The following is a 71,437-nucleotide window of genomic DNA, read 5'->3' on the forward strand; positions in this document are numbered from 1 at the left end:
GACGTGTTTTTATCCTTTTTAACTCTTTCAAAAACAATCTGAATATAAATAGTACTGCTAATTTCGTACTAATTAAGTCAACTTGATTAATTTATTTTGGCAAATTAGGTATTGACTAACAATGGAGCATTCTTCTAGAAAACGACTTTGCTTGCATTTGTAACTAGTGCTTCTCAACTTTGCCTCTTCCTAGTCCACTTCTTTAATTTGTTTTTTAAGTTTCAACTTTCTAGAAGGACCAATTGATGTTTTTCTAACCTGATGACACTATGCCACTTGGCAAACTATTAATTTTTTTAACTTCTTTTTTTGTGGATTGCTTATGACGAAAAGGACAACACGATGCATTAAAACTCCCGCTATGCACAGGGTCCGGGAAAAGGCCCAACCATAAGAGCCTATTATACACAATCTTACCTTACTTTTCTGCTAGAGACTGTTTTCAAGGCTTGATGGCAAAATTTTTATACTATCGAAGAACTTTAAATAGTTATAGTAGGTTATTATTATTATTATTATTATTATTATTATATATTTCGAAGTTATTAACTTGAACATGTCTTAAGTAGTTACTTTTCTCGTATGTTAAATTGTTAGTGTACAGAAATTAAACTCAAACATTATATGGGATAATAGATGAAAGGGAATGAAAAAAAGATACTAGTAGTAATGAATAAAACCACAAATAGGTGGTATCTCAACATATATGATGTATACAAGAATATATATCAATCTGCAAAGATCAAAAAGAAGAAAAAAAACAAAATCTGACCAAACAACAAAACACATATAAACATACAAAAATGTTCAAAGTGACATTAAAGTTAACTTATGCCTGATGAGTCCCATTTCCACAAGGATTAACAGTACCATTTGCTCGTTGGCAATCAGGTATTGACTAATAATGGAGCATTCTTCTAGAGAACGACTTTGCTTGCATTTGCAATTAGTTCTTCTCAACTTTGCCTCTTCCTATTCCACTTCTTTACTCCCCGATTTCATATTAATTGAATTGTTGAGATATTTTTTTATTTTTTAAATTAACTTAATTATTCAATCTTCAAAACTATTATTAGAATGTTCTTTCAATTTTACCCTTCATTAGTTAGTATTAGAATTAGTTATTAATTAATGTTTAGTTATTTATATCACAAATTTGACAATAATTGATAGGGTAAAAATGGAAAGTTATGCCTAATTTATGTCTTAATCTTCTTTTCTTAAAGGGTGTGAAACACCTCAACAATTCAATTAATTTGAAATAGAGGGAGTAATTTATTTTTTAAGTCTCAACTTCTAGAAGGCCCAATTCATGTTTTTCTAAGGGGAAATTGTATATAATAACAAACTATTAATTCAAATTAAATGTTATAACCATAGTTTGATTTAATTGTACCCCATAGCAAACTATTGCTATTTCGCCTCTCTCCCTGGTGAATCTCGCTCGCCACTCTCATTCACGCTGGGCAGTCTCCCTCGTCTCTCTCGCTTTTATACAAACACAAATGTATAAAATGCGTTTGTGTTTGTATAAAACAAGAGAAAATTGTATGCATGTATATATATTCGTTACCCTCTCTCCCCTCTCCCAGATCTTGCTCGCCACTCTCACCGCCTCTCTCACTTTATACAAACACAAATGTATACATTGAGTTTGTGTTTGTATAAAGCGAGAGAAAATTGTACATACAAATACAAATGCATATATTTTCGTACTATACACTTATGATTATACAAATACGATCTTCCCCTTCTCAGTTTTCTTTTGTCTTTCTCTCTTTCTCGCTTTATACAAACACAAATTATACAATTGATTCTTTTGTTTCTTTTGTGTATATATATACTGAAACAAATTATACAATTGCTTCTTTTGTATATGTATAGCGAAATACATATTAATAGTCATAGCAAATGGAGCGCAATTATGCAAACTATAGCTATAACATATAAATATGATTTTTATATTTGTTATATGTGAAAGTTGCTCTTTTTTCTAGCCTGATGACAATATGCCCACTTGGCAAACAATTAATTCTTTTAACTTTTTTTTTTGGATTGCTTATGACGAAAAGGCAGCCCGATGCATTAAAACTCCCGCTATACACATGGTCTGGGAAAGGGCCCAACCATAAGAACCTATTGTATGCAGTCTTACCTTACTTTTCTGCTAGAGGTTGTTTTCAGGATTCGGTGACAAAAAAATTATACTATCGAAGAACTTTAAATAGTTATAGTAGGTTATTATTATTATTATTATTATTATTATTATTATTATTATTATTATTAGTATTATTATTATATATTTCGAAGTTATTAACTTGAACATGTCTTAAGTAGTTACTCTTCTCGCAGGTTATATTGCTAGTGTACAGAAATTAAATTCAAACATTGAAAGTGAATGAAAAAAGGATACTAGTAGTAATAAATAAAACCACAAATAGGTGGTCTCTCAACATATATGATGTATACAAGAATATATATCAATCTGCAAAGATCAAAAAGAAGAAAAAAAAAAACCAAAATCTGACCAAACAACAAAAAACATATAAACATACAAAAATGTTCAAAGTGACATTATTTAAGTTAACTTATGCCTGTTGATGAGTCCCATTTCCATAAGGATTAACAGTACCATTTGTTCCATTTTGTGTGTGCTTGTTAGAGTCTGTTTTTTTCCTTTTGATGACAATGAACCAAGTAAAGGCTTCTAATAAAACAGCAATGGCACCTATGGCTATGATCAAACCAGTGTAAGCCCTCTTCCAATTCTTCTGTCCATTCAATGCATCAAATCCTTCAAAAACATTGGCGATGGCCAGACTTATTACTGCGTATCCAACAGCATGGTGGTAGATGTTCCAGTATAATCTGTACTTGTGGTCTGGCTTTGGCCTCAGAAGCAAAGCAAATACCTACAAAGTTTGTAATCATACAAATTAGTAACAATGAAGGTCGAGTATAATCCTTAGTTCAGGTGTCTAACTGAAAAAAAATGGGGCAAGTTTGAGGGGCCGTCTATGTATTAAGCCAAAAAAAGGGAAATTTTGTTGCTCTTTATTTAAGGGTCCGGCCTTTTATGTGTTGACAAGTGTATACAAAGTGAATTCAAGATTTATAGTTAATGCGGTCAAATAAGTAAAAACAGTTAATTCAGTTGAACCTGTCGCACTTACTATATCAAATGTGTATAACCCTTAGTTCATGTGTCTAAATGAAAAAAGAGGACAAGTTTGAGGGGTCGGCTATGTACTAAATCCCCCAAAAGGGATTTTTACAGACGTACACCAAAATTATAGCCGGCAAATGTATATTTGTGAGATATTAATGTATTAGTGAATTCAAGATTTAGAGTTAATGTGTTTAGATGGTTACCTGAAGAGTTCCGAGGCAAAAGAGAGTGATGCCAATGTTCCTGTGAGTAGTGAATTCGATACCCGTAGAATCACTGCCAAGTTTGAGACCAGTTCCCCATCCAGCAACACCAACAATATAGGCAGAAGTTTGACAAGCAACATGTATATAAAACCAAGCTGGATTTGCTGCTTTGAAAACCTTCAAGTACCTTGCAAATACTGCACCCATTGGCATTAACACTCCCCAACTCACTGCATTCAGTACTCCATGAACCTGCCAAATTTTCAAGATATCAAACATGTCAAATTCTTTGTTTCTTCTAATTATTTTGTTGAGGGTAGTGGATACAAAAAATGAGTAATATGGTCAGCGAGAATTTATATAGTCAACCCCAATTTGTTTGGGACAGATATGTAGCTTTCGCGCTATTTATATCACGTTACCTAAAACTAGAACGCAATTCCATAATTTAAACTTGATGAGTTCAACTTACGGTTGAATCAATTGGACTTTCGAGATATAGGTTATGTATTGAAAATATTGAGTTCAATTGAGTTTAAACTAGGTTACGCATCCACCTTTACCTAAAAGATAACTATAGGACACCGTCCATATAACAAGTGAGACTAGTAAGATGAAAAATAAAACAATTTATGTCCATATTATAAGGGCTCGTTTGGTTGGGAATCAAAACAAGTTATCCCACGATTTTATCTCAACCAAACATGAGATAAACCCATCCTAATCCCTCGTACCAAACAAACTCTAATAGATTAAAAAGTAGTGATAATCTAAAAATCAATACTCCCATTTCCTATAACTATGGCAATAAGAGTGTCCGAGAAGAGAGAAAAGTCAGGATGACAAGCGCTCCACCTGCCAAGAAGGCAGCCGGAGCAGCGAGCAAGTGCTTCATGCCTTTTATCCAAACCAACTCTAATCAATACCTACTGTCAGTGTCTACAAGTTAAATTCCAACGAAATAAAGAAAGGGTATGCGAAAACTCACATTTCTTCTGCGTTGTCTAGAAGTAACTGAGCTACCACCACCACCTAACTCTCCATTAGCAAAATCAACACTTCCAAAAGACCTCATATTATCACCAGACTGAGCATGAGCAGTCAAAGCCTGACCAGAAACAGCACCATTTTGCCAAGCTTGATTAAAACTAGTTCTTCCAGCAGGAAGTTCCAAAGTTGCAAAAATAATAAACTCATTATTCGAATACTCAGCTCCAATTCTCGGAACATTGAAACTCAAAGCCCCCTCTGCTAACTGAGTACTATAACTAGAAACAGGGGAAGTGTAAGCATGAATTTCTCCACTAGAATTTCTAAATGCAACTAAACATTGTGAACCAACCATCCTTGTTCCATCAATATTTAAACCCCAAGCTACCCAATCTGTATTTGGTACACCTCCATGTCTGTAAGCAAGATCAACTGTATGGTTATCTGGATGGTAACTCCAATGAAGAACAGAGTTTAGTAGAGGCAGAGCATTACAAGTTGCAAATATTTGGTTATTTCTGAATGCAAAAGCAGAGCAATTTTGATTCTGACCATAACTAGTAGAAAATAGAGTTGAAATCAAGATTGATGAAAATAATAAAGTTGTTAAAAGTTTATTCATATTTGTGCTCTGTTTTTTTTGTCCTGTAAAAACTCAAATTCAAGAACTTGGGTAAGTCCCAAAATATTGCAAGAAATTGGTTTTCTTGGGATTTGTGACGATTGAATCAAGAAAATTGAAATATTTGTTGAAAATTTGGGGTGAAGTAGCTAAGATTATATAGATTTTTGAAAGAGAAAAGGGAAAAGGAAGGTGAAGTAGGTGATGACAAATTCGAAGGAGTTAGTTGACCGCTTCCTTTACGTGGAATTTTAGGCATATAACCGCTTTAAAAAAAATGGTGCGGGTTGTAAGTACTCCTTACAAACAATTATGAGTTCGAGCCTTAAGTATGAAATCGCTACTTTTGAGTTCGAATTTTGAGTATACAGTCACGACTCTTTCAGAAAAAAAGATTTTGAGTTCGAGTTTTGAGTATGAAATTACTAACTCCTTCAAATAAAGTGTTTGAATTTGAATCCTGTGTGTGAAATGTTTTTGTTAACGAGGTTTTTACACATTATGGTTGAATTTTCCGACATGAATTAAAATTTAATCATTTAATATGGTATCAAAAATGGGATGAAAAGGTAAAAAAGAATCTTAGGCGTATATGTGGAAACCAAAGTATACATTATTAGAAACACAAATGAAGAGTTCTAATGGAAGTAACTAGGAAGGTGTTTGATTTTTATTTTTTTTACTATTTTTCTAGTTTTATATTGAATTAGAGATTGGATACTTCTCTATAAAAATTACTAGACTTGGTGCTCAAAACAAATCTTTGCTTTCAAACTTGGAAAAGTCTTGAATTTACTAATTTAATATTTTGCTATTAATGAGCGTAATTTGGATACTTTGGTCATATAGGAAGTGCTATATTTTTTAATTATTATATTTAAGAAATTAGTAATAGAACAAGAGAATAATTCAATTTAGCTGAGGAGAGTAGTTGAACAATAAATATGTAAAGTGAAAACGGATGATATAATAATGTAATATTCTGACCTATTTTTTCAAATGAAAATTATTTTAATTTACATGTCTTTTACTATTTAATTAATTTTTTTTAAGAAGGGCTAAATTTTAAGAAATAATAATTTATGTTTAGAACAAGGTCGATATAGAATGACATTTTAATTATGGTTTAGAATATCATCGTCTTAATTGTCCTATGTTGCAACTAGAGCCAAGTTGGTGGCAAAATTTTAAAAAATCCCAAGTTTTCGAACATATCTTCTTGTCTATTTGACTCTATTTTTTTTAAAAAAAATAATAAGCAAATTAAATATTTTTTGACTTAAGAAACTGCAAAAGGTTTTGGGAATATCACAAAGTTGGCAAAAAGAAAAAGAAGAGGAGGAAAATGATTATCTAATTATGGTTTTATTTTTATTAGAGAACTTCTCTAAATAATATTTTCAAAAAAGACTGTTCAAACACCCTAAAATCATGACCTCAAGAAATATAATGTTGACTTCTTTTTTATCCTATATAATACTCCTTTGATTTCAATTTATGTGGTATTTTGCGTATTCTTACAATCAATTTCATTCCGACCATGAATTCGAATATAAAACTAAAATATATTTATAATAAAATTTACATATTTAAAAACTATATAACAAGTAATATAAATTACGATACTTGTCAATTCAAAATTTATCAATAATGAAGATTGTGATTAAAAAAATTTCGTTTAACTCTCAAAATTCAAAAAATATTGTATATATAAATTGAAATAGATGGAATAAAACAAAAGGTTTTACGATGAATAAGTTCGGCGATCGGCAATATTAATAAAATCATGTTCGGCAAACGGCAATATAAAGTTAAGTATCTATTATTATATGAATTTGAGGGGATTATCATTTACCCACTTTTTATAATTAAAAATAAATTTCAATCTTTTTATAATTAAAAATAATTTAATTTTAAAATTATCTTTTACATTTAATAAAATAATTTATAATTATATAAATATCTAAAATACGTTATTTTAATTTTTTTTATTCTTTTTAAATTTTATGTGAAGGCAAAATGTTGTCACGTAAAGTAGACGGAGTGAGTAATATTCTTGCCCTCTAGAATAGTAGAATATGGTTTACCATGATAAGTTGATCGTTATTTTGTCCACTTTCATTAAAAATTGCCACCACCATGTGGACAAATCTTAGTAAAGAAAATATACTTATAAAAATATGGGATATGGTACAAGTATCCCCTTAGACTATGATCGAAATTTCAGCGACACACATTAACTAAACAAAGTTCCTATTACCCTCTCGAACCCAATTTTTTTGTAATTTTTTACACCTTTTTGGCTTACGTGGCATCCAAACATCTTTTACGTACCTCAACTGCGCAGAGTCACGGAGTGTGTCACGTAAGTCAAAAGGTGTACAAAATTATTTTTAAAAAAATGAGTCTGAGGGGGTAATAACTAATAGAACCTTAGTTTAGTTAAAGTTTGTCTTTTGGGATTTCGGTCATAGCAATCTATGGGGGACGGGTAATTGTGCCTTATCCCTAAAAATAATGTTCTTTTGAGAGAATACTCTATTTCAAAAAGAATGACATGTTTTTTTTTCTTAGGTTTGTTTTCTAAAATATTGATTTTTTTTATAACATTTTAATTTCAATTTTTCACGTGACATGCTTAAGTCCACACATAAGATTAAAGGGTCTTATCAAATATTGACATAACTTTAATTTAGGACCATAAAATTAAAAAAATCATTTTTATTTCTTCATACCAAGTCAAATTAGGCCATTCATTTTTAAATAGAAAAGTAATGATATCCATGTTTTACTCTTGCAACAACGAAGCTTTTTTTTCCCCCACCGTCTTTCTAGTATTGATGGATCCCAATTAACGTGGAACATAATGAAAGTAAAAAAGACAAAAGGGAAAGAGAAGACCTTTTGTTCATGTTTTTAGAACATTTGGCTGTTATTTATTTATTAAATTAATGACTTGGAATAATTTATTGTCTTAGTGATGTATGGGTGATGTCAATATGGGTTGTAGTGCAGTAATTATAAGGCTGCTTCATTCTTAATTAGAAGTTTTGTATTCGAGTCTGTGTATGGAAATTTTTTTGTTAGGAGCGTCACCTTAAGTAGGCCCTGCAATGCATGATTCAAATTTAATTGAAGTTCTAATGCGAGTTGAAGTGGATGAATTGAATCCAACTACATTTAATCATATGTCATGGCTTTGAGTTATGATAATAGACTACGGAGAGAAAATTCATTGTAGAAAGTGATTTGGGATTTTTTTTAATGGGCCCTTCAACACAATTTAAATTTTATTGTTTTAGGTCATAAAACCAAATTTGTTAAATGTTGTGCGATTTATTTTTATCACGTCTCAAGCTCTATAAGAATTTTCGTTATTTCTAATAATTTCCCAACATACACTTCATCTTATATGAAATGACAACCTTGTACATCAGTTGGCTTATTTTTTTTTTTAACCGTGGTTTTCGGGTGTCGCTTTGCGAACCCGACTAGCTATACCCATCGGGTCCCACTGTTTCAAGGCGGATGCACCACAATCAGTTTCACGGGGCCCTGGAGACGCGGCCGGTTTGTAATGCCTCCAGTGGCCCTGCTGGGGCTCGAACTGGCGACCTGAAGGACTTTGTCCTCAGGCCTTTACCAGCTGAGCTACCCCTCAGGGTTAGTTAGCTTATAAAGAAAGTAAAGTAAACAATAAAATAGAAGTCATCAAACGGAAGTCCAATAATTGTTTAAGAATTACGGATTGAATAACTATTAACGTAAGAAATACGTCCAAAATGATGGATGATTTGAATATTGATATCTCCTAATTTTTTTACTCAAAAAAATTCCAGAAAAAATACAATTAAAAGGTAAAATTAAATATTTCATTCGTTTCGAATTTCGATATACATGCACATAACTTCTTAAGAAAAAGAACCAAACAAACAGAAATCTAAACGTGCTCTTTAATTTGAAATTATTTTATAAACAATTATACTTGAATCTAATTAGTTCTATATTATTTTTTTTTTAAAAAAAAAAAGTAAAGGTGAATAATATTTTTATTATTCTTAGGAATTTTTCTTTTAGTTTCCCACCCAGATTTTCACGCCGCGTAGGGTCTCATTCGGGAGAAGCGCTCCCTATCAAAAACTTTTCCTTACATAACTCGAGACCTCTTGTTAAAGAAATAGTCTCATTCACTGCACCACATCCGATGTGCTATAATGAATTGGTGATATTATATTTTTACCAATTAAATATAAAAGAGAAGTAAAAGAAAGGATTAACAATGAGAAACTTATAAACAAACATAAGGAAGTTAATTATATTAGGACATGGAGATGGCGTGTTGACCCAGAGTTAGTTGACTAAGCATTGTATTATAACAAGTCATGACTTACATATATTAAAAGAAAGTTTCATAAAATTAAATATTAGAATTTAAGATATACTAATAAGTACATACATTGCATGCAAATGCAATAATGCGTGTGCATGGGCCTTTTTTCGTAGGTTCATGCAATTAATTGGAGATAATTAATTCAACACCCAAACTTGACCTAACCCTACTTATCATTTTCATACAACTCATCAATTTATTATAAACCCATTCCTCATTAATCATCCATCTTATTCTCTCGTTTCATTTTATGTTACACCGTTTAAAATATGGAGTTACTCAGGAGCGGAGCTGCATTAGATTTTCAAACCTCCTTCAACGAAAGTGAATAATTTTTATGTTAATTTGAACATAATTTTTTTTTTTAAAAAAAATTAAAATTATATCTTTAAAAATATATTATAAATGATATTAATTAACGATTCAAAATATTAAAGAGGCAGCTAAAAATATAAATGAAAGAAAAAGCTATTTGACGTTCCAAACATAAATAGTTGCACAAAGTGGAACCGAAAGAGTAATAATTAAATTCCTTCATCTTTTTTTTTTCCTTTTTGCTATTGTAGAGTAGTGGATGCACTACAATAAATAAAGAATTTTATGAAAATAATATAATTATCGCTATATTATATTTAACAACAATTACAACTATAAAAATTTATAATCAACATTATATTCTATATAAATATCATTAAAGATTTTAGCTATTCTGGACCCAATGATTTAACTCAATTAGCCCTAAAATATTTTTACAACAATAACCAATACGGCTAAAAAGAAAATTTATCGCCATAATTTTTGTTATAATGAAATGATATAAATTTGCGCATATATTCTGCTAATAGTTCATGTTACAAATATTTTTTTTGGCCGTCATCATAATTAATTACTACTATTATCTTTTAAAGATTCATGCAACGTGGTCAATGAATTTATTAGGTTAATGACGTATATTTTGAAAGACCAAATCAATAATGTTAATCTAATTATATATGTATCTGCTTATACGAAATTTCCTCTTACCATTAACAATTAATTTTTCTTATTAAGGGTAATCTCAAGTGAAGTGTCGTAAGCGTTTCTTTAATTATGGGAGATTAATAAGTGATAAACATGTCTGCTTAGAAAAAGTAAACTATATCATTAAAATAAAAAAATTGCAACCGTTCATGATGTGATTTCTTGCTCGAAAACTCATCCGAATTTATTGAGTGCCACCTTGAAACATATCGATAAGTTCCAAAACACTGGATTGATCTACAAAAAGTCTTAAATCAAGATATTTTGATTTAATTTAAGTACTCATAATTAAGAATCGAGATGTGGATTTAGAATTGTACATGAAGTATCAAACATTTGGAGATATCTACTTCACATGTTCGACTTGATCTTCCAAGTAACTTATCAATAGGATGATGCTTCCAAGATGCACCATTGAGAAAAGAAAGAAAATGTATTAAGTGAGAATTGATTCCGATCCTCTAGATAAATAACATAGCATTCAATCAAGTACATCATTAAAAAATATATACATACACTTTAAAAATATATATCATAAGTACATATATATACACTACCTAGTTTTTTAGAAAGATCACGGATTTGCGTACTATAATTTTGGGTTATAAATTCACCCTTGCATAGCATATAATACATAAATTATATTAGTAATTTGTATATCCAGTAATTAGTAAATATAATCGGCTTTCCTAACAAAATAGCAGCGAGGATTGGCTTCAAAATAATTACTTAGACAACCCGTATATGTAATATCTAAATAGCTAAATAAAAAAAAATAAAAATTAATATATTAAAATACATAAATAAAAGTAAAAAAATAATAATATATTTTTAATATAATAAATAAGTAAAACTCAACTGAGAAAGTATATGTATCCCATGTCCGATAAAAATAATTAAACTTGCATACAGCCAGGAGCGGATCCACTTTATACCAAGGGGTGTCACCCGACGACACTGATTTCTCAAATTTTTTTTATATTTATATGTATAAAAAAACTTTAAAAAGAAAAACATAATATAACTACTATTAAAAGAAATCGTAGTTGATGATGGACAAATAAGCGATTTTCGCCTGTTGTTGGGCGCATGACTTGTGAACGGGAGGTCTTGAGTTTGATCCTCAACAAGCATGTTTTTATGTTTGATTTTTTCATTTTAGTTGAATTTTATTCATTATTTTCTTTTTATGAAATTAATTTCATAAAAACTTATCGTTAAGAGTTGCAGTACTTTATATGTTTTATTAGTACGTTTTAAATAATTTTTATTAATATAGTGTTGTTATATTTTTTTAAATAACGACACCGCATTAAAAAAAATATCGTGCGTACACAACAAACAAACTCGAATGATATAACTATCAAAAATTAAAATAAGAATAATATAGATGGTAAATTACATTCTGTAGCAAGCTTGTTTTTACTTTTTACCAACCCACTTTTGTCTTCTGTAAATTGATGTGGTGAGTCGTTAAACTATATTAATTAAAAAAAATTAAGAAATTGTTTGGTATGCAAGATAAGATGGATTAATTCAAAGTAAATTTGAGATAAAAATTTGTTCTGTATTTGATGGACATAATATAAATATTATTTCAAATTTAATTATCAAATATTTCGTCTTATCTCATTTAATTTGAGATTATTTAATCACATTTCCCTAATAAAACAAATTAGTCCAAATTACAATTTCAAATTCAATAATTTAGTTGTTTACCAAACAACCTCAAAAATATTTTAAATCACACACTTCAAAATCCTCACCTAATTCCTCTTTTATTGGACATGCTACAAAGTCTTTTTCTTTGTTAGGTTCCCAATTTTTTACACTTCAATGACTAGGTCATCTAGGTTATTCTAGAAATATGGAACACCTAGACTAGAATTTTGTTTGTTTTGCAAGAAATTTTAAATTTATAATAAGAAGAAATCAAAACAAAATGGTCCAAACATTAGAAAATTGATTTGACTACCTAATGGTCAAACTCTCCATCTTTCTTTGATGGAGTGGAATATACTTGAGGGCGGGAATCATGAAATTAGAATTAGATTATGAAAATTTTGATTTTTTAAATTTGAAAAATTATTATCCAAATTTAAATCAAATATATTATATATTTATATACTAAGTTTATGATAATACTTTTGGGTTTAACTTTTATTCATCGAAGATATATGCTCGATATTTTATCCGAAATAGCAAGTATTTTAAAAAAATATAATACATAGTGAAAATTTAAATTTTATATGTTTCCCTTTGTATCTTTTCACTTGGAGTTGTATTTATTCACTTTATATCAATGTATTTATTCACTCTGATACAAAGTGAACCAATACTGAATAAACATATATAGAACAAATTGATACACTGAATTATTTTTTACCTTTATAATTAATAAAATTATTATTATGATTTCATAATTAAAACTCAAAGCTAAGTATCATTGTTTTTGAAATTTCCTCCGATATAAAAGGAAGTTCGTTAATCGTACACCAGTCAAAATAACTAACGTGTGGATACCTTCGTACACTTTCAAGTCATATACTAAATCCTAATATTATAAAATAAATTTAAAAAATACTCTTTCCGTTCATTTTCACTTGTCACTAGTTGACACACCTATTAAGAAAATAATTATTGATATAAGTATTTTACCAAACTATATCTATTAAATGATGTTTAGTATTAGGTCTTGGAAAACGATTCAGAAAAATAAGTATTTAATGTTGAGGTAAAACATGAAAAAATATAAATCTAATTTTTTGATATGTCGAAAGTGACAAATAAAAATAAAAATTTATTTTAGAAATAATTAACAAGTAAAAGTGAACGAAGGAAGTATATTATATGGCCTAATATATTACAAGCACTTGGAACCAAATTTCAAGATATATTAGTTTAATTTATCAAGGAAAATTAAAGAGACAATTACATTACATCAAACAAGATTAATTTCAAATTAGCACCAAAAAGGAAAAATAAATCTACAAAGTGAAGAAGACCCATTGTTTACGTGATGTTTAACTCATCAAAGAGAAAGATACTACATTTATGATTGATTTCCCGGTAAAAACTTAATTGCATTAGTATTTTTGATTTGAAACATAAAATTCACTAAAATTACAATAAATAATATATCTGAACTTATAACTTTAAAAATATAACGAGTTCAATGCTAAAAATTTTATAGATTGAACACATAAAATTTAAATCTTGAATCCGTCTCTGTCACCGATAGAAGACATTTGTATTTCATACCCACACTATAGTTAAGTCGTATTCTTTCTTAATATGAACTCATATATTTGGAATGGATGACATATATAAAGGAAGGATTCTCTAAGATATATGAGTATAATATTTAATTTTAAAGTGAGAGATGCATATCTCGAATGAAATTGTTACTTTCAAAAAATTTAATTAAAGCAAAGGTCTAATTTTTCACATAATTTGTTGATCAAATTAACGATTCTATCATGAAGTAACACTACTTTATAAATAAAGTTGGTAAAACATGCAATTTTCACCTCATTGGAATTGACAGTATCGAAAAGGTCATGTCTAAGTAGAACATTTCCCACATCAAAACATGAGAATTATAAGCTATTTGAAGAAGTCCAAAAAAGAAACATAAACTGAACTACTAACAACTCACCGGGGGCGGCGTCACAACGTAGGAAGCAGGTTCGACATAATTCAATACATAATTTTATTTGGTTCAAATTGAACCTAATATTTATCTTAAGAACACATTGAATGTGTACAGATTAATTATTAATTTAGTATATAATAACTTAAGAAAACTAAAATTTTGAATTCATGAACTTTAAATCTTGATTCAGTTACTTCGCTCTAACAAACTCAGTGCTTCATTCCTTATATATTGATTAGAGTTGAATGTTACGATTAGCTCAACTACGTCCACTTTATGGCCATAGCCTTTGCTCACAACTCTTCATATTACACTTTTCTCAACCAATGAAAGTTACAACCTTCACCCCTTGCATATAGATTATAGAATCCATCATTTACACACGGATGGCTCAATTAGGCTTGGGACTAAAGTCAAATTTTACAAAAAGGTTTTAATTGATATATATATATATATATGTTTTACTCGAAAAATATAAATAAAGAAAAATGACTAAATTTTCAAAAAATCGATTAAACTTATGATTTAAGAGAAATCGAATTTCCAAAAAAAAAGCAGAATCGCCACTTAATTTTTTTAGTAAAAATCAAGAAAAAACTTAAGGTTTTCAAAAGATTCAAATAGATAAAATTGATTGAAAATAAAGGGTTAGAAGTTCAATGTACATTCTGAGAAGATGTTAGGCCCTCGAAATGTCCGCTAACTTGCAGTTGACTGGCGATTTGATTAAAAATGACTTTGACTAATTTTTAAAATTTTAACAAAGTAAAAGAATTCATTTTTATTTACTTATTTATTACTATTATTTTTTAATTAATTATTTTTTAAAGGGAAATAAACTAAAGGGGATCATTCTAAAGGGAAGTGATTTAAGTGTTGATAATACCAAAATTGAAATGGAAGTTAGGTAACAAAAAATATGTATAAAATAAATGTTTATATTTTTGAATACAAAAGCGAAATGGCTATCTATGGAAATTTAATTAGATCACACCATAAAATAAAGGGAAAAGGGTATGATATACCTCTCAACTTTGCTATTTGAAGTTGTTATGCCCCTCGTTATGAAAGTGGCTCATATATACCCTTATCGTTATACAAACGACTCACATATACCCCTATCATTACAAAATGAGCTCACATATACCCTTCATTTAACGGAAGTGAAAAAATTAATTTTAAACTTATATTTTTGACTTATATTTTTTTAAAAATCATTTAGAGGTATATAGGATTCTTCTAGCAAAGTTCAAGGTATATTTCAATATTTTTCATACATAAATTATTTTTTGATTTCTTTGATTTTCATTATTTTAGTTTCTTATTCTTATTTTATTTTTTTCGTTCATTCCTTAGTGTAAAGAAAAAAAATTAAAACTATTTTTTTGTGGCTATATTATACTTTAAAACAATTTTTTTTGTCTATATTGTAATTTAATTTTTGTATTTGAAGAAAAAAAATTGGTCATCTATAATAAGTTTTACAAGAATATTAGTGAAACATAAATAAATTTGACCATCAAAATAATAAATCTAAATTAGTCATTGAAACAAAAAAAAAGTCAAAAAAATATGTTTGAGGAAGATTAAATATACCCATATGGGATTATAGTTTTTTTTTTTAAAAATAAAATAAAAAATGAAACTAAAATTATTATTTTTTCATTTCCGTTAGAGGGAAAGGGTATATGTGAGTCATTTATATATAAGTAGGGGTATATATGAGCCACTTTCACAACGAGGGGTATATCAGCTCTAAATGACAAAGTTGAGGGGTATATCAGAACCTTTTCCCTAAAATAAAAAAAGTTAGTCAAATAATACAATAGGTAAAGAGCAAGGGAAAGAAATATCAATTGGGCCCATGGCCCAAATTCTTGAACCTGTCCTAATATTAAAATGACCCAAAACATGAATTTGGGCCTATTTAATTAAAATTTTGCTGCTGGACCATTCTTTTGGACTTTTTAGGCCCATTTTCGCTGCCCCTGGACCTGCTAGCAATGGGTCAAGGCCTTTGGGCCTTTTTGCCTTCAGAAAATCTATGTATATTCTTTACGTATATCACTGTATACGGGCCATATTTAGGCTCGTTTTCATGTATATGGGGCCGTATTCCAAATGTATACACTCCTTTTCAACCCCTGCAACCTGTATTTCTGGTTTTTAAAATTTTAGATCTGTATACCAGTATATACATTGTGTATACAACTCGTTTTCTGGACTTTTGGGACTTATATTTCCCATTCCACCTGCATTTTGCCTCCAAGGACCTGTTCACCAGCTTCTCTATGATCCAAATGAAAGAGAGGTTGACTCGATGAGGAAGACTTGAGCCTATGGCTCAATTTTAAAATGCAAAAGAGAGGAGAAAGAGTCCACCATGAACTCAAAGGAGTTTCCACATGCAAACGAAGCAAAGGAAAAAAATTACTCCATATATAAACCAACTTGAGATAAAAATAGAGAGAGTAACACGATTTATTTAAGAATTGTGAACGAGCTCAAGAGAGTATAAATCGACATACAATCCTACTAAAGTATATTACACAGAGACACATTGAAAGCTAACGAACTTTAAAAGAGAAACTAAGAGACCATGTTGATCATTCCAAGTCGAATGAGTCAATACAGTAGCTAGCAACACATGCATATGAACAACAACCATATAAAAAAAAAGAGTAAGGTTGATCTTTACCACACATTACAACATGTACACAGTCATGTGAACATTGAGCCTATATCTTGAAATATTATGCCCAAAGAAAATCATTTTTAAGAAAAAGACATATATTCTGGGAAATGAACCGGACTACTATTTAAGACTAATGTAGAAAATAAAATAAAATCAGCTAATAATTAAAGCCGCACTAAAGAAGAGGTTTAACAACAAAAACAAGGGGCAAAATCTCCGAAATGAATATAATTCAAACATATAGATGCTTGCTAACCTATAGTCGGTCAGAACTACTCAGACTATGATATATCATTTTTAACCGAATTAACTCTTCTAGAGAAGTATCACCAGCAGGCAAACTAACCATGAAATTGGCGTCAAACACAGCATGTAAGAAGATCAAACTAATTAAAGAAACTTATCACCACGATTGCCACATATCTTCTTTAATCCGGTGAACGATATAAAGCAACCAGAGACAGTGAATACTCCTTGACCAGATTTCAACATATGGGGATTAAAATAAAACTCACACATAAACATAATACACACAAAACGAAGAGCAGATCATTAACAAACACAGGGAAGGACTGAAAATCAAACAAAGCCAAGGAAGACATTACCTCTTTTTGGGCAGCGAACAAAAACGAGATGAGCAGAGGAGCGGCAGCTTCTTCCACGCGGGTTCCGATTCGAGCAATGAACCAAGAAATCCAAATGGAAACTAGACGAAGAAACCTCCAGAAGTGTAGAACTAGAGAATCTTTCTAAGGATTTTTCAACCGTAGAAATCAATTCCTAAGACCTTTTGTAAGCTATGTGATAAGCAACTGTGATTTACTTCTTATACCTTTTCTCGATTTTCTTCCTCACTTTTTCCCAATTTTCTCCAAATTTTCTTCTACTCACACAATGAATAAGAAGGGGAATTTATAGGCGAAATCTAGGGTTTCGGAATGGGGGGGAAAACTTCGGAGAAACGGATAAGAACAAGGGCACAAACGAAATTCCCCTTCAAATTCAAAGTTCAAAATCTTTCACCATTTAAGGGAGACACCCTTTCCTCTGAGATTTCACCCTATTCCGTAAGAGGAAAGGGGAGAAACGCGTGCTCGTACGACTGTTATTGCGACATTAATGGATAGGGACGTTTGGAAAAAGACGAGAGACGCATGTACTGATTCACGCATTGGAGAAGATGGGGCGCGTACAGGGCCGATTTGGAGTCGTTGTCGTTTTCTTCCGTGAACTCACGCTATGTGAATTGTTGTTGTTTGAGATCTTCTGGGTTTTCTATTGTGAATAAGGGAATTGGGCCGGGTTAAGTGAAAAACAAGTGGGCTACTGGAGGAATTATTGTTGTTGGAGATAATTGGGGGTGGGCTGGGAATTAGAGAAAAATAGAATGGGGGGAGTTGGGCTGTTGGGTCTTTGGTATTGAGGTTTTGGGCTGCTGAAAAATAAAAAAGGCCCAAATTTGGTCCTTTAGGATTTCAAGGTAAGGATAAATAAGATGATAGATTTGGAATTAAGACTTGGCCAAATGAATTACAAAATTAGCCAACTTATTAACCAAATTAAGCTTAACTTGTCAAGTCGGCTAAAATTTAAATGAGATGAATTTAAACAAGATTAATTACAAGCTTCTTAAATTTAACAAAATAAAATAATTAACTTAATCAAACTAATTAATTCAAAAACATACCTATAATTCAGACTAAATTAAATTAGTAAAGTGTTTAACGTTAAAAATAAATGAAATATTTTCAAGATAGTTTTCAAGTATTTGTAAAATATATCAGTTACACACGTAACAATATAAACAGATTTATCATTTGAGATATTCAAAATATTATAAAAGTGAATAAAATTCTTAAAACTCTCTTGAACATATTTTGAATTTTTATAAAATCAATTATTTCAAATCGTTTGAAATTAAAGAAACTCGAAAATTAATTCTTGTCGGGGAGGGTCAAAATCGGGTGTCAACAATAGATATATATGAAAGAAATAGGTTACGACAATTCTATCAAATCGAATCTGACTGGGATAAGGAAAAGATCAACTACGCGAAGCAAAAGTATTAAGACAGTGGATGGAGCGCGTTTACAACAAGAGTCCAATTGTAGAAAAGTTTCCTTTCTTAAAGGATTTCTTAGAATGGAGAACATTTCTTTAAAGAAGGAGAAGTCCCACATCTATAAATACGGTAAGATGTTCACAAGGAATCTTATGCACTTACACAGAGAGTTACAAGCAGAATACAATTAAATAGAGGGAGTTCATATTTGAGAGAGTTCTGACGGAAGATCCAAGCGCAACCAATGCAAGAAAACAAAATTGAAGAACCTGATCCATATGCTTATGCTTTATAGTTCTTAAGTCAAATTTGCTTGTATTGAATTTTATCGAGTTATATATTTAATGCTTTCTAGACCTGGTGAGGTATAAACTGAAGTAGGAATATAGTCTTCAAGTTGGGAAGACTTGAAAACTTGGAAACATAAATCTTGGGAGGTTTGTGTTGATGTTCAGGAATAAGAGTTAGTTGTTAAGATTGTAAGAGTTGTAATCTGAATTCATAGCTTGAAGTAGGTTCGACGATCTTGTTAATTGTTGACATTTAGGAATTAGAGTTTATAATTCATTAGGTTACATAAGTTTGTAATCTTTTGTTGAGGTTCAGAGTTTAGTGAAGTTGAGTTAAATCCTATAGAGGTTTAGGTCATAATTTTTTACCCATTATGAGTTGAGATTTTCCACGATAAAGCATTGAGTTTTTCTTTACGTGTTTTACCTAACGCAATGTTAGTACTCGTCAAAGGAACATATAGAGAACATGTTCCTTAGGCAAATTAAGGGGTCAGAATTCTAACACATATTATAAATTGGGTCTACAAAAGGTAAAATGTACCTAGACATTATGAAGTGAGAATGTAAACAATACAATTTTTCAATGAAAATATAATATAAAGTTAAAATAATAAAACATAATTTAAGAAGTTGAGAATACTATCGAAATAGTTTTATTTATGAATAATATATTTATCACACACTTTAATACGCTTATAATACATTGTGTCAATTTCTTACCAAACAAACATAATGTATTTTAAAAACACTTATAATACATTTATAATTTTATATTGCATGCATAATGCACTTTTAATACATGGTAGATAATAGATTCATCATATCATTGTTATATATTGCTATAAATGATAATAAATAAATAAAATATCGCTAAAATCAATAAATATTTATTAAAAATACTCATCCAAATAATATTTTCATACTCCCTCCATTTCAAAATAATTGAATTGTTGATACATTTTTCATATTTCAAATTAACTTAATTGTTCATTCTTCAAGACTACTTTTAGAATATTCTTTTATTTTTACCCTTCATTTGGATTTTCTATGTGATGAGTTCAAGAAACTTTAATTTCTTTGAATTATTCTCTATGTTATGAGTTCAAGACATTTTGAATTATTTAATTTTGGAATTAATTATTATGATTAATGTTTAATTATTCTAAAAATTAATTTGACAATAATTAAGAAGGGTAAAAATGAAAAGTGTTGTCTAATTTATTTCCTAATCTTCTTTTTTAAAGAGTAAATTTTAGGAATAGCAAACAAAATAAACATATTAATGCTCTATAGTTATAGTTTTGATAATTGCGTTTCATGGCTATAATTTGGTTTGCTATGGAGGATCTGATTTGTATAATTAACGAATTAAATTGTATAGTTTTTCGTATCAATCTGTATATACGAACAAACAAGTTTATATAATTCAATTTGTTGGAAGATCGAACAACAAAATTGTATTATGTTTGTTAAATCGTTTATACGTTCAGGTGTAATGATATGAATTTATCAGTTCTGTATAGATTCATTTTTATTATAAATAATTGGATGATTCATATATGGAATGTTTTAGTTTTTTTCTAGATTTGTATATGTATACATTACAGGTTCATTTGTATCTCTGAAAAATGATTTGTATATTTACGTGAATTTGCATATGTATATGTATATGTTCTATGTTTTATACTTTGTCATTTTTATTATGAACAATTGGATGATTCGTGAATGAAACATTCTAGTTTTTTCTAGATTGTATACATATACATTACAAATTCTTTGTATCTCTGAAAATTGCGTTTGTATATTTACATGAATTTGTATATGTATATAATCTCTGTGTTCTCCGTGGCTCCCAATCAGATTGCAAGATCGGCGAAACAGTAGCTATGAAATCGAAATAATCTAAACAATAGCTATGACATTTAATTTGATTTAAATGTTTATTATTCCGTACAATTTTTCCTTTTTAAGAGGGTGTTGAACACTCGAACAATTCAATTATTTTGAAATAGAAAAAATATATATTTAAATAAAGAATTGGAATCCCAAGTTATTACTTTAATGGCCTTATAGTCCCTAGGCCCTTATTGTGGGTGAACATAAATAGAAAATTATTTGATAAAGCAAACATTATGCATTTATTCGAAAAATTATAAACCATTTGCAAAATCAACACTTCCAATAGACCTCAGATTATCACCAGACATAGCATGAGCTGTTAAAACCTGGCCAGAAACTCCACCATTTTGCCAAGCTTGACTAAAACTAGTCCTTCCAGCAGGAAGTTCCAAAGTTGCAAAAATTATATACTCATTATTCGAATACTCAGCTCCAATTCTCGGAACATTGAAACTCAAAGCCCCCTCTGCTAACTGAGTACTATAACTAGAAACAGGGGAAGTGTAAGCATGAATTTCTCCACTAGAATTTCTAAATGCAACTAAACATTGTGAACCAACCATCATTGTTCCATCAATATTTAAACCCCAAGCTACCCAATCTGTATTTGGTACACCTCCATGTCTGTAAGCAAGATCAACTGTGTGGTTATTTGGATAGTAAGTCCAGTGAAGAACAGAGTTTAGTACAGGTAGAGGAATGCAAGTTGCAAAAATCTGGTTATTTCTGAATGCAAAAGATGAGCAGTTGTGATTCTGAGCATAAGTAGTAGAAAACAAGATTGATGTGAGTAACAAAGTTGTTAAAAGTTTATCCATTTTTTGTGCTCTGTATTTTTTTTGTTCAGAAAAAACTCAAATTCAAGAACTTGGGTATGTACCAAAATGCTGTAAGAATTGGTTTTCTTGGGATTTGTGATGATTGAATCAAGAAAATTGAAGTGTTTGTTGAAAATTTTGGGTGAAATGGCTTAGATTATATAGATTTTTGAAAGAGAAAGGGGGAATGAAGTTGATGACAAATTCGATGGAGTTAATTGACCGCTTCCTTTACGTGGAATTCTAGGTATATAACAAGCAACAGCTTTATTTTAATCGAAAAATTTTATGATGTTTGAGGGACAAGTATGAGGTGGCCTACAAAAGTTGTATGACTCTCCTTTCATAATTTAAAAAGTGAATAATTGGGAAAAATGGGTCAAAGTTCCTTCTCTCTCTTACGTTTTAACTTTTTTCCATTATTTTAACTTTTCCACTTTCATGTTTTGTTTTAACCATTATTTCAAATTTTGTTATTTTCCTTATCTTTAAATAATTTTAAAAGTATAAAATTTGGCCTAATTCATCATACTCCTAACATTTGGTATTATTTTTCTATCCTATATTAGTTATATAAATTACTAAAAAATAATTATTAAAATTATTTATCGATTAACAAAATTAAACTATCATTTTTTTTATTTTCATTACCCTAGCAAATATTTTTTTTAAGTATAAACAAAATTTGTAAAGTTATAAAAAAAATAAAAATATCTTAAAGAGTAAATTAGTAAATTATCATTTTTATTAATAATTTATTAAAGAACGTGTAAAAAAAGTAAAATAACTAATACGAAAGGAGAATAAAATCAACTTTTTTCTCTTCTCAATAGTTTCATAATTTTCTAATTTCGTAAACACTTAAATGTATCTAATATTCTCCAACAAGAAAATATAACAGAAAGACCATCTGTAATCTTCACAAATAATTACACAAGTTTTGTTTCTATTTTCATGTAATCCAAAATCAAAAATCATCCATAAACTCCTACATACATACATCTCTCTCAATTTATATGATATATGTTTATTCTTGAAATTCAAGCTATGTGAAATTTATTTGATATTTTTAAAATAATTTTTTTACTATTATATTAACATGATAAGAATTGCAACTTATAGTGTTTGTTCAAAAATATAACCTTCTCACTAAATTGCAATTCAACCTAAAATATTATTAGTTGCAATTCTTGTCATGTTAATATAATAAAAAATATTTTATAGCTTGAATTTTGAGAACAAAAAATAATAAATTAATAGAAAGTGAGTAAAATGAAAAAAATAATTAATTAAACTAAAGTTAAAATTACGTTAAGGGTTAAAAAGAAGCTGAAAAAAGAAGACAATGTGTGATGAGAAAGAAAAAGTAAGAGAAAAGATTAAAATTTAAGGAGAGAAAAAGTAAGAAATTCAGATAGATAAATAGTAGCCAGTGGGTCCCAGAATATACAAATGGCAGCCAAAGAGGCCCTCATACAACTGACAATAAGTGTGTCTGGTACAAAATAAAAATTTTTCTCTTTAATCAGAGAGTTTAAACTTTGAGTCTTTCACTTGGGAGCGATAAAAACTTCTTTGTTCTTAGTAGGAGTTAGACTTTGAGTTTTGAGAATGAAATCGTCCTACTTAAGAAACATTTTATCACTAATTTTGGGATAAAATGACAAATATTACGTTATTCTTAATTAAAAGGTTCGAATTTGAATCTTTTTGGAGGAAATTGTGTTAATTAATAAAGATTCTATCACTAATATTAAATTTTCTGACACGAATTAGATTTTAATCGACATGAAAATATCGAAGATCGAATAGAAATAAAAAATAATCTTAGTCATATACTAGGTGGAAACCAAAGTCTATTAGAAACACAAAGAAGAGTTCTAATGGAAGTAACTAGGAAGGTGTTTGATTTTTATTTTTTAAATACTATTTTTTTTTGTTTTGTATTAAATTTAGAGATTGAATACTTTTCTACAAAATGACTAGACTTGGGTGTTTAAACAAACCTTTGCTTTCAAACTTGGAAAAGTACTCTTGAATTTACTAATTTAAAATATTGTTATTAATGGATGTTATTTGGATACTTTGGTCATAAACTAATTCTCCAATGCGTGTGTTGCACGTGTATTCTATGCTTAATAATATAATATTTTTAAAGTTAAAAAAAATTTGAATGAAATTGTTACTTTCAAATCTACGGTAAATTATTAAAAAAAAAGATCTATTTTCTCACATAGTTTATCCGTCAAATCAATGATTCTCTCCTGAAGTAACATTACTTTATTATGTCCTTCAGGATGACTGTGCGGTTTACATCCTCTGTGTGGTTTGCAGCGGCTGCGGGTTATTCTGAGATTCCAAAAAAAAAAAACATTGCTTTATAATAAATATGGTAAAGCATGCAATTTTCACCTCATTGGAATGATAGTATAAAAAAGGCATGTCTAAGTTGAACATTTCCCATATCAAAATATGAGAATTATTAGCTATTTGAAGAGGCCCAAATAGCTACTCCACTATATATCTTTTAAAGATCCATGCAACGTGGTCAATGAATTTATTAGGTAATGATGTATATTTGTAACGACCAAATCAATAATGTTTATCTAAATAAACAATTTATACAAAGTGCTTGAGCAAATTTCATAAATAAACAATTACGTGTTTGAGCGAAACTACAATTTCATACGTCTTAGTGGTAGTAATTAGCTAATTAATTCTTAAAATCAATTTATAATTCTCGTGATTTCTCCCGCCAAGCCCCATCCCCTTCAAGTTTATGGGGAAACTACCTTACTAGACATACATGACATATATACTAATTCTATCTATATTTTTAAATAATTACATATACTATCACTAATTAAGAGTTTTCTACCGTATATATTGAGGAAGATTCATTTAGATACATGTATTTTTGCTTCCAACTAATACACTAAAATAGGAAGAGAGGCAAGCGAGATGGGGAGGGAGGCGAGCGAGATAGTCATGTATTCCAGATGCATGCAAATCACACTAGATACATGTATATGTATATATTTAGTGTGATTCACATGTATCTGAGATACCAGATACATAGGAGAGTGGTGAGCGAAATGGGAGGGAGGCGAGGGAAATTTTTAATATATCCAAATACATGTGAATCCACTTTGATACAATGTATCTAGAAAAAACTACACCTAATTTTGACCTCATGTATCCCGAAATACATGTATCTGGACGTATATGGATGCACCAAATTCTAGTAAGATTCATAATATTGTAAACTAGAATGTATCAATATAATTAGCTCCTAAACTAGTGAAATTTCTTATAACTGAATAATTCAAAATTAAACTATGGGCCAGCATAGCGGAAAGTGATATGGACTTCTATGTGGCCCAAAGTAATAGGGACTTCTATGTGGCCGATTAGTTATCATATGATCACTTCATGACCAAATACCGGAAAAATTTGGAAAAAATGGCACAACATGTAATCTCTTTTTATTAATTGGCAATATTTAGCTCCTTTTTATTTTTATAACAAAAAAAAGGCTTTTTAAAATTAAAATTGGCATAATTTAGCCCACGTTGTTCCATGGGAAGTTATTTATATTTAAATTAATTATTTTTAAGTTTGGTGGCAGCATGTGACAGTTTTATTGGGAAGTGGGTCTTTGTTCCTTTTTTTTTCTCTTCTTTGGGATCACCTCTAACCATTTTCAATGCTTTTAACTTTGCTCTATGTGCTTTCCAGTATGTCAAATCAAGTCCAAATTGTTTATGCATATCAGTAATTTTGTCTATCGCATTGTATACAACTTTTGGATCATGATATTTGTACTGTATTTCTCTTCCAAGTATAGTTGAGGTAGCAACTCGTTGCGACATTAGTCTATTCTTTGCAGGATAAATGTGTTCAACAATTAATCGTCTAACTTTGAATATTTTTGACTTGTGTAATGCTGAGCATTTTAATTTTCAAGTGCAATCTTCATTTACACACTGAAGGAAGAATCTGAAATGCATACAAAGTTTTAGTGAATGAATACACGAATATGTATACATGAATGCATTGTATACATGATTGTTCATTCACGTGATAAAAACTCATTCATGTGATAAAAGATTATTCGATTCAATGTTTAATTTTTTAGTGAATGAATACACGAATATGTATATATTAATGCATTGTATACATGACTGTTCATTCACGTAATAAAAACTAGATCATTTGATAATAGATAAAATATGCAATCTCCCGAGCAGCCATGTCGTTATATTCAATTACATTCAAATTGTATGTGTTGGTGTTACCATGAGCTATTATTTGGGTATTGACCTCCCTGTATTTTTCTCCATTAATTGAAAGTGTATGATGAATATCTATAGTTTTTCAAGTTATGCACAATGGATAATCTTTGAAGTTTCTTGAACCTTTCTTCAATTCGATGTATACTCGTAATCCCATAGTGTTTCGTATCAACATCGGCATAGAATTGTCGTCAATTTTATAATGAAAATCAAATGAATTCAAGGAGGTATCGACATTTAGATGGCTTGAAATCAAGCAAGTGAATCTGTTGAAATCAATGTATGTTGTAATAACCACCCTCTCCATGGAATAAATGCTATTTAATTATGGGCTATTTGTTGCTAATTTTTCATAACAATTGTATATATATGTCATTTACTCCCCATATTTAAGTTGTAGTCCGAGTTTAAATTTAGAAAAAATTATCTAATGTAACTTATTATACTCCATAATTATATTTGATAGTGATACTTTTAAATAATTATAAAATATAGTTATTTTTATATTTTCTAGCAGAATACATATATCTCAAAATTGTTGGCACAATTTTTGTATCATATGGTGTATATGCTATCAATTTTATACATGTATCAATGTACAAACATGTATATACATTGATACTCTATCTATACTCATACAGTGTATATGCTACATTTTGAAAGAGCGCACATATAGTTAAATGCTTCGTTTTGAAAGAAAAAAATATCGCTATTTTTTTGCAAAAAAGGAATGCCCTAATCTCGTTATTTATGGAAGATTTCCTTAAATTTTTAAGTTTACTCACTTCTAGAATAACGTATGTTCATTTGTGAAAAACCAACAAAAACATTTTTTTCGCTTTTTATTCCAAGAAAATATAAATAGAATGAAATCTCAAAAAGAAAAAAAGTGTTTATTTGATTAAGAAAATGTTCAAATTCATCCTTTAAAATTGTAAGTTTGCGAATCATCGATCTCTTCAAGATTATATACTTGATTTTATTTACCTCATCATTTTGGTAAATCATAAAATGTAACTTTATTTTTGTGGCTTAATTTTCGTCCAATTTTTAGTTTACATACTTACATTATGGTTGGTTGGTACCAAATGCACCATTATGAGTACTATTTCTTTCTTGATTCAAATAAAAGACATACTATAATAATAGTAGCTACCTTAGTCCTTAGCATTATCATCATAACATACCATAGAGTGTGTGGGTCAGTAGTCCCTTCACTTTAAAGCTAAGTTATTTCCTATGTGCAATTTGTCACTATTCTATCAAAAAAGGAGAGTCAAGATGGTAATTTTAAACTTAAACCTTCTTATTTCTATCCTTAATAACATGTCTTATAATCATAATAATGTCATCACATGTATAAAACCATATATTCTAAAGAATTATTTGTATATATCAAAAATATCTCTTTTCTTTGTATTCAGTAAAACTAGTGGTAGTCACCCTTCTTTAAGAAGTGTCAATTGACAACCTTTTACTGAATTCAGCAAAAAAGTATGTTTATATAGTATTATATATTGAATTTCCTAGCTACTTCGTGTGTTTACTACATTATATTTAGATTTTCCTCGGTAAAAATTCTGACTCTATCATTAACGGAAAATGAAAGGTATATATATAGTGCCCCCTAGGTATAATAATTAACTAAACCTATATTCAAAGTTGCATTGCTTCAAAGCTAAGCTCAAATTAGTAAAAGCTAATTCCCTCAATGATTCATTCAAGACTAGGGTACAACAAGCATGATAAACAAACTCCATTTCTATACTTTTTTTTTATCAAAAAGACCCCTCCTTTAATTCCTTTTATCCATCATAATTTTTCATCACACACTCCCAATTCTTCACCATCATGTTTCTTCCCTTCTTTCTCATTTTCCTCTCTTTTTTTCCCTTCACAATAGTCTTTTCCTCCCATTCATGCACAACCTCAACATCTACTAAAACATTTGAAAAATGTATGCCACTCCCTTCACAAGATGCCTCAATTGCTTGGACATTCCATCCACATAATGCCACACTTGATATAGTCTTTTTTGGTTCATTTATATCTCCTTCTGGTTGGGTTGGCTTTGGTATTAACCCAAACTCCCCTGAAATGACAGGAACTCGCGCGTTAATCGCCTTTCCTGATCCAAATTCAGGCCAACTTGTTCTTCTACCTTACATAATTGATCCATCAGTCAAACTCCAAAAAAGTCCACTTTTATCAAAACCTTTAGACATTCATTTACTAGCCTCTTCATCAACTTTATATGGTGGCAAAATGGCTACTATACACAATGGTGCTACAATTCAAATATATGCCACATTAAAACTTGTATCAAACAAGACCAAAAATGTACATTTTGTTTGGAACCGTGGCATTTATGTACAAGGTTATTCACCTACAATTCATCCAACTAACATAAATGATCTTTCTTCAATAGCCACAATTGATGTCCTTTCAGGTTCACAAGCAATATGTCACAACAATTTCTTAACACTAAAAAATGTACATGGTGTTATAAATTCAATTTCATGGGGTGTTATTCTACCTCTAGGCGCGGTCACGGCTCGTTACTTAAGGCATGTTGAGTCACTAGGGCCAACATGGTTTTATGTACATGCAGGGGTACAATTATCAGGAATTTTATTAGGTACTATTGGATTCGCGATAGGGATTCGATTAGGACAACTTTCACCAGGGAGAGTGTATGGATTACATCGAAACTTAGGTATCGCAACGTTTGTTTTGGGCATGGTACAAACATTGGCCTTGTTTTTTAGGCCTAAGACAACAAATAAGTTTAGGAAGTATTGGAAATCTTATCATCATTTTGTTGGTTATGGTTGTGTGGTATTAGGAGTTGTGAATGTTTTTCAAGGATTTGAAGTGATGGGAGAAGGAAGGTCTTATGTTAAATTGGCATATTGTTTGTGTTTGTCTACATTGATTGGTGTTTCTGTGGCATTAGAAGTGAATTCTTGGGTTGTGTTTTGTAGAAAAGCAAAGGAAGATAAGATGAGAAGAGAGGGATTAATTGGGAGTTCTGGGAAATTTAGTGGATCAAGTCATGGTTGATTAATTATTGTATCACATGTATGTCATTATTTGTAATTTGATAGTTCAAAATATAATTTGAACTAAGATTTTGCAAGTTTATAGTGTAATTTTTTTTATTGCTTGTCCCCTAAACAAGATTTTTATTGCATACTATAAATTGATATTGATATTGAAACTCAATTAAATCTATGTATTTATGAATCTTTTTTGTGATTTTACTTTGTTGGGTTTTAAATGTATGAATAGAAACGGAAGGGTTATGACTTTTTCGAAGGATCGTGACCTTTTCGAAAGATTTTGTCTTTTCTAAAGGGTCGTGACATTTCTAAAAAGTTGTGTCTTTTCCAGAGATCGTGACCTCTCTGATTAGGCACAATTAGCACATTTTCATACTACCCTTAGTTTGTTGTAAATAGAGGGGTTTTCTCTTATTTTTCTAAATCAAATTTCCTCATTCTTCTCCGTACATTTCTTACAAACAAAGTAGAGTCTGTGTGATTTCGTGTTGTCTTTTGAGTTCACTGAAGTTATTGAAGTTTGAGGTACCGCTACTTCTTTAATAGGTTATTCGTTTTATTTCGGGAGGAAATAATCTACAACCCCGAGTACAATGAGGGGATTAAATTCCTTAAGGACACACATTAAATTTTGTGGACTCAAATATTCTTTTTCTTTTCATTTTAATAGTTTTATGATTTACCATACTAAATACATGAAGTAACACTAACATTGTGGATGAATTAAGAATTGCCTATATGCTGGAGGACTTTATATCCTACAATATTCATCAATTATATATGCCTAAACTTTACTTACAGGAAAATAAGGACTTCGTTTCCTAATTGCAGCCTATTTTCCCTCTTTTGGATGATGAGAGGGTTAAGGAAACCTAACTATGAATTTCTACGAATATCAGGATAGACAGAGGTCTACGATAGTACCAGTGGCATAGCCACATGTAGTGAAGGGTGGTCAGCCTAAAACCCTTCATCAAAAAATTATATCATGCATACAAAAAAGTATATGAAGTATATAGGTGTAAAATTATTTTTTATTACGTATATATTAAATCTTGAACACCCTTAACGAAATTTTTAGTTTCGCCAGTAGTCATAGTACATTGTTGGAATTTGACCTAATCGAAATAAGTCTTCAATCAATTGCAGGCGGGCAAGAAAGTTGTTTTGTCTCTTTCATTCAGTGTTCATTATCGAATCGAAATCACATATTGGTGAGTATCACAGTTTGAAACTTTGGTGTATATAGTGTACCAGCTCTGAGAGTGACTTTTTAGCTAGTCAATCTCAGATCTTGTTCTCACTTTAATTCCATGGGCCCATTGGTGGCCCAAGGCTAAAAAGACACACTAAGAGAAAGGCTAATCAAACTAATCTTTCATGGGCCCATTGGGTTGGCCCAATCCTAAAAAGACTCACTAAGAGAAAAAAGAAAAATAAAATAATATGTCAAGAATGGGATTCGAACCCATGCCCTTTCGGACCAGTACCTGAAACTGGCGCCTTAGACCAACTCGGCCATCTTGACATTTGTGTTTACTTTATTGATTTCTTTAATTAAATTATATTACAATGGCTAAATCACATATTGGGACCATGAAATTTTTTTATTTTGTAGAAGTATTATTTAATAGATAAATTAATATTTATTCATTTAAAGAGTAATTTTAAGATTTAATAAAGGTTAATTTTGATTATATGAAGTCTCACAGAATTTAAATGGACCCTCTTGTGAAAACAATATTTATTAATTTGAAGTCATGATTAATAATCTCGGTTATCGCAATAAAATGGATATCAATTGCTTGTTAGATTACACGGGTGAAAATGATACATGTTTAGAAGAAACTGTGGATACCATCAGAGAAATCAATGTTGATGATATAATACCGTTGGAACCCAATTGCACATAAGGAAACTCTTATCGCGTCTACAACTCTTTACAATTTTTTGGTGTAGTTTAAGAAGACAACACTGAAATTTTTGAATATTAATTTATAATACTAATGGAACCAGATATTTATAGAGAATTCTTCCGATAAAATGCTATCTTATCAAAATCGATAATTTTTTACACGAACTTAAATTAAGACCAAAGAAAAATATTATCTTAAAAAGTTTACTAATTTGCCAAATATTAATTTTTGAGGTTGTACCGGTATGTCACCTCTACATATAATAACCTCTCAAGATAACCACAAAAGAGAAGTCATTAGAAATTTACATTTTTTTTCAAACACATTGAAAGTAGTAGTCAAATCGTCAAAAGTCAAGTCAAATTAAGGTTACGGTTCAAAGATTTCAATAATTGAATGTGTCCATTATTATTTCCACAAAAAAAAAGGTTCATTATTAAAAAGGAAAAGGACATGATATATCCCTCAATTTTGTCATATGAAGCTAATATGCCTCTCGTTATAAAAGTGGCTTATATATATCATTATTGTTATACAAACGGTTCATATATACCCCTACCATTACAAAATGAGCTCACATATACTCTTCATTTAACGGAAGTGAAAAAAATTAGTTTTAAATTTATATTTTTGACTTTTGATTTTTTTAAAAAATTATTTAGGGGTATATATGATTTTTCTATTAAATTTCAAGGTATATTTTAATTTTTTCGGACATAAATTATTTTTTGACTTTTTGATTATTATTATTTGAGTTTCTTATTCTTATTTTATTTTTTTCTTTCATTCCTTAGTGTAAAGAAAAAAATTTAAAACTATTTTTTTTTGGCTATATTATAATTTTAAACTATTTTTTTCGAATATATTGTAATTTAGTTTTTGTATTTAAAGAAAAAAATTGGGTCATCTATAATAAATTTTACAAGAACATTAGCAAAACTTAAATAAATTTGACCATCAAAATAATAAATCTAAATTAGTTATCGAAACAAAAAAAAGTTAAAAATATATATATATATGTTTGAGGAGGATTAAATATACTCATATGAGATTATATTTTTTTAAAAAAATTAAACTAAAATTAATATTTTCACTTCCGTTAGAGAAAAATGTATATATAAATCATTTATATAACAGTAAAGATATATATGAGCCACTTTTATAATAAGGATATATCATACTCTTTTCCATTATTAAAATCTACATTCTAATTATGACAACATTATTGTGTTATGTGTGTTGTATAAAAATGGCAGCTCCAGTCATATAATTGATGAATCCTATGATTTTCCTTTCAACAGCTGAATTCTCTACAGTTTCAGACTTTCAGTTCAGACTTCAGAGTTTTAACTAGCCATTACTCCCACCTAAATTATTAGACTCAAATATTGACTTTTTATGCAAAAAAGGCCCAAAAAGCAAGAAAAAGAAAAGATTTTTTTGGAGTATACTAATACCCCTTCCATATTTCTACTACTATAGTCTTTCTTTTCTCTCTCTGTGTCCTCACATTTTCTGCAATCTTCTAGATATTTGTGTATTATTGGTTCCCTTTTTCTTTTTCTTGAATTTTTGCTTTGAGTTCTTGAATATGGTGTCCAATTATAAAAGGGTAGTGGTTGCTTTTATTGGACTTTGTGCTGCTTGATTGATTTTTAGTGTAGAATTTTACATTTTGGGGTTCTTGGGTTTGCTGTCTTTAGTCTTTTATGTTGGGGGCTCTAGAGAGTTTTGAGACAGCCACCCAAATATTTAATTCTTGATTTGGTCTGCTAGTTGTGCTACAATTTTGTTAAAAATTCAGTCTTTTTTTGACTTAAGCAGTGAATCTTGAAGTGTTGGAAGCTGTGACAAAGTTCAGCTATGGCTCTCTAGTAGGTAAGTATTTCAATTCCCCCCAAAAAAAATCTAAGGTTTGTGCTATTGTTGTTTGGATTTCTTGAAATACTCTTCTTTTTTTTTTGTCATTTGAGAGTTTTAGGGGACAGTCAGTTTTTGTAACTTTGAGTAGCCAACTTTGATTTTGTGAGTTTTTTTTAAAATAATGGACTGTCATCAAGTAGTCAGTATGGAAGAATCAGAATCCCTTGTTGTTCATGACAAAACAAAAGCTGATTGTCAAGGGAAGGGTGGTGTGATTAGGAATGTAGAGGGGTTTATTGGGGTTCTTGATGTTCATGTGCATCAAGCAAGGGATATACATAACATATGTATATATCATAAACAAGATGTGTATGCTAAGGTTTCCTTAACTAGTAATCCTGAAGAAGCTGTTTCAACCGATACTATTAATGGTGGGGGGCAGAATCCGGTTTTCGATCAGAGTCTTCGACTTAATGTCAAGACTATTGAAACATCAGTGAGATGTGAGATATGGATGATGAGTAGGGTGAAGAATTATATGCAGGATCAGTTGTTGGGATTAACTTTAGTACCTCTTTGTGATATTCTTGCTGAGAATGGGAAGCTAGAACAAGAATTCACCTTGTCATCGAGTGATCTTTTCCATTCTCCATCGGGTTTTGTGCAATTGACACTAACATATACTGGTGCAACCCCGGAAATTTTGGAAATTCCCATACCACGCCATTCTTTGGCTGCAGCAAATGGTGGTGAAATAGCTGAGAGTATTCCTTGTGAACTGGTTAAGATTGAATTCCCGGATCCCCAAATTGTGAAAGAAAATGAACGAATGGTTACCGAGTATTATGCAATTCCCTGCACTGAATTGGATGGTCAAAACTCTGAGCATATAGACTCCAAGGAAAATGGTGAACACATCTCTTCCGAAAACGTTGAGATTACACCAGAAAGTGTGGCTGTTGAAGGTCAAGATGCCACTGAAATCAAGAAGTTAGAGACTCCCACCCTGAGTGCCTCTGCCAAAAGTCCTCCATCAAACTCAATCATCAAACAGACATCAAGCGCTACGAAGGAGGAATCTGCACTGCCTCTGAATGATACTAAAGACAGTGCTAAAGAGGTTGATAGCACCTCGCCTGTTGGCACGTTTACGCTGCCAGTTGTCAACGTGAGCATTGTACCAGAGAAGCAGGTTGTGCAGCAAGACATAGTTGATATATATAAGAAAAGTATGCAGCAATTCACGGAAGCTCTAGAAAAGATGAAACTTCCTCTGGACATTGAAAATGGAAATGACAAAACAGAGAACTCCAGTTCAAGTGAGAGACCACAGGCGCGCCCAAATGGCCAAAGCCCAAGAGTGTTTTATGGTAGTAGTGCCTTCTACTGAAAAGGTTGACAAAAGAAATCACTTGTATGTTTTTATCTACCTGAACTTACATGCTTGTAGTTGAGCATAGAATGGAATGTTTTCAGTTTAATTAGGATAATCAGGAAGATGTTTTCTATGAACTTTTCCTGTTGCTGTATTAGAAATGTTGTTAACTAATGTTATTTAACTTTTCTTGGTTCCTGTCAATTCACAATCCACTGTCTTTATTCATTTTCTAGCACTGAGTTCAACAAGTTATGAAACCTTTCATTTCCTAACACATGAGTTCTAGACTTGGTGATAGCTTATTTCATGACCTGACTATAAAGGACAGTCCAGTTCACAAAACATCTCACGTTAGCAGGGTCAGGGAAAGCGCCGCACCCTAAGGGGTGTGATGTAGACAGGCTACTCTAATGTTGGATCCTTCCACAGCTTGAACCGCGGAAAAGTGTCCTACTGTAGCTAAAAAATGTAGAAAATTTACCAAAGCAAGGGTGTAGGTGTACTCTTCTGTTGAAAATTCCAATTCAATGCAATATAAATAGATACAAATAACATGGCATATCTTATGACAGAATATATTAGCATGATTGGTACTGGTCTCTTAAACAATTGAATACCAAATGATTTAGTCATGGTGGAGTACTTTGCTTGACTATATTCTACTTATAAATTTGACATTTATGGCAAAAATTGTGTTCAGACCTTTCTAGTGCTATTATTAGTTTGATAGTATTGTAGCTTCTCAATGTGGGGTCTTTCCACTGTCCAACTTTATATGACCTACCTTAACTTTTCACAAGTATAATGTTAGAATGAGGTAATAATAGTCAGACATAAATGATAAAATTATGTTTCAAAGGTATGAAAATATCACATGAAATTCAAGAAATTTTGAAGTTATTATACATGCATTTGACATTTCCTTGATGTGTTAAATTTTCTTTCATTGAATTGTACATGAAAGACGAATCAAGCAAGAAAGACAGAAAAGAGGCCGCTTTCTCGAATTTAACTCTCTGCCTATGCAAATGTCTCAAAGCATGGCTTATACAGTCAAAAACTCTATTTAATGACTTCAAAGATTAGTCAAACTAACTCCCAGAAAGCAAAAAAAAAAAGCCTTATAAATTGAGACGATGGAGTAACATAACATCAAAAACCCGGAAAAAACTTGGTTATCATAGTGAAATGTTGTTATAGAGAGGTTTGAGTATCAATATGAAGAGCAGTATAAGGTTTATAACTACTGTGAAAACAGGTAACTATGACAAATCCTTTGAATACTGAATTTGCTAGAACATCTCTTAGGCATAAATACCAGATGGAAGCATGATTTAGTTATTGATTGATATGTAAATTTAGAAGTCATCCAGATAAAAAGTTACACTATCAATGACTGAGAATTTAGAACAAGTGAATAGCATCAATATGCAGTAAATTATTCATTAGGAGACCCTAGATGGGTATCCCTAAAATGTATCACACTAAATCAACAACCTCCCTTACATCCAAATGAAAAAAGGAAAATCCCATTTAAGGGAAACTACAGAACAAACACATTACCAGACGAGAATCTGCAACGTTACAGCTAAAAACATTTAACTCTAAAAATTTTACGCAAAACTTTATGTCTATGTTGTTGTTGTATGTATCGTTGCCTCACCAGAGATGCACGATACATTTCTGACTATATGCCGCAATCTGATTTTACACCTCACTCAAGGAAAACAAAAAGGGGGAATTCCTAAAGACAATAAACTCAAAACAAAAAACCCTTTAGCACAAAATCTTGTAAACTTCTATCTCTAGACCTTCAAAACAAGCAACTCCAGTTAGCCCTACAAAAGGATATCCAATTCTTTAACCTCTCAACTTCATATAGCTATAGAAGTATGCAAAATTCATGATTCAAATTCTACGCCAAAGTTTCACCTAATGTAACACCCTTGCTTGCCAATATTCTTCTAGCCACCAATCCCTGCATAAATACAAAATCAGTAGATTAAGATAAGCCATGATTGGACATCATATGCAACAAATAGCAAAAGGAAAGAAGAGAGGGGAAGAAACAAATATGCAAACAAAAACAATGATGAGAAAAAAGAACTTCTATTTGCTCCAGTAGCTATCAACATGGATTAACAATATTCAAGTCAAATCTTTGAATTTATTAACACTTCCCTAGATCTTTTAAGGAATGGTGATAGTTAGCAAATACAGAATCTTCAATGAACTCGCAGCCATGTTCCGTGAAGCATTATTGTTCATGGGAAGTATCTTTATTCTCTTTCTCCAGAACATGCAATATAGTTCGAGAAAAGAAAACATGACACATGTATTAGTTTTTTCTAGTCAGATGAGTGAGCAACAAATAAAGAGCAGTAGTGGAGCCACAGAAAATAGTATCTGTGCCCAGCCTAGGACAAATCATTCATTCCAATTTTAAATAGCTCTGTCCCACGTCATTAGAGAAGTATAAACAAACTTTAATGGTCTTTTTTCCAGGGACATGATGTGATAGAGTAGCCACAGGCCATGCACTCTATTGATTTTTGTTCCATTCGGCTCAAAAGGTCATATTAGAGACTACCAACCAGCAGATGGCAGACATATTGGGCTTCAGCTTATGGTGTCTCCCCACTACTTCTCTGGAAATGCCTTTGGGTGCAACACATTAATTAACAAAGGTATGGAAAGTCATTGAGGAAGTAGAGAAAATCTTTCAAACAGGAATAGGAGCACTCTATTGATTTTTGTTCAATTCGGATCTGAAGGTCATATTAGAGACTATACCAACCTTGCCCGGTCAATACAGATTGGGGCTGCAGCAGGTGGCAGACATATTGGGCTTCAGCTTATGGTGTCTCCCCTCTACTTCTCGAGTAATGCCTTTGGGTGCAACGCATTAATTAACAAAGGTATAGAAAGTCATTGAGGAAGTGGAGAAAATCATTTAAACAGGAAAAGGCAAAACCTATCCTTAGGTGGCAAACACTTACTAAAGGTGCTCTAGAATCCCTGTCCACATGCATGATGTCCTAGTTTCCATCCCAGCAACAGTGGGGAAAGGGAAAGACAGATTAAGAGAAACTTCCTTTGGGAAGGCAACAAGGAGAACAGATCCTGTTAATCAGACTGAATTATATCACACAAGGAGGACTTGGGGTCAAAATTTTGAGGTTTCACAAGAAAAGCATGTAATTCAATCACTTTGGAGATACATGAGAAGAAGAGATTCTTCGGGAAGTAATTCAAGCAAGCTAAGCTCCAGACTCTTGGTGCTTAATCGACAGGTAATGGCTCTAATGAGGTTGGAATATGGAAATTTATAAGAAATCTATGAGGATGAATTCTCTGAAAAGACTTGCTTCAAAGTAGGAAAGGAAAAAGAATATTCTTTTGGCAGGATGCCCTCTTAAAGAGAAATTCCCTGTTTTATTCATGTTCGGAGCATACATAGAGATAACTATAGCTCATTGCTTTATTGCCAATGGCTGGGAATCTGTTGAAGGACTGTTTAGACTGGGAAGTAGACAGCATCGCTCTGCTGCCGAAGAAGATGGATGAAGTATAGATTCTCCCTGTGCAACCAGATTCACTGGTATGGTATGGGCAAAAGGATGGAATTCTCTTATTCAAGTGCTTTTCTTTTCTTAGATATTTCCATCTCAGGCTTTTTTTCCTCAAACCTGTTTTGAAACTTCCAGACAAGATTCCCAAATTTATTCATTCCACCATGATGTATAAATGCTACAAACCTTGCACAAGGTACAAGAACAGGTAGTTCTATGGCATCTGAGATATATTAGGAGCTTACAGGATTGAAAGATTGGGGAATCCAACGTCGAGTGGAACTACTTTGCAAGCAGACAGTATTGCACACTTTGGAGGTGGGGCACATGGAGAGAAGGGATGTTCTCAGATAAAGCTTATTACCAGAAACTGTTGGTGAGGGAGGAGGTGGCTTTTCTGCATTTTTCGATATGGATACCACAGGAGCCTAAAAAGTGTGCTTTCTAAGTGGCTACCAGCTAGGGAGCCATCCTGATGACAACCTGAGGAAGAGGAGGATTACACATGTTTGATGCTGTTTATGTGCAGATAATCAGGAGAAATTATAAATCACCTCTTCTTGCATTGTCAGGTAACAACGCGTGGAGTCTTGAATAGGTTCAGAGTACTATGGGGTGATGCCAGACACAGTAAAGAGAGCAGTGTGCAGTTAGGATTTCAGGAAAAAGAACAGAAGACCAAGGGCAGAAGATGTAATCCCTCTATCCCCTATGTGGGTGATTTGGAAAGTGAGGAATAGGAAAGTATTTGAAGGAGTCGAGAATGACATGCCTGAGGAATAGCCCTGTGTTTTTAGTTTGTTTTTCATGCACCCATGAGGTTTCTACTTGTATGGATGATTGGATGACTTTTGTAGAGAACCATATTTTGGTATAGGTTCTTTACTTTTTGGTATACTACTTGTATACAGGAGTTTCTTATCCCAACATCAATAAAATATTTGCCTTAATAAGAAAGGGATAATCGTCCTCTACGGAAATTCAAAATTCTACCAAAGCTAAAGAGTACTCCAAAGTCGTCCAAGTCTATCAAAGGGATAGTATGAAAGAGAGACATCACATAGAAAAAGCCTATTGTATCAAATGTAAATTATTTAGAGGTGTATCTATGACTTACATTAGGGCTATTAAAGACATGCACAATCAAGCCTCAACCCGGGTTAGGATAGTGGGAAAAGACTCGGACCACTTTCCAGTCATGATTGGGTTGCATCAGGAATAAACCCTTAGCCGTTCCTTTTTGTATTAGCGATGGACGAATTGACACGACATATTCAAGGGGAGGTGTCATGGTGTATGTTATTCGCATTACATAGTATTGACTGACGAAATGCATGATGGAGTTAATGATAGGTGGGAAGTTTGGAAAGAGGCCTTAAAATTTAAAGGTTTCAGGTTAAGCAGGACTACACAGAGTACCTAGAGTGCAAGTGCAGCACCGTGACGCATGAGGTGGAGGTGGAAGTGAAGATTGATGCACTAGCCATACCTTAAAAAGAAAGCTTCAAGTATCTTGGGTCCATAATTGAAGGAGACGGGGTAATGACAATGATGTCACATGTTGTATTGGCGCAGGTTGGGTGAAATGGAGGCTTCCCTCTGGGATACTAACATATAGTACAATAAGTATGTGTCGCTAAGATTTAAAGGTAAGTTCCAAAAGTGATGGTTAGACCCACACTATTGTATGGGGCAGACTACAGAGTGCTTGCTAATAAAAAATGTTCATGTTTAGATTAGGAGGATGCTCAAATGGATGTGTGGGCATACTAGGAGAGATATGATTAAGAACGAAGTTATACGGGACAAGATGGGAGTGGCCGCCGTAGTGGACAAGATAAGGTTAGCAAGGCAGAGATGGTTCGGACTTATGAAGAGAAAGTGTGAGGATGCGCCAATGAGGAGGTGTGAGAGGTGGTTTGTAGCAGGAGTTAGGAGAGGTAAAGGTAGGCCGAAATAAAACTGGGGGAGGTGATTAGGCAGGACATGGAACAACTTCAGCTGACTGAGGACATGACCTTAGCTAGGAAGTATGGAGGCCGAGGATTAGGTAGATAGTAGGTAGTCAAGTGTTGTCGTACTTCTAGTAGTATGATTTAGGCATCACGTAGTTCCCTTTTCCCCATGTGTATTAATATCTATTATTGCACTTGTTTTGCACATTTGTTGTTGTGAGAAATATATGAAAAAGATATTATTGAATTGTGGATCTAAAATGTTACATTGAGACCCTATTTATAGACACTACATTGGAATCCTTTTCCAACTAGGATTCTTATTCTTATTCCTATTCCTATTCCTATTCTAAGTAGGAAATACTTATTTCTATTCTAACACTCCCTCTCAAACTAGTGCATACAAATCATATGTACCTAACTTGTTACAGATGTAATTAATACGAGGACATATGAGGGACTTGGGGAAAATATCTGCAAGCTGATCATTTGACTTAGCAAATTTTGTAACAATATCTCCCGAGAGCATATTTTCTCTGACAAAGTGACGGTCAATCTCAATGTGCTTAGTCCTTTCATGAAACACTGGATTTGATGCGATATGAAGAGCCGCTTGATTATCACACACAAGTTCCATCTGATCAATTTTGCCAAATTTTAGTTCTCCTGGCAACTGTTTGATCCAAACTAGCTCACAAGTTGTTGTCGCCATTGCTCGATATTCTAATTCTGCACTAGATCGAGCAACCACATTTTGTTTCTTACTCTTCCACGACACCAAATTACCTCCTACTAAAACACAATATCCGGATGTTGAACGTATGTTAGAGGGTGATCCTGCCCAATCAACGTCTGTATATCCAATGATATGCTCATGGCCTTGATCCTCAAAGAATAGTCCTTTACCGGGAGCTGACTTTATATATCGCAGAATACGAACAACTGCTTCCCAATGGCTATCACAAGGGAAAGTCATAAACTGACTTACAACACTCACAGGAAAAGAGATATCAGGTCTAATCACTGTGAGATAATTCAACTTTCCAACAAGCCGTCTATACCTTTCAAGATTACTAAGTGGCTCCCCCTGTCCTGGAAGGAGTTTAACATTTGGATCCATAGGAGTGTCAATAGGTCTACATCTCATCATTCCCGTCTCCTCAAGAATGTCTAAGGCATACTTGCGTTGAGAAATAACAATACCTGATCTAGACTGAGCAATCTCAATACCTAGAAAATACTTCAATCTGCCAAGGTCTTTAGTCTAGAAGTGCTTAAAGAGATGTTGCTTCAAATCGGTGATACCATCTTGATCATTACCGGTGATAACAATATCATCAACGTAAACAACCAAATAGATATATCGACTTGGTGCAGAATGTCGATAAAACACAGAGTGATCAGCTCCACTACGAGTCATGCCAAACTCCTGAATTACTATGCTAAACTTCCCAAACCAAGCTCGAGGAGACTGTTTCAGACCATAGAGTGACCTATGCAATCGACATATAAGGCTACTAGACTCCCCCTGAGCAACAAAATCAGGTGGTTGCTCCATATAGACTTCTTCCTTAAGATCACCATGCAGAAAAGCATTCTTAATGTCCAACTAATGAAGAGGCCCATGACGAACGGTAGCCATAGATAGAAAAAGACGAACAGATGCTATTTTAGCAACAGGAGCGAAAGTGTCACTATAATCTAGCCCAAATATCTGAGTATACCCTTTTGCAACAAGGCGAGCCTTAAGTCGATCAACCTGACCGCCTGGACCAATTTTGACTGCATAAACCCAACAACAACCAACAATAGATTTACCTGCAGGAAGGGAGACAAGCTCCCAAGTACCACTCTTATGTAAAGCAGACATCTCATCAACCATAGCCTGCCTCCATCCAAAATGAGAAAGTGCTTCACCTGTAGTCTTAGGAATGGAAATAGAGGACAAAGACGACACAAAGGCATAATGGGGTGATGATAGACGATGATAACTTAAGAAGGTATAATGTGGGTATTTCGAGTGGATCGTATACCTTTTTGAAGTGCAAGCGGTTGGCTAGGAGGAGGCAAGTCCGCAGTAGGAGCAGGGTCCGACGCATGACATGAATCATCTGGGACTAGGGTTAGACGTGGACGACAATGATAAGTTCGTAATGGTGGCACTACAACGGGAGATGTAGAAGTAACCGTAGATTCCTCAACGGTTGGCACGGGTAAAGCCTGAGGTATGGGTAAGACCATAGATACATCAGGATGATCAGAAGATGTATAGTAAGGCTGAGACTCAAAAAATGTAACATCAGCGGACGTAAGGTATCGATGAAGATCATGTGAATAACAACGATACCCTTTTTGGACTCGAGAGTAACCAAGAAAGACACATTTGAGGGCACAAGGAGCTAATTTATCTTTTCTTGGGGATAAGTTATGAACAAAACATGTGCTCCCAAAGACACGAGGGGGGATAGGATAGAGATGTGACCGAGGAAACAGTATGGAATGTGGAACCTGATTCTAAATAGAAGAAGAGGGCATTCTATTTATCAAATAACAAGACGTAAGAACTGCATCTCCCCAAAAACGCAGCGGAACATTGGATTCAAGCAGAAGAGTACGAGCGGTCTCAATAAGATGCCGATTTTTTCTTTCAACTACACCGTTTTGTTGAGGGGTGTATGGACAAGTAGTCTGGTGAATAATGCCTTGGTGAGTCATAAACTCCTAAAATTGGGAGGATAAGTATTATAAGGCATTATCACTACGAAAAGTACTAATAGAAACACCAAACTGATTTTCTATTTCAGCAAAGAAACTTTTGAAAATAGAAAATAACTCAGAACGATCTTTCATTAAGAAAACCCAAGTACATCTTGAATAATCATCAATGAAACTAACAAAATAACGAAATCCTAAGGTGGAACTGACTCTACTAGGACCCCAAATATCATAATGAACTAATGAAAAAATAGACTCTAAACGACCCTCAGTACTACGAGAAAATGTAGCACGAATGTGTTTCCCAAGTTGACACGACTCACAATCTAATGGGATAAACTAGACAAACTAGGCACCATCTTTTGCAGTTTGGATAGACTCGGATGTCCCAAATGTTTGTGAATTAGATCTGGGGAATCTGTAATGGAGCATGTTGTTAAGGAATTTGAAGATGTAAGATAGTAAAGGCCTTGTGATTCATGTCATGTTCCAATCATTTGTCCCGTACTGCGATCCTGCATGAGAAAAAAATCATCGAAAAAAGTTATGCTACAATGTAGGGCTTTCGTCAAACGACTAACAAATGCTAGATTAAAAGAAGAACCAGGGACATAAAGAACAGAGTCTAGGGTGACAGAAGATAGGGGTTTGACTTTTCCAACCCCTTTTGGTTTTGTTTGGATCCCATTGGCTAAAGTAATAGCTGGAAGAGATTGTGAATAAACAATATCGGATAAAAGTGATTTATTACTAGAGAGATATGATCAGAAGCCCCAGAGTCCATGACCCATGTTCCAAGAGTACTAGATTGCGACACACAAGCAAAAGAATTACCTGCAACAGACACATCAGGTTGTGCAACCGAAACTACTTGTGGAGACGTTTGCTTATTTGCACGATACTGAAGAAACCCATCATATTCTGTCTGAGCAATATGAGCATTATTGGATGGTGATTAGGTTGAGCACCATATGCTACTGGTGGAGATGTTTGTTTACTTCCGCGATTTCAAAGGAACTCATTATATTCCTTTAGAACAATAGGATCATAATTGGGTGGTGGACCATGCAAAATATAACATATGTCACGAGTGTGTCCAGGCTTATGACAATGACTACACTTGGATCGAGGTTTCCCAAAACGCCCTCCCCCTCGCCGATTCTCCATAGACTGATATGTACGCTTTTCAAAGGTTTGAGATGCAAGAATAGAGAAGTCAACAGTGGGTGATGAAACTACTTTGTGATTGGGAGGTGCCGCAAGACGAAGGAGACGAGAGAATAATTCATCGATTGTAGGAACTGTAGGGCTAGCTAAAATCTGATCACGCACAGAATCATGATCAGGAGGAAGTTCAGCAAGAGTAAGAACTAGAAACAATATTTGTATGTGTTCTTGTTGTTTTTCCACATTCGTAGTAACTGGCATCAACGTGTCGAATTCCTCCATGACTGCATGTACCTGTCCCAAGTAAGTAGACATATCGGATTCTTGTTTCGTTAAGTTGGTCAATTGAGATATCACATCATAGAATCGAGATATGTCATTAGTGTATAAAACACGAGCCTTTTCCCAAACTGTACAACACATCTGGAATGGGCGAAACAAGGGCATCAATTTGGAATCAATAGAACGCCATAGGAGACTACATAATTGAGCATCTACTTTCTCCCATTGTGCTTTGGCTTTTGCATCTTCCTCGCTAGTCTTTGCCTTTACATCTACCACATAAGTCTTGTTCGTTAAGTGATCTTGGACACCTTGACCCTTGCACTACAGCTCAACCGAGGAAGCCCAAGATAAATAGTTTGAACTTCCCAATAAAAGTTCTGAAGTAATTATAGGGCTAGAACTTCCAATCCCCATATTTTTAGAACCAAAAACATCACACCCAAAAGACATTATGCTAAATTTGTCTTGGAAACAACAAAAAAAAAAACTTGATTATTGAGATCTGATTGTCGGAAAATTCAAATCTCAAAGAAAAAGTTGCCGGAAACAGCCTAGAAATAGTCGGAACCCTAATTCTGAAGATCAGATCTGGTCAAAAACAATATGGGCCTGGTTGGAATGGTTGGACGACCCCAACTATCAAAAAATATGATCAGAAAATCCCTCACGCGCCGGCGCGTGAGCCAGATCTCGCCGGAAACTACCACCTCTGATAAGCGCGTGAGAGCGCGTGGGGTGTTGTTTTCTGATGGTTCTGGATGGGGTTTGGTCGCGGGAGTTTTCCGAGCCTCGAGGTGGTGTTGTTTTTCGCACAACACCCACAAAAAGAAAAAAGAATAACAAAATCAAACCCAACAGTCACCGAAAATTGACAGACATACGATGACTTGTTTGTTCTCACCAATGCTCTGATACCATGTGAGAAATATATGAGAAAAATATTATTGAATTGTGTATCTAAATTGTTACATTGAGACCCTATTTATAGACACTACATTGGAATCCTTTTCCAACTAGGATTCCTATTCTTATTCCTATTCCTATTCCTATTCCTATTCTAAGTAGGAAATACTTATTTCTATTCTAACAGTTGTTTTGATGTCTTTCTCTTTCTTACTTTCATGCATCAGTTACATTTATTTTGAGCCAAGAATCTATCGAAAACAGTCTCTCTATCCCACAAAGCTAGAGGTAAGGTTTGCATACATCCTACCATCCCAAGACCCCATTTTTGGAATTACACTAGGTATGTTATTGTTGTTGTATCAAATATAAATTATAAAAATATATGAGGCATGAAAAGGATCTGGTATAGTGATGATCTATTCAAAAAGAAAAGTTCTCAAATTCCATCTCTTAATTTTCCCTTGTATCCTCTAAGATTTGGAAGATCATACTTTATCTCAAGTTCAAGATTTTGAAATGATATCCTACCATCTGCTTACTCCATAAAATTGTTGATGATTTTGGTCTCTGATCCTACATACAAGTACCAACCAGTTGTTTAATGGTAATTTTGATTGGTAATGCATCTATCTGAACACAATTCACCGGAAAAATTACTCCACCTGAGATGAATGTTATGACCATAAGCATCACTCTAGACCAATGAGTGCCTGCCAGGAACAGAACCAAGTAGTATAGCGATTACTTTTCTTGTTGTATAATCGTGGTATCTGGTTCAACTTGCGTGCACCTTAACTAATTCCATAGGATACCTGCTACCTCCCACCATCACAGGTACCGAGTCACTCTGTCCACAAAAGCTTGAACATATGGAAAGAAATCACCTATAGTTTTTTTGCCTCCGGCGGAATTAGAACCTGAGACCTCAAGATTCTCAATCAACTTCATATGCCACTAGGCCACACCCTTGGATGCAATAATATAGCAATTACTTAGACTACACTATTCACTTGTATTTTCTGATCAGTGGCTTTGATGCACAGCGGAACATAGAAGTCTAACAATTACAAAAGAGTACATCATCAGGCCTAAATTCCCGTAGAGAATGAAAAAAGTTCAATTATCAAATAAACATTGTTAATCATGGAAACCCAATATTTATGAAGAATTAACACCTAACATTAGTAAGTCATTACCAAATCTGGATGAAGCAAGATCAGAAACAGCTAGAATCAGCTGAAAGTAAAAAAGCAAAAAATAAAAACCAACAAGACTTCTTGGACTTTTAACGAGAGTAAGGAATAAGAAGCAACATACATGCAAAGTAAGGTGAATATATACGGAAAAAATATAATTCCCTCCTTTTCAATTTGTTTGTTTGGTTTCGACTTGGCACGGAATTTAAAAAGGTAAAGAGGACCTTTGAATCTTGTGGTTTTAAATTAAAGATATATAGAATGTACCAAAATGTCTTTTAATCTTGTGATCTTAAATATGTCATGTGAAAAGTTAAAATTAAAGAGTTGCCAGAAAAGGAAAGACGCGTTCTTTTTGTAACAGTCTAAAACGGAAAGTAAGACAAACAAATTGAAACAGAGGGGTAACTAACATAGAATATTATGTTTATAACATTGAATTATAATTATAATAATCATAACATCCCATATACAACAAATGTTAATTCCAACAAGCCAACTCAAATTTAAATACCACCACGAAATTACTTCTATCAAACAATTGATAAGTTCAATCTTCAATCAATGCATTGAATTTCAGTTTTCAATTAATCAATCATAAAAGATTTACTTTGCAAAATTCACTTTCATATTGAATTGCTTTGCTGAATATTTAGCATTAGCTTTCATTGCAAGTGCCATTTTTTCTTATCCCAACAATAAGCTTATAAATCATAAACCGGAGAATATAAAAATGAAAAGGTTTACCTTTGATTGCAAGAGACAGTTTTTTTAATCCTACAATAGGCCTATTAATCATAAAATTGGAGGAGGAGGAGGGAAGAAGAAGAAAGTGCACCTAAACAGTAGAAGAAGACAATCAAGAGAACACTAAAGTGTACCTAGAGAGGGATCCTAGTACTCAGGTAGCAAGAGGCATATTTATTGTTGTACTTTTCTCTTCTTGTCGTCTTTTAAAGTTGGGCTGAGAGGAACATTTGTTTCTTTTTTCTTTATCTTTTTTTGGAAATGGTAAAGAAACATTTGTCTCTCACTTAGATCGCTTTGCACCTAAAGTTTAAAGAGTATGCTCCTTTGAAGTTGCATCACTTGCTTTATATCACTATGTCACTTCCATCGATTAAGCAAACAGCTTTAGTAATACAAGCTAAATTGTTACATTACAGAGAAATAAGCAACTGAACTAAACCTAAAATAAATCACAAATGGCCAACTTGTAGCTCCTTTTAAGCTTCCTTTTATCAATGGTTCAACTAATATCCAGAGATCCTTCTTGTTTTAATCCACCATAATTTGAAATGACATGAGACTCTCTTTCTTTTTAAGTAAATGGAATTATGTACATTGACTCACAATGTTGTGCTTCTAATCTATGTTGCTCAAACTCTCCAACTATGTTGCTGCACCCATGTCGGATCCTCCAAGAAAGCACTACTTTTGGACGATCCGACATGCATCCGTTGGCATTTTTGAAGAGTCCGAGCTACACAGCTTCTTAATCATAATGCAGTTTTCAAAGTGAGTAAACAAAAATCTGAAGCACAAGCATGCTCTAGAAAAAGAACTTGATGCCAAATTAAAATAGTTAGACATCACACCATACATGAAAGTATGAGAGATGCTTCTCTACAGAGTGAATCCCTATAAGGATTCTTGCACTTAAATTCGAAAAGAAAAACCTAGATGTATAAAGGTCGTAAGTCAAAAGAAGGAAGTGTGTTAATCACCTGCTTCTGATGACAAATAATGGTATCAACAACATTAATCCAAGTTCATCAGAAAATTAAAGGAAAATTTAGCAAGGTGAAGCAACCTCTGGCTTTAAAGGATAGTGAGAAGCTTACCGTTGTTTGACTGTCTTTTACCAACACCATAACTGCCAACATAACTAGCAGAATTTTTAGGTGGCATGTCTGAGGGTGCATTGCCGAGTCCATAACCAATTGAACCAGATCCATCTCGCTCAGAATTTGCAGAGCGCCAAGTAGAATCACTATATCCCAAACCACCACTATAAAAATCAGCAAAAGCCCCATCATAGCTACCATTAGATGCAGGATATGATGAGGTAGGAGCCCCACTTGATGTAACATTTCTTCCATAGCCTCCAGTCAACCCATATAAACTATCATCACCCCCATAACCAAGATTTCCACTTTGGTTAGAAACATTTCCTCTACCTTGAGGGGAAATTGAAGATGAACCCCAAACTCCAGTGTTGCTAAAGTTTCCTGCCCCGGTGTTCCCATTTCCAGCTACTGCAAAGGTGCTAGAGCTTGTGGAGTTCGTTCCATAACCCAAACCCCCATTTCCCCACAAATTCCGAGTTGCTGAGCTGAAGAATGAACTATTTCCTCCATTTACTCCATCAAACCCAATAGGACCACCAACTCTGTTTGAACTATTAACATAATAAGGGTTCAGTCCCCGTCCATAGCTCAAGCTGCTGTTAAAGTTTGCACTTCCCCCATATCCTGGGCTTAACCCTGGTTCAAAGTTAAGCCCGATTCCATAACCAGAACCAAATGGAGCAAAACCACTCCTACCTCCAGCAATGGGGCTAAATCTACCATCCATCCTGACTCCATATCCTGCAACTGTATTCGGAGAGTATCCTTGTGTGTATCCATTAAGGAAGTTATTGATCCTACTTAATGGATGGTTGAACCCACCAAGTCTTGGACCTGGTGATAACTCTTTGGGGACTGCACGTTTGACCTCGACCATTTTACCATTCAGTTCATGGAAGGGCTTAAGCAATACTTTATCCACTGCATCCTCTGAATCATAAGTTATGAACCCAAAGCCTCTTGGTCTCTGAGTGTTATGGTCGTACATAACTACTACATCTGTGATTGTTCCGAATTGCTCAAAGTACTCCTTAAAGTCAGTCTCAGTTACTGTGGATGCTAAACCTCCAACAAAAATTTTTCTTGTACGTCCTGGACCAGGAGAACCCTGAATGCTAGGACTGCTTCTGCTTATTGTGCTCTGGTCATCCCTAGGGACAGCCTTCTTTGCTTCAACCTGAAATATAAGTAGATCATGATGAGTAAAAAGAAGAGATTTGAGAGTTAATTATAACCACTCTTCCAGATGTGATATGCCATAAGAAAGGGAACAATGTGCCAGTTTAGTGCACGGTAAAACACCATTTGTACCAAGAAAACTTAGATATATAAAGCTAACTCTCCATTACAGTCACATTTCCATTGATTTTGGGTGTCATCCAAAAGTATAATCTCATCAGAAGTTCAAACGACAACTTTATATGCTCCTTGTTCAACAAATCAAAAGGAACCAATTGTAAAACCAATTTGCAAACTAGAACAGCTTACCATCCTGCCATCAATGTTGTGTTTCTCCTTGATTACCCTATCAGCAACAGCAGGATCAGCAAAGACAATAAAACCAAAACCACGGGCACGTCCAGTAGTCCTATCCTTCATAATTACAGCCTCTAAAACCTCCCCATAAGTACTAAAATACTCCTTCAGACGCTCTTCATTTGTGTCCCATGAAATTCCACCAATGAATAACTTCCCAAGATCAGATTGCATTTTCCTACAAACAACAAATCAAAATCCTCAAAACCTCGTCTCCAAGGTACTCAATCATCATCCTATAATATCAAATTTAAAGCTAAAAAAACTACCATTTTTCTCAGGTGCACAGCATAAAATAACATAACTTGATGAAATCAAAGATACATCAAACAAGTCCACCTAACTTTCCAACAAGAACACACCCATCTAGATTCACTTTCAATTCCCACTAGATAAAATGAAATGCAGATTGAAAAAAAACTAAAGAACACACCTTTACAATGAATAAAGTACCAAAACCAATCAAACATTATCAGATTCAATCAAAATGCATCGGATCCTTAAACGATCAATCAAAATTTAGAATCAAAATGTAAAACCCAACAAACAAGCAAAACCAACATCGACCCAACAATCAAAATGCTTTCATCAACCCAAAACAACATCTAACAAAGACAATTGATAGGAAAAAAAAAATGAATACCCAAATCAAGAATCAACCGATTGAAGAATACCCAGATGAGAAAACAGTAAGATCTAAAGAGGGGGCAATAGTAGAACGAAGGGCGTTGTTCTTCCTTCTCTATATTTTACCCCCCAACTTTGGTGTCCCCACTCTTTTCTCTTCTCTTTCCAATCTTTCCAATCAAATATGTAACAATTTTGAATACAAAATTTGTTCAGCTAAGAAAAGATTGTTTCTAAGCCTTTAATTTTATATAAAAATTTAATCTTTTTGATTTTATATTAATTTTTTTATCTTTTTTTTTGTTTTTGTAAGGAGAGAATATGTGGTAGTGAAGAAGAAGGGAGAAACAAAGAAAATTTTTGATCTGATAAATTTGGAAGGGATTGTTTGTCTTCCATTTCATCCTATATATACTTGCTGGAAAAAAATCCTTAACACATTTTCATATGTTAATGTTTGTACGTGCATGTCTATACTATGGTCCTGTCTATGAGAAACATCAACCATTGATTTTAGCCAACTTGTTTGAAATTCAAAGAATCACACATGTTGTGCCATGATGAATGGTGTTGATGGACTTTATCCCATTGCACTTTATTTGTCTAATAATTGAAATTTGAAAAAGAAAAATATGAGTTCCGGACTTGAATTCGAATTTAGTCAGGCTCTAATATAAATATTAGACTTTGAATAAAAAAACTATATGATGATGTTTACTTCTTAATTATCTTTTATTGTTGATTGGCTAAGAAAAGAAAAATAATATAAGATCAATAAAGTACAGAGGATATTTGGACGATTAATTAAATTAGTTATTAGTATTTAATATTAAATTTCGACACTTAACGAGTATTAATATCATGAGTGAATAATTAAATGTTTGTTGTTCCGATATAGTTTTCCAAGATGAAATATTGATGTACTTGAAGTCGTGGTTAATGTTCAATCAATGACGTTATTTCTGTATAAGCGTTATCTAACTGGTTAATATATTTTATTTTTCTTACAGGCGGTATCATCAATGTTAAGCAATAATTTATCTCGTGACGAGGAATGAGCGTCTTGACTCTCATTTTTTTCATGCGAATGTTATGTCATGATAGTAAAATTATACGTGGTCACTAAACGAACAATTCATAAGAAATTTGTGTGATAGCTCCAGATAATAACATGTTGGGATTGAGACACCAAAGAAATAATGATGACTTAATGTTTGATTCAAATTTAAAGTCTGATGTATAGTGTAGTTAAATTTACATTAGATAAAAATAAAATAGCCTATATTATTGTATATCAGAATCGTGCCTATATAACTACTATAGAATCCAGTCATTTTATTTATATAAATATTCATCCTTTAAACAAATATATGCAAAGCAAAATTATTATTTTTTGTAGTCGTTAATTCTTATGTATCAAAGTCAAAGTTCATGTTAATTATAATTGGTATTTACCCAACTACTGTAAGAATTATTATTTATTTACTATTAATTATTTCTTACTTATGGCCCAAGTTTACTTGGAATCAAAGTAATACCATAAATAATATTTAATAAGGAATATGGCCCAAGTTTACTTGGAATCAAAGTAATACCATAAATAATATTTAATAAGGAATAGATCTCGTCCGTACATTGGTTACTTGATGGACGTACTAGATTAAGTCATAACTTCTATAAATTGGTCCTCCCTCCACCCATTAGGGTTACCACATATTCTACACATTAATTCCATCGTTGACAGTTGTGGTAACATAAAGTTAGGGCAAGGAGGTGGAAACCAATTTACGACTAACGTTTCTGCTTCTCTTTGTGATGATGTCTTCCGCATCAAGTATGTGCCTTTAACATTCTCTATGTAAGATTATCATGTTCAAGATCTGAAAGTATTTAATCTAATATGTGGCATCAGAGCCAGGATTGTTTGAACGTATAATCTTCGTATATCTTGCATCCTTATAGATAATATTTACATGATATGTATATGTGAAATTATATTTATGGTTCATAATTTGTGTTTCATAAATCGTACGATATGTGAAATCGTTCATAATTATTTTTTATTTTATTTTTTAATTTGAATGTTTCATAGAAACTTTCATCGTTAATTGGTTAAATTAATGAAGTAAAAGAATTAAAAAAAAAAAAGGTTATCTGCAGCTATAAGCAATTCCTAATTATACTTTAAACTAAAAAGGATTGTTTGATGGACATGCGCTATCATCTGATGTCAAAACTCCTAAATCTATTATTCAAATTGGAGTTTATGGTTGATTTCGGTACTTTTCTGAGAATTGTTTAAATCTTTTATTCCATAAATGATCTACTCGCTATCAGTGAACTTAATCCTTTTGGTTTTGCACAAGTTATTGATTTTATTATTAAAATAATATATATATTTTTTGGGTTTATGTGGTAATGAACCAATTGTACAATAAATTAAAGTAGTCGTTAGACTAAGCAATAAATAAAATGTGTGTACTTTGTGTAAAATAGTTTGTTAGTCACCAAAGTGGCCAAACTAGAGAAATTAGCGTCTACATATATAATATGTATGATCACTTGATGCATGTATTATGTTTTTATAGTTTGTTAGTCACCAAAGTGGCCAAACTAAAATGTTTAAAATTATTCACATGCACAAAATTTTATGAGATTATGTATGCATTTGTATTCATATAGCTTGTTAGTCACCAAAGTGGTCAAACTAGTATGGTTAAGAAAAATGTGCATTCATAAAACTGTCATTTATCTATGAAGGTTAATTAAATGCATATATATTGAAAATTAAATAGATAAATTGATTTTCACTATTGCTAGAACTTAAGAATTTACCCAAAGGTAAATCAATCATTCTACAAATAGTGAAAATTATGAGGTACATTAATCTTTTTAGTCAAACATATATTGTATATCCAAAGATGTTGTATATATTTGATTAAAAATATTCAATTACCTATTAAAGATAAAATTGGCATTTAAATTATGATAATGTGTCGTAATATCTACCCAAAGGAGAATTACGATATATTTTTATCGCTTTACTGAATTCACATTATTTTCTGATTTGTGAGCATTTATATCTATTTTGTAGTTATTCCTCTTCATTCGCATGCTTCGTCTGTTACTGTGTTCAATGGATTGAACTTCTCTGAATGGCATGAATAAGTACAGTTCCACTTAGGTGTAATGGATCTTGACTTGGCTCTGCTGAATGACAAACCTATTGTCATTACTGATAAGAGCAGTAAGGATGAGAAGTCTTTTCATAAATCATGGGCACGCTCTAACAGATTAAGCCTTATGTTCATGCGAATGACTGTTGCTAACAACATTAAGAGTACTATTCCACAAACATAAAGTGCCAGGGAATACCTGAAGTTTGTGGAAGAACGTTTTCGTTCTGCTGATAAGTCTCTCGCTGGTACACTAATGGCTGAACTCACGACCATGAAGTTTGATGGGTCGCGTAGTATGCAAAATCATATCATCGAGATGACTAACATTGCAGCAAGACTTCGGACCTTGGGGATGAAAGTGAATGACACCTTCTTGGTTCAGTTCATTCTGAACTCATTGCCTCTTGAGTATGGACCATTCCAAATTAACTATAACACTATTAAGGATAAGTGGGATATTAGTGAATTGTCCAGTATGCTTACTCAAGAGGAGTCAAGACTAAAGAAACAAAGAGGTCATTCAATTAACCGCATGGGTCAAAGAGCTGGTAAAAGACTTAAAGTGAAGGCCAACAAGTTTAAGAAAAAGAAAGCACCTGCTAAAGTTTCACAGGATGCTCATAAGGAACTCAAGGCTGATGTGTGTCGTTTCTATAAAAAGGAAGGACACTATCAGAAAGATTGTCTGAAACGTAAAGCTTGGTTTGAAAAGAAAGGGATTCATTACGATCCAAACTACAAATCCAAATAAGAATTTTGTGTTCATGGGAAATCATATGAAGGATCAAATTGAAGGCATAGGGACTTATCGATTGATCTTGGAGACTAGATATCACCTTGATCTATTACAGACTCTTTATGTTCCTTCAGTTTCTAGGAATTTGATTTCCCTTTTAAGACTTGATATTTCAAGATTTGATTTTAAGTTTGGACATGGATGTTTCAATTTATATAAGAATTACTATTTTTTATGGTTGTGGTGTTCTTATTGATGGTTTATATAAATTGAAACACGATAATAATTTTTATGAATCCCTGCTTACTATTCATCAAAAATGTTGGAATTAAATGTAGTTCACTAAATGAAAGTTCTGCTTATTTGTGGCATAAACGTTTGGGTCATGTATCCAAAGAACGATTAAAAGGATTAGTAAAGAATGAAATTCTTCCGAATTTGAATTTTGCTGATCTTGATATATGTTTGGATTGCATTAAGGGAAAGCAAGCCAAACATACTAAGAAATGTGCCACAATGAGCACTCAACTTCTTGAAATTATACACACTGATATTTGCGGACCCTTTGATGTTCCATCTTTAGGTGGAGAAAAATATTTTATCACCTTTATCGATGATTTTTCACGTTATGGATTTATCTATTTGTTGAAAGAAAAATCTCAAGCAACGGACGCTCTCAAAGTGTACGTTAATAAGGTTGAAAGACAATTAGATAGGAAACTGAAAATCATTAGGTTAGATATAGGTGGTGAATATTATGGAAAGTATAACGAATCAGGACAATGTCCAGGTCCATTTGCAAAATTCCTTGAAGAACATGGCATATATGCACAGTATACTATGCCAGCAACACCTCAACAAAATGGTGTTGCAGAAAGGCGTAATCAAACACTTATGGATATGGTTAGGAGTATGATGAGTAATTCCTCATTACCCAAATCATTGTGGATATATGCTCTTAAAATCGTTGTATATTTATTAAACAGGATTCCTAGTAAGGCAGTTCCAAAGACCCCTTTTGAACTGTGGACGGGAAGGAAGCCTAGTTTAAGACACTTGCATGTTTAGGGCTGTCAAGTGGAAGCTAGAGTTTATAATCCACATGAAAAGAAATTAGATTCTCTAACGGTAAGTGGTTACTTTATTGGTTATCCAGAGAAATCTAAAGGGTATAGGTTTTACTGTCCAAATCATAGTTCGAGAGTTGTTGAAATCGGTAATGCAAAATTCATTGAGAATGGTGAAGTTAGTGGGAGTGTTGAATGACAAAGTGTGGAAATTAATGAGGTAAGGGTAAATATTTCATTTCCCATAAATGTACCTACTTTCGCACCAATAACAAATGTTGTTCCTTTTGTTGAAAAGCACTTTAACAATGTTGAACAATATTTGGGTGAAACACTTCAAGAAGGAACTAACTCACAAATATTTGACGCAAATGAATCAGAAACAGTGCCATTAAGAAAATCTCAAAGAGAAAGAAAATCGGCCATTTCAGATGATTATGTAATTTATTTGCAAGAGTCAGATTTTGACATTGGAATTAATAAAGATCCGATTTCATTTTCACAGGCCATAGAAAGCATTGAGTCTGATAAATGGATTAATGCCATGAATGAAGAGTTAAAATCCATGGAATACAACAAAGTCTGGGATCTTGTTCAATTACCAGAAAGTTCTAAAAGAATCGGATGTAGATGGGTCTTCAAGACCAAACGCGATTCTAATGGTAATATTAAACGATATAAAGCCAGACTTGTTGCCAAGGGATACACTCAAAAAGGAGGCATTGATTATAAAGAGACCTTTTCACCGGTCTCAAAGAAAGACTCATTAAGAATTGTTTTGGCTTTAGTAGCTCATATGATTTAGAGTTAAATCAAATGAAAATTGTCTTTCTTAATGGAGACCTCAAGGAGGATGTTTATATGGACCAACCAGAGGGTTTCAAAATTAAAGGAAAAGATCAGATGGTGTGTAAACTAAAGAAGTCAATATATTGACTCAAACAAGCCTCACGACAATGGTATATAAAGTTTAATGATACCATAACATCTTTTGGATTTAAGGAAATTACCGTTGATCGGTGCATATACCAAAAGATTAGTGGGAGTAAGTTTATATTTTTAGCCCTGTATATTGATGACATTTTACTTGCTGCTAATGATTTAGGCATATTGCGAGACGAAAGACTTTCTCTCTATGAACTTTGAAATGAAAGATATGGGTGAGGCATCCTATGTGATAGGGATAGAAATATTCCGTGATAGATCACAAGGATTATTAGGATTGTCTCAAAAGGTTATATCGAAAGAGTTCTAGAGAGATTTAACATGAACAATTGTTCAGCAGGAATAGTTCCTATTCAAAAAGGGGACAAATTTAATCTCATGCAATGCCCAAAGAATGATGTAGAACGAAAGGAAATGAAAACATTTCCTACTCTTCTATTGTTGGAAGTTTGATGTATGTTCAAACTTGCACAAGACCGGATATTAGCTTTGCGGTCGGAATGCTAGGAAGATATCAAAGTAACCCTGGAATTGATCACTGGAAAGTTGCAAAGAAAGTCTTAAGGCACCTGAAGGGAACGAAGGATTATATGCTCATGTATAGGAGATCCAATCACTTAGAAGTTACTGGATACTCGGATTCAAATTTTGCTGGATGCGTTGATACTAGAAAGTCCGCATTTGGTTACTTGTTCCTATTAACTGAAGGAGCAATATCGTGGAAGAGTGCTAAGCAATCTATCATTGCTACATCCACAATGGAAGCAAAATTTGTGGCAAGTTATGAAGCCACAATTCATGCATTATGGATGCAAAACTTCATTTCAGGACTTGGGGTTGTCGACACCATTACCAAGCCGCTGAAAATTTATTGTGATAATACTGCAACAGTATTCTTCTCCAAGAACGATAAGTACTCCAAAGGTGCCAAACATTTGAAATTAAAGTACTTTACCGTCAAAGAAGAAGTTTAGAAACAAAGAGTGTTACTTGAGAATATTAGACTTGATCTCATGATTGCAGATCCGTTAACAAAAGGCTTACAACCAAAGACATTTAAAGAACATGTTCAAAGAATGGGTCTTGGTTGTACTTATGATTGATGCACTTATGATATTTTACACTCTGAGCTCAAATTATGTGTTTCTGATATACATTAATGAATTTTCTGTTTCTCATAATGGTGTACACATTATTGTTTGAGATTTCACAAGATAAGTCTCTATGAGACATTATTGTGGACCATAAAATGTTATATGTTTTTATAGCTTATGAACCTAGTATGATAAGTTGCCAATGCAGTAGTATATGGAAGGAAGTATGTAGCTTAAAATTTATGTACAACCGCCATAACTCACATTAGTAGTTTGTTATATTGTGGTATTTATGATGGACATTATAGAAGAGATTTATTAGACGCGCAACTAATGTTTATTAAATATTAATGTTATATGGTCATTGGGCCAAGTGGGAGAATGTAAGAATTATTATTTATTTACTATTAATTAGTTCTTACTTATGGCCCAAGTTTACTTGAAATCAAAGTAATACCATAAATAATATTTAATAAGGAATAGATCTCGTTTGTACATTGGTTACTTGATGGACGTACCAGATTAAGTCATAACCTCTATAAATTGGTCCTCCCTCCACCCATTAGGGTTACCACATATTCTACACATTAATTCCATCGTTGACGGTTGTGGTAACATAAAGTTAGGGCAAGGAGGTAGAAACCAATTTACGACTAACGCTTCTGCTTCTCCTTGTGATGATATCTTCCGCATCAAGTATGTGCCTTTAACATTCTCTATGTAAGATTATCATGTTCAAGATCCTGAAAGTATTTAATCTTACAACTACTACTTTGTTATTTAGACACTAATTGAAAATCTTATTTCTTTTTTAAGTAATGTCTCTCACACTAATCTTATAACACCTGATACACATAATTTCATTTTTTTAAAATCTTATTTCGTTCTTAATTAATGTCTCTTATGCAAATCTTTTCAAACTTAATACACATAATTTTATTTTATTTTAAATCTCAAATCTTTGTTGCATTGCGTGGTACGATTTAGAAGGTTGTGTTAACGACATTCATAAATATTCGCTCAAGTTCATTAGCAATAGTATTGATCAAGTCTGAGTGAAAACGAAATAGATATATCATATATTATCAATACATCCAAAAAAAAAAAAGATTATTCATTGCTCAATTGACTTCTATCATCACCTATCAAAATATGTATATACGTGAATTGTGAAATGCTAGGTTTTTATACATGTGTTGGATTATTTTACCAGTCATGTTTGCATCACAATTGCGAGTAAAATTCATACAACTATACTCTAATTGCATAATTTGCAAATCATGAAGAAAGAGATACGATACATTGCTAAATATTTTAATATATATTTTATATATTATTGATGGCGTAGGACGTAAATATCATATTGATAGCGTAAAACGTAAATATATTATTTTTGGTGTGTTTAAAGATGATTCCAGGCAATTTTGAGATGATTTTAAATTAAAGATTCATAATTGAAAATGACTCCATCTGTATATCTCCACCGCATATTTGTGTATATCACGATATATGTTAAAGTATAGCAACCAGTGTATATATTTTATCTCATAGACACAATTTTTATCTATGTGTGATACTACATTAATATACAATGTAATATAAACATATCACTAACCTATTTCAAATTAAAATCTTATGAAATTATTGTGTTTAGACATAAGTTTTACAACAAAAATGGAGGAAATTTTTGTAGTTGTTAATTTTGAAATATGTAAATTAATTTTTGACTTGCACAATTTTCATAAGGTCTTTTATGATTAAATCCAATTCACCTTCTTTAATATATTTTAAAAAATCTTCTCTTCATATCATCTTGTATGTTTGGTGAGATTTGACTTTCTAATGTCAATATTTTGGACTTCAATTAATAAGCTTAATTATTGATTTAAAAATACATGTAAATAGTTATTAGATGTTGTATGTAAGTGTCAATATCCTAAAAAAATAAATGACAATGAATTTGAAAAAGAAAATGAAAAGACCCAACCTTTTCTCGACTAACTGAATAAAATAATAAGTAGTAGTAATAGTAATAAAGAAGAACATGGAAATATTTACATGATATAATCACTATTAAAGTTATTTTTAAAAACTTTACTTTTTGTTTTTTGTAAACGTAACCAAAGTTTAAAATGTCCACTTCTACATTACAAACTCATCATTTCTTTTGCATTTTCTTTCTATTTTTTCAAATAAGGATGCAAAGTATATATATATATATATATATATATTTACATTGAGATAATATTAGATGGTGACATTTATTCTACAAAAGGACTAAATGGTGTGGTTGATTGAATGTTGAATTATTTGCGTAAAAATTAGAAAACAATTCTCACTTAACATTATATACAATTCTCACAGTTTAAAGTTGACTTGTATTAATTTAAATTTTATACAAATATTTTAAAGTTGATTTGTTATAGTTTAAACATGACATCAATACTTTAAAATTAACCTGTAACTGTTCAAACTTCAAACTATTGATATGAAATGTAATTACTTAAGCTTATCTTTATAGAGTAAAGCTCTCAAAACAAAAGCAATTCTTCAAGCCACAATTTAGGGGTAAAAAACGTCGTTTAGTTCTTCTAAATACAAGGTTATGAGTAGGGATGTTCATGATTTGGATAAAATCGATCTAAACTAAAAAAAATTGAATCAAATTGATTAAATAAACTGAGTTTATTTAGGTTTTGTTTGGTTTGGTTTTATATTTTTAAAATCGATAGTATTTGGTATGATTATGATTTTGTTAAAAAAACTGAAGAAACAATCGAACCGACAAATTACACACATATATTTGATTTGATTTTCTCAATTTTTTGTGTGTTAGCCCATGAATATTTTGGTGATATGGACTAGTTATTAAATTTTTTTGTAAAACCTTTATGGAACCATTCATAGGTATAAGGAGGAGCAATACGTGAAGCCTTTGCATTTTTCACACATATTTCGGATATTTAGGAGCCATTTTACAAGAATTATGCGATTTTCTCAATTTTCGTGTGTATTATCCCATAAATTTTTTGGTGATATGGTTTCCGGACAATTTTTCTGCAAAACTATTATGGAACCTTTCGTAGGGAGTTGGGGGAGCAGTACATGTGGCCTCACAATTTTTTGCACATATTTTCGATTTAAGAGCTATTTTATTGGAATTAGGTGATTTTCTTAGTTTTTCGTGTGTAATGCCCATAAATATTTTGGTGATATGGATTCTGGATGATTTTTTTGTCAAACCTTTACAGAACCCTCCATAGGGAGTTGGGGGAGCAGTACGTGAAGACTTCACAATTTTTTGCACATATTTTTTTACATTTAGGAGCTATTTTACAAGAATTAGGCAATTTTCTCAGTTTTTGTGTGTGCCTGAATATTTTGGGCATATGGCTTCTGGATGATTTTTCGTAAAAACCTCTACAAAACCCTCCGTAGGGAATTCGAGGACCAATACGTGAAGCCTCATCATTTTCATAATTTGGCATTTAGAAGCAATTTTACAGGAATTATACGAGTTACTTACTTTTTCGTTTGTGTTATATTTCAGTGATATGACTTTCGAATGAATATTTTGCAAAACCTTTATAAAATCCTTCATAGGGAGATGCGGGAAAGGTACAAGAGGCCTCACAAATTTTTACACATATTTTGGGCATTTATAAGTCATTTTAAGAAATTAAGCGATTTTCTTTGTTTTTTTATATGTGTGAATCATGAATATTTTGGTGATATGGCTTCGAATGATTTTTTCGAAAAACTTTTACGGAACCTGCCGTAGAGAGTTGGGGGAGCAGTATGTGAAGCCCCACCAGTTTTTGCACATATTTTGAAAGATTTGTTGGATATATAAGAGTTTCATCCGATCGAATATTTTTCCATGACGTGCTCCAGTTTTGTTCGTTAAGAATGATGGTTCACTTCGCATGTGTATTGATTACCGATAATTGAACAAGGTAACAATTAAGAATTAATATCCTCTTCCAAGGATTGATGATTTGCTTGATCAACTCCAGGGAGCGAGTTACTTCTCTAAGGTTGACTTTTGGTCGGGTTATCACTAATTGAGGGTGAAAGAAAGTAACATTCCGAAGACAATTTTTCAAACTCGGTATGGTCATTATGATCAACTCCAGAAATTAGGCGATTTGGTAACAAAAATATATTTGCAAGATTAGAAAGAAGAAAAAAAATAATTAAAGATTTCAACCCTCCAAAAAAATGTATAATCTTGATTGAAAATTTGAAATATCAATATTTTAATTGAATAAAAATAACATTTTGATTTAATTTTTTTGTAATGGATGTTTAAACTAGTTTCTCTTTATAAATTAATCTTAATATTAAAAGTACATTAATATTTGCCCTTTCTTTGACGCCTGTTAAGAAATCAGCGAATCAGGTTGCTCATTATCTTGCTAGAGCATCTGGTTCGATGGAGTGGGATACTAATCCTCCATCTCTCATTACCGATGTACTCATTTTTTATTTGAATAATACATAATGAAAGAACCATTTCAAAAAAAATACTTGCCCTTTATTGTAATTTGACCCTCATAATCACTTTTTGAGAAAGATTAGTCAAACACAATTTGCTTATAAAAACACTTTGCAAATGAATTAGCCAAACACAAATTATTGTTTTTCAAAAGCACTTTTCTAAAAAGCTATTTTTTAAAAAAATGCTTATTAAAATAAGCAATTTTTAGCAGTAATGCCATACAGACTCTAAGTGTGAATAATTTGAAATAATTATCTTTGAAAAATCTTTTTAAAAAACAAAATATTTAAAACTAATTTCAAGAGACCGTACTTGTGGAATTTCACTAGGTATGTTACTGTTGTTGTTCGTGATTTTATTATTTTTCAGAAGAAACAAAAAGAAATTATGGAACTAGATTTTACTCTAGTAAAACCCCTTTGGTATATAGAAGAAGAAACCTTAGTAGCAATACTACAGGTAATTAAAAAATTAGATGAAGATCTAAAAAGAAAAATAGTAACCATAATTACTCTAAAAAATAAATCTGAAGAACAAAGATATGAAATACATTATATTTTTTCTGAAGAAATTATAGATAACATGACTACTTCTGATTATTATTTTTCAGAATAAATAAATATGAGCTTAAGAGAAGTCTCAGAATTATTAAAAGATTTAATAGAAAGTCATAAACAAATAACTTTAAAGTTAAAAATAATAGAAATAGAGATCATTTCTCTAAAAGAAAATCTTCCAAGAAGAATTACTAATATAATTGAAAAAACAGAAAAAGTTGACAAAAGAATAAGTCAAAAATATATAAATGAATTACTAGCAATAAAATTTGCAAGTAAAAACACTTTATCAAAAAGGAAGTATGGATGAAATATTAATCCAAAAATTCTTAGAAAAACAAAATCCAGAAAAAAAGTTAGATGAAACTCTAGAAGAAAATCTAGAAGAGAATCTAGAAGAAAAAGATCAAAACGAATCATCAAAATGAATGAACTAGTTTATGCAATGGAAGATCTTAATCTTTCAGAACGAGAATTAAAAGTGTTTATGAATAAAGGGGAAACAGGAGGACCCCAAGGAAAATTTGAAGAAGGAGATGGATCTAAATCCATTAAAGAAGAATAGCAAGAGCCAGAAAAGAATGATAATTTTTTTGCAAATAAAGCAAAAAAGAATAAAGATTTTATAAAACAATATGATAATGATGATAAATCCAGGTTCATGCCTAATAGACTTCCTACAGGAGATATAGAAACACAATTCCTAGATCTAGATTGTAAAAGAGATCCGGAAACAAGTCTAGACTTATGGTCTCAAAACATGCTCCTATATTTCTTACTAGGAAAAGGAAACTATACATATGAAGAAAGATATATCATCGTGATAAATATTTTTATAAGAAAAGTAAATGACTGATTCTCTGGATTAACAGAAGATGCAGAGAAAATTATAAAAAATGATACTTTAGAAGGATTAAAAAGTTCATTACAAGAAGGTATAACAAACCTAAAACAATACATTGCTAATGAATTCTTTGGTGGGTAAGGAAGCCCTATAGACAACAGAGAAAAGGTAAGAACAATTGCTAAAGAGCATTTAGAAAAATTACAAATCTGTAAAATGAGTTATATTCAAGAATACACTTGTGAATTCGAAGAATATTACTATAAAATATTTGATAGTGGAAAAGAAATGATGTCATATCTTGAAAAATACTATAAAAAATTACCAGGTTTTTGGGCAAAATACTTCAGAGAAGAATATGAAAAAGAAAATAAAAAAGGAGATATTCTTAGTCAAAGAATAAATTTCCTAAAAAATAGACTTGTTCAATTATGTATGTCACATAATATACAAAGAAAAGCCAAAAGAATTAATACACAGATTTACTGTATGGATACAAATGCAGCCACCCAGTGGGGATGTAATGATAAACCTTATAAGAAAAGAAAACTCAAAAAGGGTTTAATAAAAAGAAAAAAAAATTCTAGACAAAATTATGTACGTAGAAAAAGATACTATAAAAAGAAAAAAGAATTTACAAAAACAAAACCTGCAGAAAAATGCAAATGTTATAATTGTGGTGAAGAAGGCCATAAAAGTTACGAATGTAACGAGAAAAGAGTAAGAATCTCAAAAATTGACAGAGTAGAAATTGATTCAGATCTAGAATCTATAAAATCAATAGGAAGTGAAGACTTCTTTAATGAAATCTATGAAGAATACTTAACCAGTTCAGAAGATTCTAACTAAATGAGTAAAGAAATTCAAGAAAGAGAAGATTCAGTTCAAATCTTAGAAACTGAAGAAGATCACAGAGGATATGCTTTAAAAGCAACCTTTGATGGAGAGATATTCAGAAAAATCCAAGGATTAAAACTAAATCTTAAAACAGAAGATAACCTATTAAGTAGAATGCAAAGAATGTTTGCAAGAGATAAAATTTCCTATCATGAATATCAGGAAATAGAAAAAGTAATAGAAATTACCCAAACAATAGGAAAACATAAACTAAACCTGTTAACAAAACCTATGATAGATCAAATTCTTAGAAAAATTCCTAAAAGAAAAAGAAAAAAAATGAATTATGTTCATTTAGGAGGAATCCAAATATTAGTCAAGTCGACTTTTAAAGAAGGAATCAATTGTCCAATAGTTATAAATCTATCAGACGAAAGATTTATAAATGCAAGAGAAGGAAATCTTGATATAGTAGAGGGAAACCTAGCCTATACAAAACTCCGATTTACTTATTATCCAAAATATTGTATTTCACTCAAGAATGCTGATTTTAATGATGCATTCAATTTACATTTTCAGATCAAACGAAAAGATCTATTTAAACCAGGTAATCATATAATGAGTATCTATTACCAGACTTTGTACACAGTTACAAACTCAAACTATGGAAAAGTTTATAAAAACAAAGAAATGATCGAAATAGAACAAGAATGTGCAGGGATAGCAAGAATTGTTGAAGCAGAAGTTCAGCAAGCTCAAATTCCAGACAAATATGAGATTCAGTTCGAAAAAACGCAAGAAATAGAAAGTTCTAGTAATCCTAGACTATCAATAGAATATGGAAGGAATTCCATTAGAAAAAAGTATATCTAATAGATATCCTACAAAGATTATAGAAATTTCAAATATTACTAAGATAAAAGGAAGAATCTTTTTAATTGAATTGAATGGAAACATCAATAAATCTTGATACAAACAGGAGCAACAACAAACCATGTAAAAGGTATTCTACTAGATGGAATATCAATATATGAATGTAAGCAATATACTTATAAAACCTTCGAAGGAAATAACTTTAGTTGTAAAAATATGGTAGATTTACCTATACAACTAGATACAATAAGAATATCAGTTCCATGTTATATTACAAATCACGAAAGTGATTAGGATTTAATCCTAGGAAACCTTTTCCTAAATAATTTAGAAGACTTATAGTATAGGAAAAAATGACATAGAAATGTTGTACAAAGGTGAAACATGTTTCATACCAAAAATGTAAATGCCAAAAGAAACTAATTTTAAAGTTTCAATTTTCGTAGAAATAACTTTCTATGATACAAAAATAACAACATGTTGTCAAATAGACAATGGATCTGAAACAAGTCTAGCAAAATCTTTTTTAATAAAAGATTGTGACATAAATAAAAATAACATATCAATGGCTGAAATCACAGGAGATAAAGAAAAACTTTCAAAGTCTAAAGAGAAAGTAGAGATAATCTTAGGATCAAAGATTGTTTCTATAAATAAATTATTTGTTTATGATAAACTGGAAACAGATTTATTACTAGGAAATGATTTTCTACTACTGTTTCAGGATTATCATCAAACATTATACATGATAAGCCTTAAAACTCCTTGCGGACATTTTATCAAAGTCCCAAGAAAACAAAATCCTTATAATCTTGAAAAAGACAATGAAAATTTTAAAAGAAAATACTTAGAAAATCTAAGAAAAATTACTTGTAAGTGTCTTAATCTAGAAAAGATTAAAGAAAATTTACAAAAATCTTATTGAGAAAATCCATTAGAAAAATGGGAACAAAATCATGAAAGGGCAATTCTAACCTTAAAAGACCCTAGAATAATTATCAGAGTCAGACCCATGCTCTACAACGAAGATGATAAAATTGAATTCAAAATTTAAATTAAAGAATTGCTCAATTTAAAATAAATAAGAATGAGTAAAAGTCTTCATAGTAGCCCAGCATTTATGGTAAGAAACCATGCTGAAATAAAAAAAGGAAAAACTCGTATGGTAATAAACTATAAAGAACTAAACAAAAATTGCTTATTTGATGGATATTTTATCCCAAATAAAAATAATCTGATTAACCTTGCAAACGGGAAAACCTATTTCTCAAAATTTGACTGTAAAAGTGGATTTTGGCAAATAAAATTAGCAGAAAACTCCATTCAGTTAACTGCTTTCAGCACTCCTAACGGACATTATAAGTTGTTGGTCATGCCTTTTGGGTTAAAAAATGCGCCACAAATATTCCAAAGAAAAATGGATAAAATATTTTTAGAAAAGGAATTTTTAATTGTCTATATAGATGACATTCTAATATGTTCTAAAACACATGAAGAGCATTTAAAACATCTGAAAGAATTTTCAGAAATTTGTTTAAAAAATGGAATTGCGTTAAGTCAGAAAAAAGCTGACATCAATAAAAATGAAATAGAGTTCTTAGGAATGATTATTTCAAAAAATGGAATTGAACTCCAATCACACATCTAAAAAAAGACCATAGAATTTCATGATAAATTAACAACAAAACAAGAAATTCAAAGATTTCTAGGTTGTCTAAATTACGCAGGAAAATTTATTTCGGATTTAGCTAAGAAACGGAATATACTACAAAAGTTAATAAGAAAATCCAACAGACTTGGATGGACAAAAGAACACACACAGTGTATCAAAAGTTTAAAAGAAGAATGTGCTAAGTTGCCAAAACTTAGATTACCAGAAGATAATGATAATCTAGTTTTACAAACAGATGCATCTGACTATCATTGGGGAGCATTATTGCAAACCGTTTTCAATGAAATTTGCAGGTACACAAGTGGTACTTTCAATGATGCTGAAACAAGATATTCCACAAATGAAAAGGACTAGTTGGCTATTGTTAGAGGAATTAGAAAGTTTTCTACTTTCTTTTTGTCAAAACAATTTGTTATTAGAACTGATAATACACAGGTGTCAGGACTAATATTTAACAAGCTTTCTTCTGAACCTCAATACAGAAGATTGCATCGATGGCAAGTGTTATTATCCTTTTATTCATTTATAATAGAATATATTAAAGGAAGTGACAATTTTCTTACAGATTTTATCTCCAGAAATGTCCAATATGGACAATCAGACGAAAATCCTAGTAAACAGGATATATGAAAAAATGGAAACAGTGGATGAATCCATAGATAATAGAAGCCAGAGGTTATTCAAAATCAGAGATGAACTGTCAAAGTTATCTGAACAAGCTCGGATTCTACAATCTGAAATAAATCAGCTCAGTACTACACAAGCTGAAAACATGAGAGAATTTTTACTCTTATGTGAACATTTGGATACATATCCAAAACATAATTCAATTCTAAAGGGGAATATTAATCCCAACAAAGTGGCAGGAGATGTCCTACTAGCACTTAGTGCCCAAAATATCTCAAAGGTAAGCACGAATATGCCTAACCCTACATCGAAAGATGAATGAAAAAATCGAGCAACAATTGAAGCTTCTACTTCGAAAGAAGGAACAAGCTCATCCTCAGCAAAAGCTGAAAAACCTATCTCTGGGAAACCAGAAAGCAAAACTAACCAAGTTCCTTCAGGAACAAAAGTGTTTTCTTATTTTCAGGTTGGCAAACAACATCCTAAAGAGGAAGAGTATCTTGCATTTACAAGATATGTATACAACCTCCCTAAAGAAAGTGGAGAAACATTTGGTGTTTTAGGAACAACAAGTTTGTTTTCGAGAATATCAATATTTCCAAACGGATCACCGGGCTTTACAGCTCAATTATTTGAATTTGGATATTTAGATCGAGTATACGTAAAACAAGATCTAAAAAAGTATCTTAATTACCAACAAAATTGTTTAATTCAGTTAAAAACCATGCCCAAGGAGATGACGTTTATTACAGATTTTACAGCATTTCCATGAAATGCAAAGATTTACAGGCTTATTATCCGACTCTCAACTACATATCAGTTGAAAAAATAAAAGATTTCAATACCAAAGCCACAGGTGTAGACAAGAAACTTCCTCATATCAACAAGAAGTGGATTCAAACTAAACGAGCTTTAGGGATAAAAGCATTATGTTTTATTCTTAAACGATTTTATAATGAAGACTGCAGAGTCCTAGATCAAAAGCAAGATTGGGTTTTGATAACCAAAGGAAAATCCAAATCAAAAGAACTAAAAGATAGAATTCTTGATATAGAGCTTCACAGATTAGGAGCAACGGAAGAGACATGGAAACTAACATGTAAAATGCTAGATCACAATCATCCAGGAGCAGAATAATTGTCAAATAAAAGACAAAACAAGAGACGTAAGCACTTACGTCATGAAGATATCAACAAAAAAAGAAATCATTTCTTTTTCTCAAAGTCAAAAAGAGAGGTCACATCTTGTCGGTCATCAACAAAAGAAGACGGACAAAGACATCCTCATCTTATCAACAAAGAATCTTCAATCAATGAAGGACTAAAGAGAAAATATGTAGAAGTTTAGGAAAGTCCCTAAAACTTATATTTTGTAATAAGTCCCTCCTTCCATCTATAAAAGGAGATGAACTTCATACTTGAGAGACAGACTACATTTTCTGAGAAAAGACCCTTCTAAGAAAAATGTTAGGTACATTCAAGAGTATGAGTAGTGAGTAGTAACTTCTCCCGCCAGGGAAAAATATTTTCTTTTATGTCGTGAGTATTTGTAAGATATAGCTATAGTTTGTTTGTAAAATAGTCATATGAAATAAAGTTTGGTTTTTATATCTCTCTTCTTACTCCATAAATAGTCTTAAACGAAGGTTGCGATCTTCTGCCTTAAGGAGGAACAATAAGGAAGTAAGCCGCAAGACTGAGGTCGATTAGGCTGAAATATTGTTCATTGCCTGGAGGAGAACTACTGTGATAGTGATAAAGACTATTCATCGAATAAAAGAAGGAAAGTATAAACGCACAACTTTTTATTTCATATTATTATTTTAAAGATTAAACTATATTATAATTTCACATACTTAGACATATACGAATTACTTAGTACCTATAGGGAATAAAAATATAAATTGAAAATCTCATGTTAAGTACAACTTCATATTTATATCATGCCATTAGCATAATAAAATATTTTGAAAATAACTTCATGTTTATATCCATGCTATTAGCAGAATGAAAAATATTCAATATCATGTTCATGCTATAAGAAAGAGAGCCTGAAGGCATAAAAAAGCTTTATATCATTTTGATAAAGCAATACCAGAAATGGAACAAGCATATTTGAATGCTAGCTTAAGGTCTGAAGCAATTATATTTGCTATACATGAAATGAAAATGCATAGAATACAAGAGTATTATGAATATAAAAATACTCTATTTATTTTAAAGAATTACAGAGTATTTACTGCATAATTATCCGCAACCCTGTTTTTTAAACAACAAGAATTATTATTATTATATATATATATATATATATATATATATATATATATATTATAGGTTTATATACGACTTTTATTTGTATAAATATTTGGAAAATTATCTAAAAATAAATATTTTAACTTATGTAACGTATTTCATTTATAAAAAAACTAATTGAACTTTAGTAAATATGTAATTAATCTTTATTTTAAATAAATAAGCTAACTATTTTACTTTGTTCAGAATTCAGATCAAGAAGCTCGCCAAATTAATTTCAGTTTATCTCATATCATATTCAACGAATTCGAATTATGGACGAGAATTTTTCAAAGAATCGGTCCAATTAGTTTATTTATTGGACTAATTTTTGCTTTTAATTGGATCAACCCAAAAATTGAGCCTGGAATCACTCAAACCCCGCGCTCCTTTCCCTTCCCTTCCATTCGTCACTCTCCAGTCTCCATTCTCTCCTCTCCCAACGGTCCTTTAAGAAATTGTATTGTCTCTGCAACGGCTATTTGCGACTGAAACTTGAAATCTCCTACACCCTACAAAGCTTTATTTGTTGTCTATAAATATCAGCCATTTGAAATTTTTAATTCTTAGTTCTGGAGAAAACTATTCTAGTCTAGTCTGTTTTAAGTTATCTTTCTGTTTGAGTTACACGTGGTGGAGGGTTTGTCATCTTCGATTCGTCATCCCAGAAAGTTGATCCTAAAAAGGTAATATTATCTCAATTTTTAGTTTGTTATACGTTGAATTTCTGTATTAGCAGTTTTTTTCCAAATTTTACTTTGACCGTCCAGTATTCAATTCCTTTTCTCGATAATTCTTTGTGTATTCATTGTTCCTGATATATAAGCTTATGTTTGCAATCTTAGGTAGAATGATTAATTTTAGGGGGTGGCCTCGGGGCAGGGCACCTTGAGGCTGGGGGTTGGGGGCGGCATGGAGAATAAGGGGTTGGGGGGCAGCATAGAACATAGGGGGTCGGGGGCGGCATAGAGGATAGGGGGTTCGGGGGCGGCATAGAGAATAGAGGGTCAGGGGACGACATAGAGTATAGGGGTCGCGGGGAGGGGGGCATAAATGATAGGAGGTCGAGGGTGGCCTTGGGGAAAGGAGCCTCGAAGCCGGGGGTGGCCTCGGGGCAAGGCGCCTTGAGGATGGGGGTGGCTTCATTCCACGACGTCTGGGGTCCGGGGGGTCTCAAGGATAGGGATCGGGGGGCGGCAGAGGATAGGATGTCAGGCGGTGGCATAGAGGATAGGAGGTCGGGCGACGGCATAGAGGATAGGGGGTCAGGGGCAGTATAGACAATAGGGGATCGGGGGCATAGAGGATAAAGGGTCGGGGTGGTATAAAAGATAGGGGTGGCATCGGGAAAAAACGCCTCGAGGCTGGGGGTGGCCTCGAGATCGGGGGTCATGGGGGTTACCTCGGGGCACGACTAATTAACGTTTCAAAGACACTTCATCCAGTTCTAGGTGTCAACGATCGTAAATCAGTATAAACCCAACTAAATCAGTAAAGCCGACATGTCCAAATAAACTACGAATACCTTTCACCGAAATTGGTGGTGGTAACTTCTCAATCACTTCAATCGTTGCTTTATCAACCTCCGGCCCTTTTTGGGACACTTTGTGACCAAAGACTATACCTTCCCTAACCATGAAGTGTCATTTTACCCAATTTAGGACCAAATTTGTCTCCACACATCTTTGGAAAACTTGTCCCAAGTGTGTTAAACAGGTTTCAAAAGTGTCACCCACAACCGAGAAGTCATCCATGAAGACTTCCATTAAATTCTCAACCATATCAGCGAAAATAGATAGCATGCAACGTTGAAGCGTTGCCGGAGCATTACATAACCCGAACGACATCCGTTTGAAGGCAAAAGTTCCATATGGGCAGGTGAATATGATTTTTTCTTGGTCTTCCAGAGCAATGGAGATTTGATTATAACCGGAGTACCCATCCAAAAAGCAATACAATCCTTTCTTTGAAAGTCGATCAAGTATTTGATGCATGAAAGACATGGTAAAGTGATTTTTTTTGGTCCACGAGTTTAGCTTCTGATAATCCATGCATACTCGTCATTCGGTCAC

The 71,437-nt window shown here is 32.2% G+C and overlaps 5 protein-coding genes and 1 non-coding gene across 10 annotated transcripts; 2 read left to right on the forward strand and 4 right to left on the reverse strand.

The window, feature by feature from the left end:
- Positions 1-2,402: 2,402 nt before the first annotated feature.
- On the reverse strand, positions 2,403-5,116 carry LOC125839755 (cytochrome b561 and DOMON domain-containing protein At5g47530-like). Its single transcript, XM_049518753.1, has 3 exons — positions 4,364-5,116; positions 3,373-3,627; positions 2,403-2,912 (listed from the first exon to the last, which is right to left on the reverse strand). The coding sequence occupies exons 1-3, from the start codon at positions 4,985-4,987 to the stop codon at positions 2,589-2,591; spliced, it is 1,203 nt and encodes a 400-aa protein (XP_049374710.1). The 5' UTR covers positions 4,988-5,116; the 3' UTR covers positions 2,403-2,588.
- A 16,136-nt stretch (positions 5,117-21,252) lies between these two features.
- Positions 21,253-21,819, reverse strand: LOC125839707 (cytochrome b561 and DOMON domain-containing protein At5g35735-like). Its single transcript, XM_049518695.1, has one exon. It carries the CDS (start codon positions 21,817-21,819, stop codon positions 21,253-21,255), a length of 567 nt encoding a protein of 188 aa, XP_049374652.1.
- Positions 21,820-27,913: 6,094 nt separating this feature from the next.
- LOC125839753 (cytochrome b561 and DOMON domain-containing protein At2g04850) lies at positions 27,914-29,193 on the forward strand. Its single transcript, XM_049518751.1, has one exon. The coding sequence runs from the start codon at positions 27,966-27,968 to the stop codon at positions 29,175-29,177; it is 1,212 nt and encodes a 403-aa protein (XP_049374708.1). The 5' UTR covers positions 27,914-27,965; the 3' UTR covers positions 29,178-29,193.
- A 1,430-nt stretch (positions 29,194-30,623) lies between these two features.
- On the reverse strand, positions 30,624-30,704 carry TRNAL-CAG (transfer RNA leucine (anticodon CAG)). The gene has a single exon. It is a non-coding gene; the product is annotated as a tRNA-Leu (tRNA).
- Positions 30,705-32,382: 1,678 nt separating this feature from the next.
- Positions 32,383-34,543, forward strand: LOC125839754 (uncharacterized). Its single transcript, XM_049518752.1, has one exon. It carries the CDS (start codon positions 33,137-33,139, stop codon positions 34,343-34,345), a length of 1,209 nt encoding a protein of 402 aa, XP_049374709.1. The 5' UTR covers positions 32,383-33,136; the 3' UTR covers positions 34,346-34,543.
- Positions 34,544-35,744: 1,201 nt separating this feature from the next.
- On the reverse strand, positions 35,745-50,480 carry LOC125839749 (heterogeneous nuclear ribonucleoprotein 1). 5 transcript variants are annotated; one of them, XR_007443699.1, is made up of 6 exons: positions 50,159-50,480; positions 49,468-49,693; positions 47,974-49,156; positions 46,130-46,169; positions 36,266-36,311; positions 35,745-36,171 (listed from the first exon to the last, which is right to left on the reverse strand). XR_007443699.1 is itself a non-coding variant. In XM_049518746.1 (5 exons), the coding sequence occupies exons 2-4, from the start codon at positions 49,687-49,689 to the stop codon at positions 36,298-36,300; spliced, it is 1,419 nt and encodes a 472-aa protein (XP_049374703.1). In that variant the 5' UTR covers positions 49,690-49,693; positions 50,159-50,480; the 3' UTR covers positions 35,745-36,171; positions 36,266-36,297. The 5 variants fall into 5 exon arrangements, 4 of the variants coding, with proteins under 4 accessions (XP_049374703.1, XP_049374700.1, XP_049374701.1 ...); XM_049518746.1 differs by lacking the exon at positions 46,130-46,169; XM_049518743.1 differs by having other exon boundaries at positions 35,745-36,311.
- Between the last annotated feature and the right edge of the window lie 20,957 nt (positions 50,481-71,437).

The sequence above is a fragment of the Solanum verrucosum genome, unplaced genomic scaffold, assembly GCF_900185275.1.
Source record: "Solanum verrucosum unplaced genomic scaffold, falcon-dt-bn FXZP01000175.1, whole genome shotgun sequence".
NCBI lineage: Eukaryota > Viridiplantae > Streptophyta > Magnoliopsida > Solanales > Solanaceae > Solanum > Solanum verrucosum.

What these genes read in the sequence shown, in the direction of transcription:
- LOC125839755 (XM_049518753.1), bottom strand. Translation starts at nt 4,987, where the DNA reads ATGAATAAACTTTTAACAACTTTATTATTTTCATCAATCTTGATTTCA. An exon ending in CTAGACAACGCAGAAGAAAT is followed by an intron (nt 3,628 to 4,363) that starts GTGAGTTTTCGC and finishes AAAATTTGGCAG; the next exon opens with GTTCATGGAGTACTGAATGC. An exon ending in TTTGCCTCGGAACTCTTCAG is followed by an intron (nt 2,913 to 3,372) that starts GTAACCATCTAA and finishes CAAACTTTGTAG; the next exon opens with GTATTTGCTTTGCTTCTGAG.
- LOC125839707 (XM_049518695.1), bottom strand. Translation starts at nt 21,819, where the DNA reads ATGGATAAACTTTTAACAACTTTGTTACTCACATCAATCTTGTTTTCT.
- LOC125839753 (XM_049518751.1), top strand. Translation starts at nt 27,966, where the DNA reads ATGTTTCTTCCCTTCTTTCTCATTTTCCTCTCTTTTTTTCCCTTCACA.
- LOC125839754 (XM_049518752.1), top strand. Translation starts at nt 33,137, where the DNA reads ATGGACTGTCATCAAGTAGTCAGTATGGAAGAATCAGAATCCCTTGTT.
- LOC125839749 (XM_049518743.1), bottom strand. Translation starts at nt 49,689, where the DNA reads ATGCAATCTGATCTTGGGAAGTTATTCATTGGTGGAATTTCATGGGAC. An exon ending in ACAACATTGATGGCAGGATG is followed by an intron (nt 49,157 to 49,467) that starts GTAAGCTGTTCT and finishes CTTATATTTCAG; the next exon opens with GTTGAAGCAAAGAAGGCTGT. An exon ending in TAAAAGACAGTCAAACAACG is followed by an intron (nt 46,170 to 47,973) that starts GTAAGCTTCTCA and finishes TTTTACTTTCAG; the next exon opens with CTGATTCTAGCTGTTTCTGA.